A 72,089-nucleotide genomic window follows, 5' to 3' on the forward strand; every position below is an offset into this window, starting at 1 on the left:
CAGAGGTTTGAATAGTCTCATTCTGTTCCCACAAACTAATTGCATTACAACTCCCTGTGTATATGCAAATACCGATGTTAGTGCCTGCTGAGATCAGCGTGATTCTCACAACAGCGGTAGCTATCTAATAGACTTCCGTGCAAAACTTAAGGACGAGGCAGATAATGTAACAACATATTAGCTATTAGGTGGGAATGAATTAAAGTGCGGGATCATTTTTCAGAGGATTCCCAGTCATGGACGCCACATAGCATGAGGTCAGTGTAACTTTTGCGCCAAATGGGGCTGCACGGCAGTACCAGGTGTAAAAAGAACGGGAAGAGACAGTGTGTGTACATCTAGATGGATAGTCTGCAAATCCCATTTAGGCGTCTAGCGGAGGGTTCATCGAACCGCCTTTACAGTTCTCTATTAATCCAACCTCGGACAGCGCGCGGAAAGAGCGAACACCTATTTATTTCCGTACGAGCTCTGTTTTCCCTTACTTTATCATGGTGATAGTTTCTCCCTGTGTATGTGGACGTCAACAAAATATTTTTGCACTCGGAGAAGAAAGCTGTTGATTGGAATTTCATGAGAAGATTGCGTTGCAACGAAAAACGCCATTCTTTTAATGATGTCCAGCCCAAATCCTGTATCATTTCAGTGACTCTCTCTCCCCTATTTCGCGATATACAAAATGTGCTGCCCTTCTTTGAGATTTCTCGATGTGCTCCGTCAATCCTATCTGGTAAAGATCCCACACCGCGCAGGCAGCAGTATTCCAAAAGAGGACGGACAAGTGTAGTGTAGGCAGTCTCATTAGTAGATCTGTTACATTTCCTAAGTGTCCTGCCAATAAAACACAGTCCTTGGTTAGCCTTTCCCACAAAGTTTTCTATATGTTCCTTCCAATTTAAGTTGTTCGCGATTGTAATTCCTAGATATTTAGTTGAATTTACGGCTTTTAGATTTGACTGATATATCTTGTAACCAAAGTTTAATGGGTTCTTTCAGCATTCATGTGGATGACCTCACACGTTTCGTTAATTAGGGTCAATTGCCAATTTTCCCACTATACACATATCTTTTCTAAGTAGTTTTGCAATTTGTTTTGATCTTCTGATGACTTTATTCGTCGATAAAAGACAGCGTCATCTGCAAACAACCTAAGACGGCTGTTCAAATGGTCTCCTAAACCGTTTATATAGATAAGAAACAGTAAAGGGCCTCTAACACTACCTTGGGGAACACCAGAAATCACATCTGTCTTATTCGAAGACTTTCTATCAATTGCTACGAACTTTGACCTCCATGAGAGGAAATCACGATTCCAGTCACATAAATGAGATGATATTCCACAAGCATGCAGTTTCACTAAAAGCCGCTTGTAAGGTACAGTGTCAAAAGTCTTCCGGAAATCCAGATGTACGGAATTAGTTTGAAACCCCTTGTCAATATCTCTCAGCACTTCATGCGAATAAAGAGCTTGTTGTGTTACACAAGAACGATGTTTTCTAAATCCATGTTCACTGTGCGCCTATTGCCCGTTTTCTTCGAGGTAGTTCATAATATTCGAAGAGAATATATGTTCCAAAATATGTAAATCAGAGAACAGTTACGGTGAACTGTTGTGCTGTTCCCCATTAGAAAATAGTCCGAAGACTACATTTGAATCAGTTCACATACGGAAAATCACAAAAAACTGGAAAAAAGACTAAGCGTGACGAGTGTATCCCAGCAGTTTGGTATTCCTTACATAATTGTTTGACGTGCATGGGAGAGCGTTCCGAACCACAGGCAGTGCTTACCCGAGGAAGTGGAGGTGGTCGACTTCGTTTAATTACAGTAACAGCTGACCGCTAAACTGTGCAGCCGGTAAGAATGGGTTCCGGTCAAATAGCTGGTGCACTTACAATCAAATTCAACAGGACTGCGAGGCACACTATCCTTCGCTCCACAGTGGCACGGCGACTGCTTCGCGATGTTCTGTTTGCCCGACAACAGTAAGTGTTATTCTGTTGACACCCGCACGTAAGCAGCACCGTTTGCAAAGGCGCCGAAACCAAAAGGACTCGACCAACAGGGTATAACCTTGCGCACTCTTCTCGGATATGAGCAGATTCGGTCTAAGTAGTAACTCTGGATGTACCCTGATATGTACAACACCACGCCTGTGTTGTTTAGAAGTAAGATGCAAGTTCCTTCGAACATCTACATCTACTTTTATACTCCGCAAGCCACCCAACGGTGTGTGGCGGAGGGCACTTTACGTGCCACTGTCATTACCTCCCTTTCCTGTTCCAGTCGCGTGTGGTTCGCGGGAAGAACGACTGTCTGAAAGCCTCTGTGCGCGCTCTAATCTCTCTAATTTTACATTCGTGATCTCCTCGGGAGGTATAAGTAGGGGGAAGCAATATATTCGATACCTCATCCAGAAACGCACCCTCTCGAAACCTGGCGAGCAAGCTACACTGCGATGCAGAGCGCCTCTCTTGCAGAGTCTGCCACTTGAGTTTGTTAAACATCTCCGGAACGCTATCACGGTTACCAAATAACCCTGTGACGAAACGCGCCGCTCTTCTTTGGATCTTCTCTATCTCCTCCGTCAACCCGATCTGGTGCGGATCCCACAGTGATGAGCAATACTCAAGTATAGGTCGAACGAGTGTTTTGTAAGCCACCTCCTTTGTTGATGGACTACATTTTCTAAGGACTCTCCCAATGAATCTCAACCTGGTACCCGCCTTACCAACAATTATAGTTAATAGGAATATAAAAAAAGGGAGGAAGGTTTATCTGTTTAGCAAGAGTAATAGAAGGCAGATTTCAGACTACCTAACAGATCAAAACGAAAATTTCTGTTCCGACACTGACAATGTTGAGTGTTTATGGAAAAAGTTCAAGGCAATCGTAAAATGCGTTTTAGACAGGTACGTGCCGAGCAAAACTGTGAGGGACGGGAAAAACCCACCGTGGTACAACAACAAAGTTAGGAAACTACTGCGAAAGCAAAGAGAGCTTCACTCCAAGTTTAAACGCAGCCAAAACCTCTCAGACAAACAGAAGCTAAACGATGTCAAAGTTAGCGTAAGGAGGGCTATGCGTGAAGCGTTCAGTGAATTCGAAAGTAAAATACTAGGTACCGACTTGACAGAAAATCCTAGGAAGTTCTGGTCTTACGTTAAATCAGTAAGTGGCTCGAAACATCATGTCCAGACACTCCGGGATGATGATGGCATTGAAACAGAGGATGACAAGCGTAAAACTGAAATACTAAACACCTTTCTCCAAAGCTGTTTCACAGAGGAAGACCGCACTGCAGTTCCTTCTCTAAATCCTCGCACCAACGAAAAAATGGCTGACATTGAAATAAGTGTCCAAGGAATAGAAAAGCAACTGGAATCACTCAACAGAGGAAAGTCCACTGGACCTGACGGGATACCAATTCGATTCTACACAGAGTACGCGAAAGAACTTGCCCCCCTTCTAACAGCCGTGTACCGCAAGTCTCTAGAGGAACAGAAGGTTCCAAATGATTGGAAAAGAGCACAGGTAGTCCCAGTCTTCAAGAGGGGTCGTCGAGCAGATGCGCAAAACTATAGACCTATCTCTCTGACGTCGATCTGTTGTAGAATTTTAGAACATGTCTTTTGCTCGAGTATCATGTCGTTTTTGGAAACTCAGAATCTACTATGTAGGAATCAACATGGATTCCGGAAACAGTGATCGTGTGAAACCCAACTCGCTTTATTTGTTCATGAGACCCAGAAAATATTAGATACAGGCTCCCAGGTAGATGCCATTTTCCTTGACTTCCGGAAGGCGTTCGATACAGTTCCGCACTGTCGCCTGATAAACAAAGTAAGAGCCTACGGAATATCAGACCAGCTGTGTGGCTGGATTGAAGAGTTTTTAGCAAACAGAACACAGCATGTTGTTCTCAATGGAGAGACATCTACAGACGTTAAAGTAACCTCTGGCGTGCCACAGGGGAGTGTTATGGGACCATTACTTTTCACAATATATATAAATGACCTAGTAGATAGTGTCGGAAGTTCCATGCGGCTTTTCGCGGATGATGCTGTAGTATACAGAGAAGTTGCAGCATTAGAAAATTGTAGCGAAATGCAGGAAGATCTGCAGCGGATAGGCACTTGGTGCAGGGAGTGGCAACTGACCCTTAACATAGACAAATGTAATGTATTGCGAATACATAGAAAGAAGGATCCTTTATTGTATGATTATATGATAGCGGAACAAACACTGGTAGCAGTTACTTCTGTAAAATATCTGGGAGTATGCGTGCGGAACGATTTGAAGTGGAATGATCATATAAAATTAATTGTTGGTAAGGCGGGTACCAGGTTGAGATTCATTGGGAGAGTCCTTAGAAAATGTAGTCCATCAACAAAGGAGGTGGCTTACAAAACACTCGTTCGACCTATACTTGAGTATTGCTCATCAGTGTGGGATCCGTACCAGATCGGGTTGACGGAGGAGATAGAGAAGATCCAAAGAAGAGCGGCGCGTTTCGTCACAGGGTTATTTGGTAACCGTGATAGCGTTTTGGAGATGTTTAACAAACTCAAGTGGCAGACCCTGCAAGAGAGGCGCTCTGCATCGCGGTGTAGCTTGCTCGCCAGGTTTCGAGAGGGTGCGTTTCTGGATGAGGTATCGAATATATTGCTTCCCCCTACTTATACCTCCCGAGGAGATCACGAATGTAAAATTAGAGAGATTAGAGCGCGCACAGAGGCTTTCAGACAGTCGTTCTTCCCGCGAACCATACGCGACTGGAACAGGAAAGGGAGATAATGACAGTGGCACGTAAAGTGCCCTCCGCCACACACCGTTGGGTGGCTTGCGGAGTATAAATGTAGATGTAGATGAATTAATTCGGACATCAGCGCATGTCCGAAGGAACAGACACTGCGGACACGAAGAAGTAGTTGTATGACATAAGAGTCGCATAAGGATGGCGCTAGTGGCGTAAGAGTGGCGCTAGTAGCGCCGCTATGAGGATGCAAATCGGGTTTACTTTAAATAACGTGAACGTCAGTCACCTTTAAGATTGGACGTGGTAACTTGGTATTAGACAATAATGCCTTTAGGGCGACATAGATGGCCTTAACAACAACTCATTGAGTTTGTACGAAGTTGTGTAATAGGGCTACGACAGGCTGGATGTTCCTTCTGCGATACCGCAGAAAATGTAGGCAGGAATGTAGCCACTGTATATGAATGCTGGCAGCGGCCGTCACGAGAATGTACGGTGGCAGGAAGACCGGGCTCGGGACAGCTATGTGCTGTTACCGAGAGGGAAGAACATCATGTTCGGTGAATGGCTCTGCTGTACCGTACTACATCTGCACCAGCATTTCGAGCACAGTTGGCACCACAGTGACACAACAAACATACACATCGGTTACTTCAAGGATAGCTCCGAGGCAGATGACCTGTAGAGCGCATTCCACTGACCCAGACCACCGCCACTTGCTACTTCAGTGGTTTCAATGGAGACCTCATTTGCCAGCAGGGTGAAGTTCCGCTGCGTTTTCTGATGAAAGCTGGTTGTGCTCTGTGCCGGAGATGGTTAGAAGGAGGCCACGTCAGGTCCTGCAAGCAACCTGTCTGCGTGCTGGACACACTGGACCTACACCTCGACTGACAGTCTCCGGTGCGATTTCGTACGTATGTCAATCTGGTAATTGGACCGGTTGTGCTGACATTCACGAAGAGCATTCCAAGAGGTGTTCTCCTGTAGGGTAAGACTGTCCCACATACCGATTTTGTAAACCAACCTCCTCTGCAGAGTGTCAACATACTGCCTTGGCCTGCTCGATCACTAGATCTGTCTCCAATCGAGCCATATGGGACATCATCAGAAGACAGCTCCAGCGTCATCCACAGACAGCATTAATCGTCTCTTTCTTGACCAATCAAGTACAACAGGCATCGAACTCGGTTCGACGAACTGACATCCAGCGCCTCTAAGACACAATTCGTGCATGTTTGCGTACTTGTATTCAATATTCTGGCGCTTAAACCGGTTGTTAATGTGCCAGCATTTCGCATTTGCAATGGGTTATCTCTAAATGAATAATTTTTTGTGTTGCATTTGTTTTCCATCCATGTATATATTCGTTGGTAGACGTGTCAGTCAACATACCTGCAATTTTGGAACTACGCGATCCAAGCATCAATGAGTGACTTCAGCTGTATATATGTATATATCATACGTAAAGAGACTTTTGGCTCTCTTCCATGCCGAATTGAGGCCATTATCAATTGTTATGTGGCATTAGCGTGATGTGTCGTTGATATGAATTTTTTCTCTGTGTTTATAAATGTTTTTCAGTGTAACTATTACGATGGTAACGAATATACACTCCTGGAAATGGAAAAAAGAACACATTGACACCGGTGTGTCAGACCCATCATACTTGCTCCGGACACTGCGAGAGGGCTGTACAAGCAATGATCACACGCACGGCACAGCGGACACACCAGGAACCGCGGTGTTGCCCGTCGAATGGCGCTAGCTGCGCAGCATTTGTGCACCGCCGCCGTCAGTGTCAACCAGTTTGCCGTGGCATACGGAGCTCCATCGCAGTCTTTAACACTGGTAGCATGCCGCGACAGCGTGGACGTGAACCGTATGTGCAGTTGACGGACTTTGAGCGAGGGCGTATAGTGGGCATGCAGGTGGCCGGGTGGACGTACCGCCGAATTGCTCAACACGTGGGGCGTGAGGTCTCCACAGTACATCGATGTTGTCGCCAGTGGTCGGCGGAAGGTGCACGTGCCCGTCGACCTGGGACCGGACCGCAGCGACGCACGGATGCACGCCAAGACTGTAGGATCCTACGCAGTGCCGTAGGGGACCGCACCGCCACTTCCCAGCAAATTAGGAACACTGTTGCTCCTGGGGTATCGGCGAGGACCATTCGCAACCGTCTCCATGAAGCTGGGCTACGGTCCCGCACACCGTTAGGCCGTCTTCCGCTCACGCCCCAACATCGTGCAGCCCGCCTCCAGTGGTGTCGCGATAGGCGTGAATGGAGGGACGAATAGAGACGTGTCGTCTTCAGCGATGAGAGTCGCTTCTGCCTTGGTGGCAATGATGGTCGTATGCGTGTTTGGCGCCGTGCAGGTGAGCGCCACAATCAGGACTGCATACGACCGAGGCACACAGGGCCAATACCCGGCATCATGGTGTGGGGAGCGATCTCCTACACTGGCCGTACACCACTGGTGATCGTCGAGGGGACACTGAATAGTGCTCGGTACTTCCAAACCGTCATCGAACCCATCGTTCTACCATTCCCAGACCGGCAAGGGAACTTGCTGTTCCAACAGGACAATGCACGTCCGCATGTATCCCGTGCCACCCAACGTGCTCTAGAAGGTGTAAGTCAACTACCCTGGCCAGCAAGATCTCCGGATCTGTCCCCCATTGAGCATGTTTGGGACTGGATGAAGCGTCGTCTCACGCGGTCTGCACGTCCAGCACGAACGCTGGTCCAACAGAGGCGCCAGGTGGAAATAGCATGGCAAGCCGTTCCACAGGACTACATCCAGCATCTCTACGATCGTCTCCATGGGAGAATAGCAGCCTGCATTGCTGCGAAAGGTGGATATACACTGTACTAGTGCCGACATTGTGCATGCTCTGTTGCCTGTGTCTATGTGCCTGTGGTTCTGTCAGTGTGATCATGTGATGTATCTAACCCCAGGAATGTGTCAATAAAGTTTCCCCTTCCTGGGACAATGAATTCACGGTGTTCTTATTTCAATTTCCAGGAGTGTATATACACTGGTGTTTGTAAAATGTGAAAATCTCAGAACAAATGGTCTACAATGCGCCACGATAAGAGGGTGTGTGGAACAGTGGACTCGTAGTAAGTGATTTAAATGGTCGATAGGTGACCGGCACGTAGACCCAACTATGTTCTCTTTTGTGTGACCGGACAGGACGGTGTTAAGCAACGCTCAGTCGGTCCGGACCCGCCATACAAAGTGGAAACGTCTAGGCAAGTGCCACGATGACTCGCCGATATCACAGGGTGGAATATCGGCATATTGGTGCGTTGAAACGCGGCAGAGAGGTCGGTCTCCGGGAGGCGGGTTTTTCGTCCCGTGACATTGCGACTCGTACACGGCAAGCTGCTGCAACAGTGAGGCATCTGTGGAAACGGTGGAGAGAGGAGGGCCGTAATGAGCGACGACAGGGTACTGGACTACACAAAAATGATTCAAATGGCTCTAAGCACTACGGGACTTAACATCTGAGGTCATCAGTCCCCTAGACCTAACTAACCTAAGGACATCACACACATCTATGCCCGAGGCAGGATTCGAATCTGACACCGTAGCAGTAGCGCGGTTCCGGACTGAAACGCCTAGAATCGCTCGGCCACAGCGGGCGGCACTGGACAACACAATGTGATTGATCACAGTGCGAGATGATCACTATCTCCTCCCCTTGGCCGTAACGGACAGAACAAATTATTCCATAGTATTCGCGACGTTGGAGCTTTGTAACGGATGTAGATATGTCTATGTTAACAGTTCGATGTCATCTTATGCGGACTGGACTTGTCACTACATGCCCTTGAATGGGCTCCCATTGACGAGAACCGATGCCAGAAACTGCGTTGGTACGTAAACGCCGATACTGTCTTGCTGAGTAAAAATGATTTTCGGTCTAGTCCATTTCCAGTTTGTCCTATAGTGATGGCGTCATACGTGTTCGACGCTGTCGTGACGAATGCAGTCAGGCAGACCGTATCGTTGAGCGGCATAGCGGAAACCTCTAACACGCTCTCTCTTCTCCTACTTCTAGAGGGCAGTCTGAAGAGCTCTAACTACGTCAGGGACTTTTACAACCCGAAGCACTACCCCTCCTGCAGGCCGTTCCACACTCCGTTTTATAACACGATAATGCAGGGCCACATGTGGCGAGGAACGTGCAAGCATGCCTGTTGGACTGACATGTCGCCCACCGAACATGTCTGGGATATGGTCGGTCGGCAGTTTATTCGTTCAAATCCTCCTGCAACCACAGTTGATACATTGTGGACGCGCCTACAAACCACGTGGCAGGGTTATCCCCTGCAGCATCTTTGATTCCATGTCACGACGTCTACTTTCTGTCCCTAACTGGTGGAGTAAATTTCATTGTGATCACATCTCTATGTCTTAGTGTTCCACTGTTTCCAAACAGTTGTGTATAATACAGAATTTTCCGTACCATTAATGACAGGGTGAGAAGGAAAAACGTGAATGTTCTGGAGGACTGCCTTCACATAAATAGCAGCAAAGCGCTAAACTGCTTACTTTTCTCAAGCTTAACGGCGGGATGTCTCTAACTCAATGCATGAGACAGACACTTCTGACAGTGAATTAGGTCATCCTCTGGCTGTCACGTAGTTTAAAGCAACAAAAACTGCAATGACAGAAATATTTTTTCACCTTTAGGATTCTAGCTGAATACCTACTGTTATGGCTACTGCACGGTATCATTTGGTGTCTGAATTTGCTTTAGAGATGTTCTTATACTAGTATTTCAAATGGAAAATCGCACAATATCAGAAAGAAATAACAGAAGTCATGGAAAGATGAACAAAAATAACTTTGAAACCACTCACTCAGCTTCGACAAAAAAATTTCAGTAAAATTTTATATGAAGTCATGATACAAGTTTATATTGCGTACCATGACATAAATTAGACACGGACTAAAGTGTTATTAGTACGCCAGTAGAGTTAGCGGAAGGGGTCAGAAATGAAGACCTCGATCTGATGGTTATCGTTTAGTTATGGAAGCACGTAGCGGATGAGGTAAAAAGTCTGTGACGGAAGCAAAAAGAATTTCATTTTCATCAACAGTCCATTATTGATGAAACTGTCAGTTATGTGCTATCAAAAGGTGTTATACCCCACAACCAAAATGATTCTGAATCTCGTGTCCACAGATGAAAACGTTAATACTTTATAGAACACTTCTACTGAATTAGCCTCTGGGCTGTGTCACTTCTTTTTGTTAGTACTACTTCTAGAAGTTATTTTTTTCAGATATAATGAAACTACGTGTGTGCCGAAAGTTGTTTTACGGTGTGCTCCAGCTAAGAACAACATCACACAGCCACGTAAAATAGGCACTAGGTATTTCGCATGTCTTCTGAAATCGTCACGTGACAGTGCCACTTACGTGCTTGCTCTTTTACTAGACACAGCTGCTGGGTTTCCGCGACATGCAAACCTCTCGTTACCACCTACATCCTTGCTTGCTGACTGCAAGGCCTACCGTGCTCCTGTTATATAGACGAACACGCGAAGAGTTGAAGCTACCAAGCAGAACGATGTATTGATGTTAGCGATATCGGCCCCTGTTTAAAAATGCGAACATTTCTTCTGTTCTTAGGAATATTACCAACTTATTTTCTTCCAAATATTACCGACTCAAAGGTTTTCTGAAATAACTTATGATTTCGGAACTTAAGACAGAATTCTTAATTATTTCTTAAAAGCTATCAGTTAGTTGACAAACCTGCAGAAGTATTTCTTATACTATGTTCGTTATCGGATGCGGAATAGTATAACACGAGCATTCGCGGGACACACGAAAATACTGACCTATTGTTTATGTACCTGTTTCACGTGAATAATTGTTCCCTGGCCTTGTATAGTGTTGTGTTTTTGTGTGGTATAAATTATTATGGAAAGAAAATGACAACAGGTGGTCGACGCCGGTGCCGGCACGGCAAATAACCCATTAGAATAGCTCTGACAGCATAGAGGAATCCACTGTCACTATTGGATATGTGCACGGCCAAGCGGAATGGTAGGTCCAAGCGCAAGGTTTTGATTCGCTTTTGTATTCGCGGAAATTAAAACATTGTGGAACACTACACTCTGTACAGTAGAACAGTACTGTACTTGAAGGCTATCCAACGTCTACCCTGACTTAGTTCTGTCATGAAGTCCATACATTCGGCTTTGAAGATTTTCTATGCGTTAATGATTGCACATATGTGATGGGATCGCATCAGATTTAGATTTATTTACTCCTGAATCGATCGCAGTGACGTAAAATTTTCGTAGTTCGTCGTGTTTGATACGTTTTAGTGAAGGTAGAGGACTGACATTCCGTACAAGAAGAATGAACAGATCCGATCTTTTTCAAATACTATAACTTTATGTATACTTGAAACTTTTCTCAAGATTTGAGATCCTGTGATACACTGGTGCGCAGATCTTAAGGACGAAAGCAACTTTCGCGAGATGTGTCACTGCCAACTAACAGCTCGCAATGCAATTGGGACCATGTGTAAAAAAAACTGCTGCAGCATAGTATAGAAGTAACTAAAATAAATATGCGATGAGACTAGCAGAACTGACACTTTTATTCAAAGAAGACAGTAATTACACTGACGTCACTGCTATTCATGATGATCTCCTGGACATTACAAAAGGTGGGCCGTGGTACGTAACAGGCTGTGTGGCCACCAGGGACGGCATTGGTTGCTCTGCAGCGTGCTCTCACCCTCGCCGGAATGTTGGTAAGGGGTTCCTCTTCGTAGGGCTTTTCATTCATTCACCAACTCGGTTGACAAATGCTGTATGATCGTTGGTGAATGTGGACATGCTGCGAAACGTCTCCCCAGCGCATCCCAAGGGTGCTCGATGGGATTTACGTCGGGGGAACGGGCAGGCCAGTCCATTCGCCGCATATCCTCTTGTTCCAAGAACTAATCTACTTTCCCTGTTCGACATGGTCTCGTATTGTAATCCGTAAAATTGAAGTCAGAGCCGAATGCATCCTCGGAAGACGCAAATGGGGAAGGAGTACAGCGTCGCAATAACATTGACTGGTGTGTCTCCCGTGTTCAAAGATTCGTTGGTGAGTACGCCCATGCAACATTATGCCTCCGCACACCATGACAGTTGAACCACCAAAACGACCGTGTTCGGTAGTGTTGCGAGAAGCAATGCGTGTTCCGAACTTATTCCGTATGATGCTACGTCCGGCATCGTCGAACATCATCTTTTAGATGGTCCAGGAATAGAACTCCTTACCAAGCCAGGATGGGAGCATATTGCAGAACATGCATGCCGCCCATAGTGATCTATTAAGAACTATGCCCTGCTTTTTGTACTGTCCAGGGCACCATCATTAATCGTGATGATTCCAGTCGTCTTAGAACGAAAGTTTCATTTTTGATCATCTTATTGTGTATGTCTTTCAATTACCTTCTGGACTATACTGCCGGAGTACTTCCTGTGTATCATCCAAGTTTCATGGAGGTATGTTACTTGGCCGACACACTCACACTGCGGGAGCTACTTAAGGTTACTTTCGTCCGTGAATTTTGCACACCTGTATAGTTACTTAACTGTGATTTTACGAAATTGTCTCCCTGACATTTACATAATCCCAGATTCAAAAGAACTCGTACTGGAAATTGTCCTTATACGCTGCAAGTTATTAAGTTTCAGTCATACGATTAGTTTATCTAGGCCTACAGCAGTCTCATTAATGGTAAATGCTGTCCACATACCACACTTAGCAATTTAATAAGCACTGTGTTGGTATATTAGTAAAATACGATTAAGAGTGATATACATGGTGGACTTGATTTTGTGACAGTCATTACATTTGATATATCTATTCCACATACAGGAATAAGACCACGCCTCATGAGTTCTAATGGGCGGAGCCTACTAGAACTGCCTCTGTGGCAACTTCCTGCTGCGCAGTTTCAGTTTCGTTTTTACAGGCGGAACAAGATTAACCAAAACGTAAGATGTTTGATAAGCTGATGCAAACAGCATGCACATTTACATGTGTAGAAAGACGGAGAAAGGGCCATGCAGCAGCCTCAAGCCTCTGCAGATGGAAAACAATGCATATTCAGCCCGTCTCCCGCCAATGACCAACCGTCACGTAACAATAGTTCACTTATTCAGTGAATTTTGGCAGTTCTTATGGCCTAAGGAGGATGTATTTGGTAGTGATTTACCCTTTCTTACGGATACTGCTCCATATATGAAGAAGGCAGCCGAAGGCCCTTCAGTAAGTTTTCCACAGGTGATATACGTAGCCTGTACAGTACACGGTTTACTAAGAGGATGTGAGCAGATATGTACATTGTATCCTGAGGTGGACAACCTGGTCTCAAAAGGCACAAAGTTGTTTGTGAAAGCACAAACAAGAATTGTTTCGTTCACAGTCGAAAATCCTGATTTTGCACGTCCAACTAGACCCACAGGCACTCTGAGGACATAGTTGGAAGCAACAGTGTATTATGTAAACAGCTCTGAAAATTTTAAATCGGTGACTGAATAAGGATGATGCTTCTTCAACTGAAATTCTTTAGAATGTATCCAACGACAGTACACTAAAGAGTCAATTGCCTTACAACTCTGCAAATTTGAGTATTTTGTTTCATTCTATCTAAAAATGGAAAAATCAGACACGTTGTTAAACTGAGACAGTTAACGAAGTGCATGACATTGTGAAAAAATTAATTCACTCAAAGGCCCAAAAGTGGAAGCTGTTAAAAAGAAATTGAAAAGCATATTAGAAAAAAAGGTGCATTTCGTACTACACGAAAAATTGCCAAGGTTTTGGAACCGTAGGACGCTGGTGAAATTGAAAATGTGTGAGACATTGAAGTTCCTTTGGTGAAATACGCAATACTGTCATCATATGAGGTTGAAAAGTCCTCCTCCCAGTACTTTGTTTCGAGACAACCAAAATTGGTTTGTGATGGAAAACTTGGAGAAGGTTTCTGTGGTTAACTGCAGCAGTGAGATATTTCAGTTCACCATTGCGTCAGCATAACTGATAAGTGATTTCTTAACGTAACTATTTACAATTTTGTAATATTGAAACAATATTTTTCATTTTATGCATACTTTTTATATTTTTCCTAGATAAGAATAAAATACTTTAAAGCCTTTTAGCACATGACAATCGGTTCCTTAGGATTCACCAGCATAATGCTCTCCTTTCTCTTTTAGAATCCTGGACGAAGACAAAATTTTGGCTCCTAAAAGCATATCAGTACTATTTCCGTTTCCTTGAAGGCTATTCATACGAAACGACGCTGGTATGCGAAGGATTAAAATTGTGTTTTCTCTCAATTGTTCGTATGCGTAATCTGCCGAAAAAGAGGCAAGGCATACGCCCACTGTATTTCGATGTTTCATTGTCCAATCTGTAGTATTGATCCAGAGGGAGCGATACTCTGTTTGCGAGAGAAATTGGAAAGGATATCAATTCCAGCTGTATAAAATTGGATCGCATGGGTGAAGCAATGCGTATGGAAAACCGCCCCAACGAACAAGCTGTGAAATATTTTCAAAAGTCTTCCACATCGTACTACTAGAAAATTAATTTTAAAGGTTTGCAGTGCAATGATACTGAATGCCGTAAATCGCTGTAATTTTTCTGGAAAGAAAGGCCAACGTGTTTCCAAAATACTGTTCATCGATAATCCTGAGGTTCACGGCTATCTTATTCTGTGACTGTGATGAATAAATAGGAACAATGTAAATGGATGAAAGGAAATCATAGTAACGGTTTGTTGCTTTCGTTATTATTTTAAATTCCGGTACAACATTTCACAATTACAGTAACTGCTTTTAATGATGTTAAAATATGTCACACATTTCTATGTGATATGATTCTTCATTCGAAATGGGTTTTTTAATGTTACAAAAACATTACTGTGGTAATGTCAGTCGATACAGAAAATAATGACACAGAGGCTCATACCTGGATATGGCTTTCACTTCAATACACCAAATAAAAATTTCTAACGTCGTACTCTGCATCAAATTTCCATTATCTTAATGCTTTGGAGGAGAGATAGTCGTTAACAGGTAATCAATCAAAACAGTATTACCGGCTGCGTTTAAAATATTATAAAATGTATTCTAGGGCCTTTTGGAGGTCAAGAGGGTAAAGCGATACAGTATTACAATATACTTGCCCGGTACAAACTTTTCCTTACAAAGTGGAAATTTCAGTAGACTATATTTATTCCGTGAACCCTCATTGGGGGATATCACATTATAAACATTCTGTAAGTCTGTCACAATTGTGTAAATCAGTGGTTCCCAACCCCCCCCTCCCCCCCCCCCCCCCGAGAGCAATTACATTTTCTACTACCCGTATCCCCGTCGCTTGCCGTCTTTTGCGCTCCCCCTCACCCACATTATCACCAAATTTAGTCCCTAATTTAACTGCAGAATGAAAGACTTTTCTAGGAACACTTACTTTTTTAAAAAAGATGCAATATGAAAGATAGTTTATGTGTGTGTGTGTGTGTGTGTGTGTGTGTGTGTGTGTGTGTGTTAGAATGACTCGCCTCCCATGCAAGCCGGCCCGGGTTCGCTTCCCGGCCGGGTTGGAGATTTTCTACGCTCAGGGACTGGATGTTGTGTTGTCCTCACCATCATTTCATCCCCGTCCCGGTGCCCAAGTCACCCAATGTGGCGTCGAATGAAATAAGACTTGGACTTAGCGGCCAAATAGTGGCCTCACGGACGACGATGCCACACGCTCATTCCCATTTTTTGCGGTAGAATGAACGACAAATGAGTTCGTGGTGCGTCGCAAGTGCCGCCCACAACTCCTTCTCAGATAGGAAAGCCAACAATTCACAGAAGACACTTGTCACAAGACAAATTTCTCCTGTACTGCTACTCTCCATTGCGGCACGTGTGATCTCCACACTGGAACCCTATTTAAAATCAACCTAGTTAAAATGAGTGCACTATACTTAAGGTTCATAAATCACTTCATTGCTGCACTCCTTACTTCTGAACTGGCAGAAATTGGAATGCTTCAGGCTGTTAATATTTTGTGCCTGACTACAGCCACTAGTAATAGTAGTAGTAATAGTAGTAATAACAGTATGTAACCTCCCCCTCACTTATCGACATTAATGACAGTGAAAAATTAAACCGCATGCAGCTAATGGAAATTTGGGAAAAGCAATCGACACCGAAGTTAATTTGTCGATAAAGAGGGAGGAGAGGGTTACATCTATTGAAAGGAAAAATGCAAATGAAATTGGTGGAAATTAATTTTGAGAAAAGGGTAAAATTAATAAAGAAAGTAAATGTGTGGTCGTTACATTAACAATTAATTGGCGTTAATTAGATATTTGAGATTTGGGGAAAAATACAGTCGGCAGTCCTATGGAAAACTACTATAATAACTTAAAATGAAAGATCAATGTACATACAATTAGCACTAAAAGCGTGGCAACTGAAGGTTGACACGTGCTGTGTGAAAACTGAATGTTTGTCAGAAGTAATAAATTTCGCTACACTCTGACTTAATTTAGCAAAAGAATTAATCAAACCGGAAAATTGAAAGTTAATTTAGTGACTGAAATTAATAGTGAACTTTGTTTCTGAAGCACTACGAAATTCAATAAAATAAGGTTAGTCTTGGGCTACCTCAACAATCATTTCGAAAGCTACTTGAATCTACGCAATTTAGAAATAAGAGATTTAACTTTGAACTTGAATTGAATGATTCTGAACAATTAACAATAGTAAAATTTAGTACATACCAAGCTGAGCTACAGTCATAGGCAAGCTAAAATATGGTAACAAAACTCGCACTCTTAATTTCTGCTTGTGTAATCCAAATACTGTAGCCAGCTATGATTACTTTAACAGAACTTTGAAATTAAAGCAGTGAAATGGAATGATATTACTTTAATGCAGGCGTATGAATTTCAATGACACTCGGGTTCATTCCAGAAAAGGAAGGGACCCTGCTTGGTAATGCAATTGGGACAATGAGCAACAAAGGTTCATGCTAAGTTGCTGTATTTTTGTGATGCAACAGTTCGAAAAGCTGAGATTTGCCATACAGTTCTAAAACTTTACGTGCTTTTAATCTTCCTTGTTGGTTGATTGAAGGTTTGCAGTCGTCGATCGAGGAGGTGGCGACAGTCACTCATTGTCAGCCGTCGCTGTTGCAGAAGCTGGATGCTGGCGCGCCTTCTTCTCGTCACGGTCACCAGGCGAAACGGGCTCTTTATGTGCGCCAACTAATGCTTCCCGTTCGCGACACCGTGTCAGAAACTATCATAGCAAGTCGAGCGCAATTAAATGGAGCCAAACCCCGAAAGCGCAGCAACTCGCGGGAGCGTCACGCAACACACCTGCTCCACCGCCCTACTCTAGCCAGACCCCCTCTGCCCGCGCTCCATGCGGCAGAGTTAACACAACCAAAGATCCTAAACAGTTTGGTTCTCCACACGACCTATCGATGTAATAGACAGAAATGTCATATCTTCAGGTAACTAAATAAGGAAAAAAATTATAGTACAATAGATGGAAATATGTGGATATGCATTTCCGGCGTTACAAGTACTGTGTAAAGCACTATAGTAGTCTTTATATAGTCATTGCTGTGTCGTACTGTCAGTTAATTAAATTATCTATTTCGAAGCGAGTAATGAAGAATTCTCTGGGCTACAGCAGGGGCTATCTACAATTTCGAAAAGACATTTTCTTGAGATATTTCCTTAGCATTTGTTACATATATGCCTCACTTTTATCATCAGCAGTGTGTAGGACGAAGCATAACATACGTGTGTGGACTATGTGAGGACCCTGTAATCTCCACTACATTAATGCTACTAACTGAGAAATGTTATTATTGTTAATTTATATAATCAATACTAGAGTCTTACAAAATTGTGATAACAGTAATGATGTTTTGGAAATAACTTAGTTTCGTGACAGTAACGGAATTGAATCATTTGATTTTTAGCCCTCAGATAATTTCATCTTAACTGTCAGGGGATAATTACCCCAGGTTGAGAACCACTGATGTAAATGAACTAATAGACGTAATTTGCGTCACAGGCTGGATCTTGATTTAGGGAATGTACACACAAGGGTCACAGTTAGTTTTTCTGCTGCTGATGAAGTGGCTAAACAAGACAGAGTGGAGAAGTGGGGAATAGAACACAGGACCGTGCTTTACCACAGAGGCGTCTGCAAGCGGTGTTAAAGAGGCACTTGGCAACTTCTTCCTGACAACCATCAAATTTCAGGGATACAATAAGTTTTTTGTGGAATCTATAAAATTTAGTTATTGTGTTACGATATGTCTCGAAAATGCCAGACTTATTTATACAAAATATTAAATCTTAGATTCTGGTCAGTCCCTCTCCACCCGCCCCCTCCCCCACCCCACCCTCTCTCTTTTCTGCACAATTTCTGCGGACACCTATGCATCAGTAGCCATTGGAATTTACCAGTAGTCAACGGATGAAGCAATCGTGCAGTTATACGTAATTTAATACAAATGCTTTCTCATTGTATGTGCTTAACGAAATCTAGAAACTTATCTGATAATACGTGCAGACAACTCAATAACAGAGGCAAGTAATTTGTGGACATAGTGCATGTATGCGGAGTAATATAACCGATCTTCTTCCATAACAAGAAAATGGTGGTGTAAATTGGTTCATAGAGGTTTTAGAAACGTTCGAATTACATAAAACTACTACTTGAAGGGTAAAAACTCCATTTGCCTCGTGGAGCCACTTCATCAGCAGCGGCGAGCGAGCTTGGGGGGGGGGGGGGGGCAGGAGTTGGAATGCTTCTGTTGATATGGCAAATGAAACGGTAAGACGTGTTGCGTAACTGACGCCATCGGAATGTCTGCTGGTCGTTAGCGTGATATTATAGGATGCGCGACCAGGTTGTTGTTGCTACATTAATCGGACATTAAGTTTCAAACCCGGGCAGGATCTGGGTTCCTTGCCTACTGTTTATATTTATTATGTATGGAGAGTGTAGGAAGAATGCAGTTCGTTCCTGTAGGTTTGTGACAAGAGATCTCAATAGACGTTAACTATCTCGGTAGTTATCTATCAGCTTTTTCAGCCAGTTACGTGAAGGTCGTAGTGTAATACACAGACAATGTAACGAAAGGAAACAGGGGGAAACTGATGTTCTTATTGCTGTTGCCGTTGATCCAGCCGTTAGCTCTAGTGCAATCGCACCAGGAAGTGGCACGAGTCACGCAAATGTCATACGCATTGTCCATCGACATAGGATTCATCCCTATCATCTCTCTCTCCATCAAGAGCTGCATGGAAACGATTATGAGTATCGTATTACTCCTATACAGGGTGTTACAAAAATGTACGGCCAAAATTTCAGAAAACATTCCTCACACACAAAGAAAGAAAATATGTTATGTGGACATGTGTCCGGAAACGCTTACTTCCCATGTTAGAGCTCATTTTATTACTTCTCTTCAAATCACATTAATCATGGTATGGAAACACACAGCAACAGAACGTACCAGCGTGACTTCAAACACTTTGTTACAGGAAGTGTTCAAAATGTCCTCCGTTAGCTAGGATACATGCATCCACCCTCCGTCGCATGGAATCCCAGATGCGCTGATGCAGCCCTGGAGAATGGCGTATTGTATCACAGCCGTCCACAATACGAGCACGAGGAGTCTATACATTTGGTACCGGGGTTGCGTAGACAAGAGCTTTGAAATGCCCCCATAAATGAAAGTGAAGAGGGTTGAGGTCAGGAGAGCGTGGATACCATGGAATTGGTCCGCCTCTACCAATCCACCGGCGGAGGAGGAGGAGATTTAGTGTTTAACGTCCCGTCGACAACGAGGTCATTAGAGACGGAGCGCAAGCTCGGGTTAGGGAAGGATGGGGAAGGAAATCGGCCGTGCCCTTTTAAAGGATCCATCCCGGAATTTGCCTGAAGCGATTTAGGGAAATCACGGAAAACCTAAATCAGGATGGCCGGAGACGGGATTGAACCGTCGTCCTCCCGAATGCGAGTCCAGTGTGCTAACCACTGCGCCACCTCGCTCGGTCTAATCCACCGGTCACCGAATCTGTTGTTGAGAAGCGTACGAACACTTCGACTGAAATTTGCGCGAGCTCCATCGTGCATGAACCACATGTTGTGTCGTACTTGTAAAGGTACATGTTCTAGCAGCACAGGTAGAGTATCCCGTATGAAATCATGATAACGTGCTCCATTGAGCTTAGGTGGAAGAAACTAAAATGAGCTCTAACATGGAAATTAAGCGTTTCCGGACAAATGTCCAGATAGCATCTTTTCTTTATTTGTTTGTGAGGAATGTTTCCTGAAAGTTTGGCCGTTCCTTTTTGTAACACCCTGTATATGAGCATTAAGAGAGGGTACTCCAGATGTATCATGTATCTTGTTTATTGATCCAGGCACATTTACCAATAATGGACGGGTAAACCGACGAAACATGCATTACTGGTCTGTTGAGAATCCCCATTGGCTTCATCAGGTGGAAGGTCAGCGTCACACGTGTGGTGTGGGATAGTGAACAATCATCTCATGGACGGAACACTGAACGAGCACAAGTATCGCAGCGTCCTCTGAGACCATCTTCCACAGATGCTAGAAGACGTCGCTCAGCCGACTAGCAGGAATCTGTGGCACCAACATGAAGGTTGTCCACCCCATGCACGATGTACTACAGCAAGTCTCCACGAATTGCTTCCAAGTCGTTGGATTAGACGCAGAGGACCTGTACGTTGACCGGCCCGTTCCTCGAATCTGACTCCAGTAAACTTTTTTCATTGGGGAAACGTGAAGACCATGTCTTCAAGGACACACCAACTACATCCTTGATATACAACGACGTATTACCGCAGCCTTCTCTGATTTCTAGGCTGAAGCGCTAGCACCTGTGCAGCAGTCGTCCTGTACCAGACGGAAAGCGTGTACAGCCGCTGCCGGTGGTGATTTTGAACACAACTTCTGATAGTCAGTTGTCTCGTTACATAAGAATCCACATAACTAGCCTATGGACTTTTGTTGTCCTTTAATGTTTACTAACACAGGCATTGTACATCTGTTGATGTGGGAACTTCTCAAAATACGACATCTTGTAACCGACTCGCACTAGAATCCTGCAACAAACACCACTGACATACTAATCTACTCTCCTTTTAGTCTGTTAATGTCAATAGGCATTGTTCCATTTAAAAAGTGTGCGTATGTGCAAAACATACACTTTATAAGTATTATAGCAATCTGTTGATTTGCTAACAATACGAAGAACTGACTACCGATACATTCTGTGAAAACCGTACATCGATAGCACTTTTCATTTCTGAAATATTTGCGGTTCAAGTTTTAGGTGATTCACACTGCAGTCGACAACATGTTGATGAAAGGACTGCTGTCTAATATTGAGCACCACAACAACACATATATGAATTTGTGTGCAGTATATCTTTCATCGATTCACAGCCGTCCCTAAACTGTACCTCTGTCCTCGCGCAGTTTTTAGGAAAAATGTACAAATTTGAGAGACGGGATGGTTGCAGTTAATGTTACAAGCTAGGGAAAAGCTGACCTAGCCTGAAAATTCATGGCACACGTTCCAACACACAGAGAATAGGGTACGAGCGCGTCGCAAAACACATGAGCTAATGCAGTCCACCTCTCACTGGCCCTTCTGGGTGGTGTTACGGGTATTCTTGTGTGGGGGATGTTTCCATTGGATGGAATGGAACGACATTGACATCCATTTCCTGAAAGCGTGCATCCGTTTCTCTGCCTGATGCTATGCAACATTTCCAGCCTTCAAAAACATGCAACACGCCATCGTGCTGGAACTGTCACACCCAGTGCTCCAGCTGTGTAAAAATGGTTTCAGGAATACTACATTGTGCCTACTACCACCTAACGTCAATACTATTGAGCACATCTGGGACAACATCAAGCGAGATGTGTCCACGTGTTACCCGGTTCCATCCAACACCTGTGACCTGTGGGAGGCAGTGTGTGGATATCCATCAAACTAGATCACCACTTCCCTCCCCTGACCTCCCCAATCCTGATCACAACCACCATTTTCCTGTATCAGGCGGAGTATGTGCAACAAAACATGGGTTCATGCTAATTAAGAACTCTTAAACTAAATACTTGTTTATAATACAATTGTTCCAGAATTAATCAAACGAAATGAACTCTAATATGTGTATTTCTCCATCATTTGCGTTTTATACTGTAATACCATTGCAATACACTCACACTACAATTTAAAACATTTGCACATAGCGTAAATATTAATTAAAATGCTCAATTAAAATTAGGTATTGTAATGATAATCATAATAACAACTATGGAACTATAAAACGTCATTTTACACCTTTGGTGTACATATCTACTGCAGTGGACAGCTGTTAATATGCGTTTCTTTGGCGTTTTCTGTCAGTCCTGAGGCTGCAAATGCACGCAGGTCACTGCACCATTAAGGAGTACCCAGTGCAGTGGTCTGCATGCATTTGCAGCCTCAGGCCTAACGCCAAGGAAGCCAAGGAAGTGACCATTAACAGTTGTGCTCTATATTGGACCTGTGCACCACAGGTTGAATGTAATAATAATGGCTTGTTGGGAACTATCCCGGTATTCAGCTGGAATGATACAACAATGAACTATGTATTGATACCGAGTCATCAGCGGAAGAATACTATTTTTACTGTTTTCAAGACTGCATTTAATTTAGAAAGTTAGCCGGCCGAAGTGGCCGTGCGGTTAAAGGCGCTGCAGTCTGGAACCGCAAGACCGCTACGGTCGCAGGTTCGAATCCTGCCGCGGGCATGGATGTTTGTGATGTCCTTAGGTTAGTTAGGTTTAACTAGTTCTAAGTTCTAGGGGACTGATGACCTCAGAAGTTGAGTCCCATAGTGCTCAGAGCCATTTGAACCAATTTAGAAAGTTAAAACGATGGAAACATCAGTTAAATGGGTCCTACTTCTTTTCTGAAAAGAACTTTGTTTTAAAAAGAGTCCCAATAACATGTCTTTTTCCGGGAGCCTAGCTACATACAGCAGATAAACGCGCACTCACCTGAATGGAAAGCCACACAGATCGTTTCTCATTCTTGCGCCCAGCTTTTCCTTCCCAATTCCTGGGATAGTCATAAAGTTCTAACTATAATCCCGAAAAAGGGGTTTTTGTTGTTCGCAGATGCACTTTGAAATCTCCATGTCACGGTACAGCAATAAGTCGCTGGAGAATTCAAAACTAAAACATACAGCCCACTGAATAAAGGGGCTATCGCACGGTAACTATTTCCCTGTACATGAAGGAGAAAAACTCTGCAACAGGGCATGCCGAACTGGTGGAAGTGTTCGATTAGTCTGTCATCTCATACCACATACAAAACCGGTAATGCTCTTGTCCTTGTGGTACCTTTTGCACTTGGATTTCTGAAGATGCAAATAATACCGAAACGCTTGCATACCTTGTTCAATACAGCCATTTTTCACCCGCAGTATGACTTTATGCGACCTAGCCAGTATGTCCACTCATATTTACTAGAATCATCGCTAGCCTCCTGCGTGACTTTGTCACATCATTATTATTTATTATACTGTTTCATTTTGGCTCCTCTGTTAGAGAACTACGATACCTTCACGCGGAAGTACAATTAGTACTAGAACTAAAGATGTGTACAGGAAAACTAACAAAAAATTATGTATACTTCCAAGCTGATAATTAAGATTTTATAATTACTCTTCGTTGTACATATTGCCAAACTCACATCTCTCAAGAGAACGTGGGTTCTGCGTTACCATAGTAAGAAACACCTTTAAAAAATTTCGTCTTAACATCGTTAATCACAATCAAAAGGTGCCAAAAGGCGCCTTTGGACTGAAAGTATCCTTTATCGCTTAGATATGTGGCACCAAAATGAATTAAGAGACGAGCATCTGCAAAGTAACATTATTACAGGATTACAGGAAATATGTTCGTTTTACACGTCGATAATAAGCTAAAGAGGTAAGATTAGATTAGATTAGATTAGATTAGATTAGATTAATACTAGTTCCATGGATCATGAATACGATATTTCGTAATGATGTGGAACGAGTCAAATTATCCAATACAAGGCATAATTAAGTTAATTTAACAACATACTTAAGTTAATAACAACTTTTTCATTTTTTGTTTTTTATTTTTTTTGTTTTTTATTTTTTATTAATAATTTTGTTTTTTTTTTGTTTTTAATTTATATCTAAAAATTCCTCTATGGAGTAGAAGGAGTTGTCATTCAGAAATTCTTTTAATTTCTTCTTAAATACTTGTTGGTTATCTGTCAGACTTTTGATACTATTTGGTAAGTGACCAAAGACTTTTGTGCCAGTATAATTCACCCCTTTCTGTGCCAAAGTTAGATTTAATCTTGAATAGTGAAGATCATCCTTTCTCCTAGTATTGTAGTTATGCACACTGCTATTACTTTTGAATTGTGTTTGGTTGTTAATAACAAATTTCATAAGAGAGTATATATACTGAGAAGCTACTGTGAATATCCCTAGATCCTTAAATAAATGTCTGCAGGATGATCTTGGGTGGACTCCAGCTATTATTCTGATTACACGCTTTTGTGCAATAAATACTTTATTCCTCAGTGATGAATTACCCCAAAATACACTCCTGGAAATTGAAATAAGAACACCGTGAATTCATTGTCCCAGGAAGGGGAAACTTTATTGACACATTCCTGGCGTCAGATACATCACATGATCACACTGACAGAACCACAGGCACATAGACACAGGCAACAGAGCATGCACAATGTCGGCACTAGTACAGTGTATATCCACCTTTCGCAGCAATGCAGGCTGCTATTCTCCCATGGAGACGATCGTAGAGATGCTGGATGTAGTCCTGTGGAACGGCTTGCCATGCCATTTCCACCTGGCACCTCAGTTGGACCAGCGTTCGTGCTGGACGTGCAGACCGCGTGAGACGACGCTTCATCCAGTCCCAAATATGCTCAATGGGGGACAGATCCGGAGATCTTGCTGGCCAGGGTAGTTGACTTACACCTTCTAGAGCACGATGGGTGGCACGGGATACATGCGGACGTGCATTGTCCTGTTGGAACAGCAAGTTCCCTTGCCGGTCTAGTAATGGTAGAACGATGGGTTCGATGACGGTTTGGATGTACCGTGCACTATTCAGTGTCCCCTCGACGATCACCAGTGGTGTACGGCCAGTGTAGGAGATCGCTCCCCACACCATGATGCCAGGTGTTGGCCCTGTGTGCCTCGGTCGTATGCAGTCCTGATTGTGGCGCTCACCTGCACGGCGCCAAACACGCATACGACCATCATTGGCACCAAGGCAGAAGCGACTCTCATCGCTGAAGACGACACGTCTCCATTCGTCCCTCCATTCACGCCTGTCGCGACACCACTGGAGGCGGGCTGCACGATGTTGGGGCGTGAGCGGAAGACGGCCTAACGGTGTGCGGGACCGTAGCCCAGCTTCATGGAGACGGTTGCGAATGGTCCTCGCCGATACCCCAGGAGCAACAGTGTCCCTAATTTGCTGGGAAGTGGCGACGCGGTCCCCTACGGCACTGCGTAGGATCCTACGGTCTTGGCGTGCATCCGTGCGTCGCTGCCGTTCGGTCCCAGGTCGACGGGCAAGTGCACCTTCCGCCGACCACTGGCGACAACATCGATGTACTGTGGAGACCTCACGCCCCACGTGTTGAGCAATTCGGCGGTACGTCCACCCGGCCTCCCGCATGCCCACTATATGCCCTCGCTCAAAGTCCGTCAACTGCACATACGGTTCACGTCCACGCTGTCGCGGCATGCTACCAGTGTTAAAGACTGCGATGGAGCTCCGTATGCCAGGGCAAACTGGCTGACACTGACGGCGGCGGTGCACAAATGCTGCGCAGCTAGCGCCATTCGACAGCCAACACCGCGGTTCCTGGTGTGTCCGCTGTGCCGTGCGTGTGATCATTGCTTGTACAGCCCTCTCGCAGTGTCCGGAGCAAGTATGGTGGGTCTGACACACCGGTGTCAATGTGTTCTTTTTTCCATTTCCAGAAGTGTATGATGCCATATGAAATCAACGAGTGAAAATAGGCGTAGTAAGCTAATTTACTAAGATGTTTATCACCAAAATTTGCAATGATCCTTATTGCATAAGTAGCTGAACTCAAATGTTTCAGCAGATCATCAATGTGTTTCTTCCAATTTAATCTCTCATCAATGGACACACCCAAAAATTTGGAATATTCTACCTTAGCTATATGCTTCTGATTAAGGTCTATATTTATTAATGGTGTCATACCATTCACTGTACGGAACTGTATGTACTGTGTCTTATCAAAATTCAGTGAGAGTCCGGTTACAAGGAACCACTTAGTAATTTTCTGAAAGACAGTATTGACAATTTCATCAGTTAAGTCTTGTTTGTCAGGTGTGATTACTATACTTGTATCATCAGCAAAGAGAACTAACTTTGCCTCTTCATGAATATAGAATGGCAAGTCATTAATATATATTAAGAACAGCAAAGGACCCAAGACTGACCCTTGTGGAACCCCATTCTTGATAGTTCCCCAGTTTGAGGAATGTGCTGATCTTTGCATATTATGAGAACTACTTATTTCAACTTTCTGCACTCTTCCAGTTAGGTACGAATTAAACCATTTGTGCACTGTCCCACTCATGCCACAGTACTTGAGCTTGTCTAGCAGAATTTCATGATTTACACAATCAAAAGCCTTTGAGAGATCACAAAAAATCCCAATGGGTGGTGTTCGGTTATTCAGATCATTCAAAATTTGATTGGTGAAAGCATATATGGCATTTTCTGTTGAAAAACCTGTCTGGAAACCAAATTGACATTTTGTTAGTATTTGTTTGTTACAGATATGTGAAGCTACTCTTGAATACATTATTTTCTCAAAAATTTTGGATAAAGCTGTTAGAAGGGAGATTGGACGGTAATTGTTGACATCAGATCTATCCCCCTTTTTATGCAAAGGTATAACAATAGCATATTTCAGTCTATCAGGGAAAATGCCCTGTTCCAGAGAGCTATTACACAGGTGGCTGAGAATCTTACTTATCTGTTGAGAACAAGCTTTTAGTATTTTGCTGGAAATGCCGTCAGTTCCATGTGAGTTTTTGCTTTTAAGCAAGTTTATTATTTTCCTAATTTCAGAGGGAGAAGTGGGTGAGATTTCAATTGTATCAAATTGCATAGGTATGGCCTCTTCCATTAACAGCCTAGCATCTTCTAATGAACACCTGGATCCTACTATATCCACGACATTTAGAAAATGATTATTAAAAATATTTTCAACTTCTGACTTTTTGTTCGTAAAGTTTTCATTCAATTTGATGGTAATACTGTCTTCCTGTGCTCTTGGTTGACCTGTTTCTCTTTTAATAATATCCCAAATTGTTTTAATTTTATTATCAGAGTTGCTGATTTCAGACATGATACACATAATTCTGGATTTTTTAATAACTTTTCTTAATATAACACAGTAGTTTTTATAATGTTTGATAGTTTCTGGGTCACTACTCTTTCTTGCTGTCAGATACATTTCCCTTTTCCGGTTACAAGATATTTTTATACCCTTAGTAAGCCATGGTTTGTTACAAGGTTTCTTACGAGTATATTTAACTATTTTCTTGGGGAAGCAGTGTTCAAATGCATTTACAAAAATGTCATGAAATAAATTATATTTTAAATTGGCATCAGGTTCACGGTACACCTAATCCCAGTCTAACTGCTGTAGGCTTTCCCTGAAATTTGTAATTGTTAAATTGTTGACTGAACGTACTACTTTGGAGGACTGTTTAGTATTGCTGAATGGAGCTATGTCATATATTGTAACTAGCTGTGCACCATGATCAGAAAGACCATTCTCAACAGGCTGAGCATTTATCTGGTTAAACTTATCTTGGTCTATAAAGAAGTTATCTATCAGTGAGCTGCTATCCTTTACCACCCGAGTAGGAAAATCAATAATGGGTGTCAAATTGAAAGAACCGAGTAATACTTCAAGGTCATTTTTTCTATTACCCTCTTTCAGAGAATCTACATTGAAGTCCCCACAAATAATAATTTGCTTCCCCCTGTCTGACAGATAGCACAACAAGGAGTCCAAATTTTTCAGAAATAGATGAAAATTTCCTGATGGGGACCTATATACAGTTACAATTATAAATGTGCCTTTATTTAATTTAAGCTCACAGGCACATGCTTCTATATGTTTCTCTACACAAAACTTTTTTGTTTTTATACTTTTTGCACAATGATGACTTTTGACATATATGGCAACTCCTCCTTTCTCCATATTTTCTCTCATTACATGTGCAGAGAGCTTATATCCACTTACATTTACCTTATCCATATCAGTAACAATGTGATGCTCAGACAGGCATAGTATATCTATTTCATCCTCACCTTCTAAATCTTCTAAGCAAACCAGAAGCTCATCTATTTTATTCTTTAAACTCCCAATATTTTGATAAAATATACTTACATTATTTTTAACATTTGCAGTACTCTCCTGTCTGAGTTTCTCATTGTGCTTAGGCCTAGTTGCTATACCAGTGGTCACATGGTGTTCAGAGAGGCAGATTATGTCAACTGGGTTGGGTGACTTTAATTCATCAATGCAATTACCTAGGACTGAGATACAACTTGGTGGAGATAAAATTTCTGGTGATTGGTGAAAATTTATAATTGACAGCTGTGATTGGTGATCCAATGTGCTAGAATTATGCTGTTTAATTTCTTTCCTAAACTGAAGATTTGTTTCAATCCTGACCTCTCGTAGAACTTGACATCTTTCTGTCTTACCTATCCTAAAAAAGGTGCTGCTCCAACACCTGTAACCACTGGTATTTTACCATTCATGGCAGTGCCTCCCCCCCTTAAATTTCCTGCTATTACCCCAGCCAGTTTCCCCTTCCCTTTCCTGTTGAGATGTAGGCCGTGCCTGGTATAGTCCCACCTACTGAGAGAATCAACAGGAACCACACCAATATCAGCCCCCGCACGATACGTTGTAGGAAAGTGGAAAGTTGTCGCAGATTGGTGTCCCCATTGTACGAGGATAAGTCAATAAATAAGTTACAAACGCCAGGATACCTCATAGAGTTTTAAATTTCTCGCCTATGCGTGTTTAGAAGGTTGTAATTGTAGCATAAAGTCACGCAAGAAGAATACGACCATATTTCAAATCAACAGCAGTACTGCACAATTGCTGTATTGGTCACCAAATAAAAAGCCAGAAGCTGAAAAATTAAAGACTTTGAGACCTTTGGGGTAGAGCCCTTTATCAGATTGTCTGAAAACCAGAAATACGTACCAAATAACAGAAAACGTAACCATGCATAGAATACATGAAAAAGTATGAAACTACAGTACCGTCAAAATTAAACATGTGAAATATACTCCACGAAAATCTTCCTGATCATATATATAAATACAGTGGCGAGCTAAGGTTCCTTGACGCGGATGTACAGTGCGTACCGGAACAGCAGATGTGTACCATAACGACAGTATGTAGTAAACACACCTGTATCGAAGATTAAATGAATAGGTACAACGCATTAACCAGGACGACAATTTAGGCCACCAGACGGCGGTGTTGAATAAAAAAAAGTAGCGCCCGTAGCGACAAAAGAAATTTTTTTTCATGAGAAATGCAGTATACAAAATAAAACATTTATAATAATTTACAAAGCGTGAATAATAAAATGAACAAAGAAGAGAAAGAAGACAAAAAAAGACATACGTGTACACTGGAAAGTCAATAGAATAAAAATTCGAGAACAGTTGGATAACATCAAACCTTTGTGCAAAATCACATAAATAAAACAAGTGAAGGAGAGCAATTTAGAAAGGTACAATTAAACAGAAATAATAAAACAATTATAAGATAGGGCAAGGACTCAATCCCTTAGGAGATTAGGTGAGGGCAGCACACGTAGTGTGAAAGGTAGATACTACTTATTCCGCTGCTAATGGTTATGATCTACAGTCAGACCAAGATGGTGGTGTGCCATGAGTGTACCCGAATAGAACGACGAGCTTCTTGGGAGTCGACGGATTGTCCGCAGATCACGTCCATCCCGACGTTTGTCCCCCCAAATGTTTACAACTGTATTTCATGAAAATTAGTCTTCAGTGGGATACATGAATTCAGCAAGGAACAGAAAAGATGACAAACACATCCTGCCCGCGCTGGTTACATGGTGATGGATATCGTTTCCAAGCCTAGGCGTATTTCTCGACCCTTCTGACAAAATGGTCTTGTGGGCTACAGCAATTTAAGGAACCAAAAACTTGTTACATCCTGAGAGGGCACTGGTTAGATGCGAACGCTGCCACAATAATTCTGTCCTGCAGTCTTTTAACCTCTCGTCGAACGGTGGGATGAATGTTTCTGTTTACAGGGGGAGTATGTTGAAAAGCATAATAAATTTCAGGTTGGTACAGGCAGCTGTTATGTCTCTATTCCAAACTGCGTGCCTATTTATTGCCACGCTCTCGTATATGATAATACGTGACGCCCTTATTTATTGACACAGCCTCATATATGATAATACGTCACATTTTAGTAGTCTCGCCGATCGATTATGGTCTGTTTGTTTTTCGTGCAGCAGTGGATAAGAAGCCTTCCACTTGGTTAGAACTTCAGGACTGAGAGCTGCGAATGAAGTTTGTAGGATTTGGCTCACACGAAAGGCACGGCACGCGTTCAACCAATCTCACGCGAAGTGTGGCAGCAGAAACCGTTCACAGTTACCACTCTTCCACTCCCATCACTAGCTTTATGCTTCTGGTTCAGGCAGCCTGATGTCCTGTGAGACCGTTTATTACATGCTGTGATTTTGTACTTTTCATTTTATGTGGTTACGTGAGTTAATATTTCAGTTGTTGTAATTATAGTCTAACAATATCGTAAGTAAGATAACGTTTCTATTCCGACAATGTAAAAAGTAATGACGACTTGCTTCTGTCAGTTGAGATGGTGATACATGATATTGCTGCAACTTTGAATAAAAGCAAAACGGTGTTGCGAGACCTAGCAAAGAAATGTCAGAGCAAGAACAGAGAGCATTAAAATCATCGAAGCTGGAAATTCCAGAGAAAAATTTTGTGACGTTAGGGCTGATAGCTAGATTTAATTGCTGAAGATCTACTCGTAGTGATCATAATTATTGTCATAGAAGCAACATCCGACACTCAGCGAATTACACAGAAGCGTCCAGGAAACTGGTATAGGCATGCGTATATAAATTCAGAGACATGTAAACAGCTACAATACGGTGCTACGGAAGCAACATCTATATAAGACAATAAGCGTCTGGCACAGTTGTCGGATCGGTTACTGCTGTTACAATGGCAAGTTAACAAGATTTAGCCGGCCGCAGTGGCCGTGCGGTTAAAGGCGCTGCAGTCTGGAACCGCAAGACCGCTACGGTCGCAGGTTCGAATCCTGCCTCGGGCATGGATGTTTGTGATGTCCTTAGGTTAGTTAGGTTTAACTAGTTCTAAGTTCTAGGGGACTAATGGCCTCAGCAGTTGAGTCCCATAGTGCTCAGAGCCATTTGAACCATTTGAACAAGATTTAAGCGAGTTTGAACGTGGTATTACAGTCGGCGCACCAGCGATGGGGTACAGCATCTCCGAGGTAGCGAGGAAGTGGGGATTTTCCCGTACGACTATTTCACGAGTGTACCGTGAATGTCAGGAATCCGGTAAAACATCAAATCACCGCCAGACACTGGTGGAGCCTGGTATGGCGCTAAAAGCATGAGGGATTTTTATGACTCTTAGCTCTCAGAAATGACATGTTGGGAGTTGAAAGAAACTGTCGGTGAGCCCATCCCTTAGTAAATCTTGCTGGACAGGTCCACAGCCATACAGGGCACACAATACATCCCGTTGTCGAGACAGGTTCAGCAGAACAATGCCGCAATACCTGCTGTGGCACCCGCAAAGGCCTGAGCTGTGGTGATGGTCTGAAGGAATGCGTCTGCACAGTGGAGTCATAAACTGAGCATTGTGTGCAGAGCCACGTCTAAGAAAAATTCATAGGTTTTTCGTGTTCGCTGATAGCGCAAATAAGACAGTGAACCACTTACCCTGGATGCCTCGGCTATATAAGAAAAATCCGGCGTCTGCATCTGAGAAGCGTTTGGAGATAGAATCTTTGTAACACCTCATAGCTAAGACTAACGAGCTCCAAAGCACAGGCGATTTAGATAAACATCTTTGAGATTGTATCTGTTCGCTTGTTGCCATGGGAAGAGACACGACTTCAGAAATAATCATCTTTCCCCTCTGCGAAAAGTTAAAAATAGTAATTGGCGGTTTCTTTTTTTTTTCAGAGACCCTGGTTTCTTAAATCTTGCCCTGGTTCGACATGAGTTTGTGCTCTTGTGGAAGGGGAGACTTAGCGCCTCTAGAGCCTGTGATTGGCTGAAGACAGGGTGAAGGCAGTGTCGCTCGTACACTTTGTGGGGATATTTTTTTGTTGTGGATTGGCAAGACAGCCAACTCACTAGGACAGGAAGCCGAAAGGCACGCGTTTAAGCTCACGCAGGCTGGCGTGAGGTCTGGAACAGGACAAGGTAATGAGACTAGCAAAAATAGTACGTAGCTGCTGGAATACTTAACTTTAATCCATAATTGGTGAACATCGCTCTTGACGGTACATGTTTTACAGCATCAATAGTAACTGGTAATGGCGCCTTGCTAGGTCGTAGCAAATGACGTAGCTGAAGGCTATGCTAACTATCGTCTCGGCAAATGAGAGCGTAATTTGTCAGTGAACCATCGCTAGCAAAGTCGGCTGTACAACTGGGGCGAGTGCTAGGAAGTCTCTTTAGACCTGCCGTGTGGCGGCGCTCGGTCTGCAATCACTGATAGTGGCGACACGCGGGTCCGACGTATACTAACGGGCCGCGGCCGATTTAAAGGCTACCGCCTAGCAAGTGTGGTGACTGGCGGTGACACCACTTTTTTTTTTTTACTTGAGAGGTGCGAAGCACTCAGGTGCGGGATTTTGATCTGCAAGCACTTCTGGTCGAAGCTCGGGCATGAGTGGTTGGTACTTGGAGCTTGTCCTAAGACTGACTTCTCTTGCAAGTAGTTTAGACTGGGGAGCCTGTGGTGAAGTTCTTACTCTATCGACGTGTGACTTCCAACATCTCTGACGACTCGTTTACCGAGGGAACATTTATTCGTTTTTGGTTTACCAGGCTTGACGTTTGGTATCCTTGTGCACTCTGTCGTATACGTGAGCCAAATAGGTCCTTGATATGACCAGCAAGTGAGTATGTCACACACTGAAATCTACTGTGATTTCAGTGCTCTGGTAGATAGTAAATTGCGATACGTCTGTCTGATCACCAGACCATGAGATTTTTGCATTTCTTTCCTGGCCACGATCGATTCATAGGTGCCACCTCCATGTCTCACCTCCGCCGCACACACCTCGCGAGATGCAAGTTACATTGCCGCATGAAGTAAACAGGGTAACGCACTGCCACTCCGGCACTGTCAGGGCGTGCAGATCTCAATCGCCACTTGCTCTCAGCTGCACATATTTAGAGTAATTTCAGTAGATTTGATAAATCACAATCTGCTCAGCGTCAGATCAGTTCAGTTTGCGTTATCCACATTTTTAGGGTCAGAGTACTTGACACAATCTACTAGTTAAACTCTCTCTTCCACACAGGATCCTTGTCCAGTGTAGTCTTAATTCACCTGTTAGTTGTTTACAGTATTCAATAAATAATTTGTTTAGGATAATTTATGTCTGTTTTGGGAAAATAAATGTTGTTAGTACATTAAATTTTGCCCACACTCTCAATCGTTAAACAGTCCCACCAGGGTTACCTTTCGTAGTGCGATCTTTGTGTATTGAAGACTTAGTGAATTTTAGCGACTTGAACGAAATGTAATATTATGGTCGAAGTTTGGCTCCACGCCACCGCGCACTCCTGCTGATGTGTCGATTTGTAATACGTCCGATCTAGGTAATATGTTTTTCGATATGGCATGGGTGTGTGTGATGTCCTTAGGTTAGTTAGGTTTAAGTGGTTCTGAGTTCTAGGGGATTTATGACCTAAGATGTTGAGTCCCATAGTGCTCGGAGCCATTTTTTTGTTTTTCGATATTAGCAATTTCTGATCCTGATCACATTAAAATCCAGAGGCGCTATCCTCACCCAGTTTTAAAAAAAAACTTTGTCGTTCCGCCTCTCTCACTGCATTACGAGAATGATTTACGATATCATGCACGGCGATTTTAGATTCCCTAGCCTGCTGCTGATCATTGGGTAGATAACTTTTTGAACATATGTATCTCCTTAAATAAAATATATTTGCTACAATTTACGTCAGAAATATTTTGTGGTCATTTAGAACAGTACCTAAATCATTAACTACAATGTCATTTGAATGAATATTTTTTCTGATGCTCATGAGTGTTGAAACTTTCCTTCGTGTATAAAGTATGATGTATATGTATGCCTATGTGACGCGACAATCAACTAAGCGGTGTAAAATTCATTTACTTTTGACACATTTTTGGACCTACAACTTCCTGATTTGTTGTAAACACTATATCCTTTTGTTGCTTGCATCTAAAGTGATATGCCTCATTGCCATTAAGTCTACAGATTGAAAAATCTGGTATTAAATAATTTATTCCGCTTTTGAATACATTTCCCTACGACAAGATCAGTTTTATTAATTCGCACATTGCAGATCCTACAGTAATCTGGAACGGAGTAAAAATTATTTGCCTTCAGAGAATCCTTTGAATCAGAACTGTAGCTTTACAATGGAAGTATCTCGGCTCGAACAGGAATTTGATGTTCCAATTGTATTTAGAAGCTTTACGTAACACTGTGAGGATGGTGCAAGCATCCGATTGTGTTAATCTTAGTTTTCCTACAGTCGGATTTTAAAAATGTAGATGAGATTCCTCAATAAAATGCCGGCAACAATAGGCAGAATCACAATAGGAACATTTGGCGAAAGCAATATCTGGATTACCCTTAGAACCATAGCCATGAGTTGCAAAATTAAATGCCACTTAACTGAATTCAGCAAAATATGCGGCAGCATTGTACCCAACCAATTGCGAGAAACATTGAAGCATTGGCTGATACACTGGAGCACAGCAGGTTATTAATAATGGACTACATCTTCAATATGAAAATTCTGTTTCTTAATTTAGTGTCGAGGTCACTGCTAAAAGTCCTTATGGAGTCTATTATCCTTTTTGCTCATATTTTATTTTCCTGGAAGAAGTATACATTCAAATGGCTTTACATAATTGGTTGCCTTGGTGGAATGGTCATGCATTCATTATCTTTATCCGTAAATCAGCCATTTACTATTGCTTTGTCCTTGTAAGCACTCAAAGAATAAGAAAGTAGGGTATACTTTTGGTTATTTGCAAAACTGTCCTTAACGACATTTTAAGTGGCCTTCAAATGTATGTCTCGTGGAAGACTTCTTCAGTAGCCTTTTAAATTTCCGAGCCGAAAGTTTTTTCTGAAAACAAATATAGAGTTGATCTGTTAAGTGTCGGCTAAATAAAAGTTTAACAGTTGTTGTGTAACTATGAGTTGTATTGTGTGCAGACTGGACCAAGGAAACTCTTGCTTTTCTCCCCTTCTTAGATAATGTCGGACCAGAAGTTAGTTCATAAGTAAATACCTTTTGATCAGTGTTCCAAATGCAGTATCCTTGTACCTGGAAACTTGCAGTTTTCTGGTATACTTCATCGGCAAAAAGGGCTCTAGACTGGCGAATATCTTGGTCTTTCTGTACATCTCTGGCTGATATGAAAGCAGTGATGTGTCTAAGGCACATTCTGAATTCTTTCTTGACACGTGCTATGAAATCTGCAGAACGTTTAAACTTTGTGAGCCTAGTTCCTCTTTCCGTTTGCATTGCCCAAAATTTCAGATGCCAGTAATGGCACATATTCTCTTCGTTCCTTGCTGTCACCAGCGGCGATAGAATGTGTTACTTTATCTCCTGTTCTTTGATTACCTTTTTTTTCTCCACATAATCAAATATTACTTTGATGTTTGATGTGTTTCTTATCGATGGATGTCTCTTCAATAACGATCTGTATGTCACAGCTTTACGTGCAGCTGTATGATAATCATCATAAACACGTTCAATAAATTTTTCTGAAAATTTCGTTCCAATAGTAACAGTACTGGATTTATTTTCTGGTAAGGGATCATAGTCAAAGAACTGTTAGCTTCTCTTTGAGGAGTACTACTCCCACCAGTGTCACTAGAACTTCAGTCTTGAACTAGTAATCGTGTTATCGCCTATAAAGTCGTTGTCTTCATTAACTATCCTGTCCACTGTAACTTCAGTTGAGCAATCAAACGAATATTCAATACGTTTGAATAATCAAAGCGACCAAAAACATTGCGTAAATGTCATTACCCTATCGTAAACTGTCTTCCGTTGGATAACACCTTCTTAACTTGCCTTTCACAATGTTTAAAACATTATAAACATTAATGGTTTCAGTCATTTTTGCTCTACACTTATGGTAATACTGACACGCGTAAACTGAACACGGCAGAAACTTTCAGAGGTAACCGACTACCTGGCGTGTTAACTCTCCCTATCCCAACACTGAAAGAACTGTTGTGTACAAACCAAGAGCAAAACAATCACAGTCCGTCGCAGGCATTTCTAGAAAAGTGAGATGAGTCCGTGTACAAATTTTAAACACAGATTTCTGTGCGAGGTGAGAGACGTCACTTGTTAGTGCAATTTGGCCACTGCAGTGCCTCACTTCCGGACACAACCCTAAAGTCGAACAGCAGGTCCCGACGGGAGTTGCCGCAAGCTCCTTGACTTGTACTGAGTGAAGAGAATGTGCCGCCGGGAGGCCTCTATTAATCAGAGCGCGAGCAAGACCTTACAGGAAGAGCAGCGAGACGCCGTTGTTCTAAAACTTGAAACAACACCTCGTTTACTTCCTCCATTGCTAAGGAAAATTTGTACTGAAGCAGGTACGTGACAAATGTTTCCTCTTCAATCTTTGATTATGGAAGTAGTTATTATGTGGTATACACATGGCGCATTTGTTGTCGAATTTATCTGTCCCGGGAATCTAAAACAAAGATGGTGAGCAGAAAGTACAACAGTCAAAACCACAGAAATTAATGATGCCCAGTGTTTTTCTGAACAGCCTTACCATTTGCATAAAGAAATCTTAAACTCATACAATTTCTTTTAGTTGCAGTTTGCTGCAGCCAAAAATGTATTTTGTACTCCCCGGTAACACACTAATTGTTATAGCTAGTGTCGCCCTCTGCTATGTAACATTAGTGACTTCTTCTACCACACTTTGGAACTGCTTAAGAAGTCCAGGAAGGGCAGAAATAAACGAAATTTCACGTTGGGCGTATACAGTATAATAGGGCCAACACGTGACGTGCAGGCCATTAGGGGGTATAAAAAGCAAGAAATTTAGTATAAAGAGCTGTCATCTATGACAGCAACAACGGCTCTAACTAAGCTCCAATTGATTCGAGGTGAGTTCGGATGAGAGATTTGGGTACGCCAATTTATCCTTCTTTACACCAGCATTCATCATTCACAGCGGCTAGTAGTTAGTGATTTGCAAAACTCCTTGACACCGAGTTGCTAGATGTTTTCAGTGATCTAGCTAAAGCTTTTGATTGTGTTAACCATGATATCCTTATACAAAAGTTAAAATATTATGGGATAACAGGAGTAGCAGGCTCATTGTTCTGATTCAATCTTTTTAATTGAAAACAGTGTGTGTCTATATCAGGCTTACCACATAACAATAGTCATTCAAAATATGAAACCATCAAACAAGAGGTGCCCCAGAGCTCTATTTTAGGTCCCTTGTTGTTCCTATTATATATTAATGACCTTCCAGAGTGTCACAAAATGCAAATTTTGTCTTATTTGCAGATGATACAAGTATTGGTATAAAAAACAGTACCCGTGATCTTACTGAGCAATCAGCTAGCGAAATGTTTGTAAGTATCAATGTTTGGTTCACAGCAAATGGATTGTCACTGAATTTTGACAAGATCCGGTACATACAGTTTAGTACCTCACAAAGAATACCTGGCCCTATAACTATAATGTATTCAAGCAATGAAATTAAAGCTGTAGACAGTGTCAAATTTTAGGGCTACAAATTGACCACAACCTAAATTAGAAAACAGTCTCTAGACTTAATGAAACGCCTTGGTTCAGCTACATTTGCAGTACGCATGGTAGCAGAAATAGGTGATTTAAAAATGAAGGAGTTAGTTTATTCGGCCTACTTCCATTCACTAATGAGTTATGGAATCATCTTTTGGGGAAACTCCTCTCACAAAGACAACATTTTCAAAATTCAGAAACGAGTCATGAGAATTATATCTGAAGTCAGTCCTAGAACATCATGCAGAGACCTCTTTAAGAAACTTGGTACTCTAACTACTACTTCTCAGTACATATACTCAATGATGTCCTTTGTCAGTTCCCACATGTCTCTTTTTACACAAAATAGTGCAAAACATGATAATACCAGAGCCAAAATCAATCTGTATAAGGACTACAAAAGCTTAACATTAGTACAAAAAGGAGTCAAATACTTGGGTACTCATGTATTCAATAACTTACCAGAGCATATCGGAGGTCTTTTAAGCGATAAAGATCGATTTCAGAGTGAATTAAAGAACTTCCTGTTGGCCAACTCCTACTACATCGATGAATATGTTCACAAGGATTATAGCTCACAACTCTGTCCGCATTAGAATTGTACAATATACATGTATCTGAGTAAAAAAAAAAGACAACCATTGAATCCTTCCGCAACCCAGAGACTCCTCTCCATGGAAAACAATAAATGTGATGTAATGTAAAAGTTATGTGGGTGGGAGATATGACACCGTGACGCCGAGGGCAACTCTCTGTGTCGAGGTAGAAATTAAGGGCAACGTGCGCTCTTCCGATATCTTGTTGGAAGATGGGAGACAAATATCGGCCTGAACACGTCATAACCGAAGTATTGCCTGCTATTCAAATTACAGGCTATCCGAACAAGGGATGATAATGTTTTGGCAATGCGTATCACCACCCAGATGCTGGGCCTAATGGTGAGAAGTTCGTACTTCTCTGAGCCTCCACACACAAATAGTCCATGGTGATGCTGTATGCAGCACGTGGACTGGGAAAACTATATGGTGACACATCTGTGTCCAGTGTGGTCGTTAAACGCAACACCGACGGCGCGCCTGTCTCCGCAGCTGCGTCAAGGTTAAGTCACACGTGACTTCGCCGTGCTCTAGAGTCCATGGTGCTCCATACGGAGAAAAACACTGTCAGTGTGGGTACTTGCTTTACTACAAACAAGCCCATTTCCTGACTCGATGTCTCTGGTGGCTGTACGATCCAACATGGTGAGCTCTTAGTCACGCGAGGCAGCTACGGTCTTGCGTAACCTTCAGCATGGCCATCTCGAAACCATCGATTCCATCTTCTTATGACAGTTGTGGCAGCCTGACCGACATGAATAGCAACATCGAGCAACGACAAACGCAGCCTCGGTAAGCCACGATCTTATCCATGTCACCCTACGTGACCTAGTAGACATTATCTCCTCCCAAATAAACATCATTCAGATGCAGTGTATGAATATGATTTGACTATATGATTCTGCACAGCCGAGTGAAAGATTCCTGCTTCCTGGAGCGCTGGTCATGTGAGGCTGCTGAGATCCTGCGTATCGTTAAATATAACCATCCTGAACCCATTGACTTAATTTCTGCATGACGGTTGTAGGATCCAGGCCAACGCTAGTAGCAGTTTCAATATTCTACTTCAGTATTCTGCTTCAGCTTTCTTACATACAGAATGTAAAGACGTTACCCTTATCCAATTTGTGTGGTAATGCTAAAACAATTGTGCATATCCACGCCAGCAGTACACTACACGCGAGTCAGATTTTTGTTGCAAAGTCCCCAAATTGGAATTCTAATAGCAGCACTGAATCTGGGGCTCTCGACTGCCTATTATTGGGACGCGCGTCATAGGTGGCACAATGTTCATCTAGGATTACGTCACGTTTTCTCCCAACGGCACGACAATTTACTGGAGGGCAATTGTCTTTATCACAAGACTAGTGTGTTGTTGAAATGGCGTGACTAGTACCGTGATGAATTACAACTGTATCGAGTCGTACATTCACTCAATGGTAGCTATTCCAAGTATGTCTCTTGTATCAACTAACAAAAGACCATAGCACGCGTACCACCCACCTCCCGAGCTCTGTGAAACAGTGGCGTCTTTCCTCTGGAAAGATTTGAGGTGACAGGTACATCTAACATAATTACGCAGATTCGCACTCCAAATTATGCTACGGTGCTGCTACATAAGATAGGTGAGGGATTTGAAATATAACCCAGGACTCAGGTCATTGTGGTTCAAATGGATCTGAGCACGATGGAACTTAATTGGTGAGGTCATTAGTCCCCTAGAATTTAGAACTACTTAAACCTAACTAACCTAAGGACATCACACACATCCATACCCGAGGCAGGATTCGAACCTGCGACCGTAGCGGTCGCGCGGTTCCAAACTGTAGCGATTAGAACCGCTCGGCCACTCTGGGGGGGCTCAGGTCATTATCTGTTGGTCGGTAACACAATCCCGTAGCTCCTTGTCTCGTAACACAACTAGGGGAAGGAAAGTTTTTTTTAATAGGCCGATTTGTGGCCGAAGTACACTCACTTAACAGTAACCAGTAACTCTTTCTACATTTGCCGTACGGTGTCATTGAAAAAAAATTCTGTCAAAGCGTGATTGAATAATAATAATAGCATGTAACTTTAGCATATTACTGTAAGAGATCTGAATGCACAGAGAACAACATAATTTGTAGCAATACCTTTAACGTTAATTTTCATGGCCACGCCTTCGAATTAAGGAAGTCTATCGTCTTATGCCATAAAATCACATGTATGAACACTGTCCCAATGCAGTTCTTTTTAATAGTGGAAATCTGAAGCGTGAACAGATAGAAACGCGGCTGGTTATTTTGGATGTACAACATTTTATTCACTACAAGAGAAAATTTTCTGGAGGTGACTGAGCAGTGTTTTTGAAACCCTGTATCAACAAGCTTGATATAAGTAAAAATGCGCTATGTCTGACTTACTCAGAGTCATCCCGGAGTCTCAATATTCTGAGCACAAAGTATGAACGTTGCTTCTACTGAATAGTCTGCATGCAAATGCTTCGAATTAACAGCTAATTGCCCTGCCCAAGCAAAATTATTCTGTGTGAGACGTCATTATGGAAACGAATAAGCATGTAGTGGTTGCAGTGCTCAAATTTGCAATGTGTAACTGTTTTGGCAGCAAAAAGAATATAATTTTCTCTAGTCTGCTAAATCTAATTTAGGAGCTTTTTAGACAGTTCAGTTGCATTTTCCCCCAATGTAACAGATACGCCTTAATGACTGAGGAGGTTATAATGAAGTTAACTGAATGAAAGTGAGATTGTCTTCTGGGACATTAGAGGTATACTCCCATTGCCAGTTGCATCTGGATACGACGTTACGGTTGTAGCTTCGTAAATCACGGTCATCGTGGTGAACCCACGATGACGGTGATTTACGAAGCAAATTTGAACAATGGCTCTAAGCACTATGGGACTTAACATCTGAGGTCATCAGTTCCCTAGACGTAGAACTACTTAAACCTAACTAACCTAAGGACATCACACACATCCATGCCCGAGGCAGGATTCGAACCTGCGACTGCAGCAGCAGCGCGGTTCCGGACAGAAGCGCCTAGAACCGCTCGGCCACAGCATCATCGTGGGGATAGGCTGTTTTCTTGTATTGAAAATGAAAACTAACATCATCGGAGTAAGCGTCCATTATGCTGCAACTGCATAAAGTCAATAAAAGCACAAGTAAATTCCCATTGTGTAATTAAACTACCTGCATCACGGTCTTGGGAGTAGAATCGTATTGTAATTTTGCGGGTTTTCTGATAACCTGTTGACTGGCCCTGTAATCTGACGTGAATTAATTAGACAGCCGCGCGGGATTAGCCGAGCGGTCTGAGGCGCTGCAGTCATGGACTGTGCGTCTGGTCCGGGCGGAGGTTCGAGTCCTCCATCGCGCATGGGTGTGTGTGTTTGTCCTTAGGATAATGTAGTTTAAGTGGTGTGTAAGATTAAGGACTGATGACCTAAGCAGTTAAGTCCCATAAGATTTCACACACATTTGAACATTTTTGTATTAGACACTTCCCAAAACAATGAATTAGGAATTCAGTAACTTCTAATTGCGAAAGAGCCACAATTAATTTTGTTTATTAGGATAGTGACCCATAAATCATATGACAAGCAAAATAGTGCGTAAGTGCAACCTTGGCACATCTGATATATGGGTCTAGGGTCAAATTTTAGTAATCGCGTATTAAATGAAACAAGTGCCGAAGCGAAGTTGTACTGTGGCTTTGTGATGTTAGTATAACAGACAGAACTAAAGAAGGGAATGCATTGCATCTGCGGCTGGAGTTGGAAGCAAATCTGGATTTGAAAACTGAACTTCAGAGTGAAGATTGAGGTTTCCGGAATTCTACAAAAATGACTTCGTTGTCGCTCTGAATCATCTCATGGTCATGGCTCGATTTCGCCATATCACACCGTAGGGGCAGAATGGATTCGCTGCATATTCACTCACTGGTGGTAGATCAACGACCCTCGCCCATCGCTAAGTTTAACGGAGCCCAAAATGTTTCAGAGTCCCGCAGCTCATCTGCTCTGATGGCGTCACAAACTAGTATAGCAGAGGTCTAACGGCGGAGGCTTCCTGAGGTCAAAAGATGAAGTGATGAAGAGGTGAAAACGTCTACTGCAGTAGCAGTTTTGTACCGAGTGCTTATTAGTAGGGGAATTTATTTTCTGTGTTTTGTGTTCTTTTCTCTGTTCAGATTATTTCTTAAAAGACCCTGGTCCCTTTCCCTGAGTTTTTCTTCAGGCACTTAACCAGTAACACGTGTCCTACGATTTCGTGTTGAAAATAGGCATCAGATCTTTCTCTCCCTGTGGCCAATGAAGTGGGTCCTCAACAGCACAGTCGAGTTTCTCTCTCTAACTTCCCGATTATTTACATTAGCCAATCCTGGCAGTCCTTATATTATTTAAACATTTCTTTTCTGTGAAGTCAACGTTCGATGGCGTCCCAAACTGCAGGGTCCCAATCCATTTCCTAGATACTATCTACAGGATCTAGTGTGTTCCTAAGAACACAGCTTTCTACGTTTTCTGCATACTAGTTCCTTTCTGAAACTTTCTTCTCTTTCCACTTTGTAGCTGTAGAACGTTCACTGCTGGAGGCCTCAGAGAGCAGAAGACTGTACCTGTGTGGCCTGTGGTGTGTCCAGGAAGGAAAGTTCAGTGGACTGCAAGGCACTGACCTGCGCTCCTCCAGCAACATCCTTCTGAGAAATATCTAGAGGGTGGTTCCTATGTCCACCTATGGGCCAGAGGGTGGTTCCTATGTCCACCTATGGGCCAGAGGGTGGTTCCTATGTCCACCTATGGGCCAGAGGGTGGTTCCTATGTCCACCTATGGGCCAGAGGGTGGTTCCTATGTCCACCTATGGGCCAGAGGGTGGTTCCTATGTCCACCTATGGGCCAGAGGGTGGTTCCTATGTCCACCTATGGGCCTCGGTTACTCACCTGAGCACTGTTACCTCATAGCGATGTGCTTGCAAAGGTCTCTTACTTATATAAAGCACGCTGTTTCGAATAAAAACATAAATTATGTTAATTAACTACTGATAATCACTGGTTATGATATGCATTACATTTCTCAGTGTCGATTAATTACTCCTATGTAACGACTTTTTCTGTTCTGATTTTATAATGGCTAGTGAGCAGTTTTGAAGAAAACAGTTGCGTAACGGTAAGTAAAACTAATCTGAATCCCTTCATGTCACTGTTTTTTTCTGGTGACGCGAGTTGTTTTAATCATATTCAGATCGCAATGTGATGAGCTAGCAGCATTGAAAGGAAAGAAAGGAAGATAAGGGTTTAATGTCTGGTTGACATAGAGGTCATGAGAGTCGGAGTACAAGGTCGGATTATTTCTAGGATGGGGAAAGACACCGGCTGTACGCTTTCAAAGGAAGCAGTTCCCTGGAGTGATTTAGGGAAGTCACAGTAAACCTAAATCTGGACGCCCAGGTGTGGATTTGAACGGCCTTACACCCAATGTGAGTCCATTGTGCTGAGCAGTGCACCAGCTTGCTGGGTGGCAGCATTGACATGTTGTTTATTTTACACATATTACTCGTTCCTAGTACAACGTACTATTTAATCAATGCTAAGGGCTTTGTTCTGAAGATGGTTTAAGAGAATTCGATCCCCCAAAAGAAAAATGCAGCAGGGGCAGCTTGGAGTTTTTCACTATCAAGCGCTGCAGTCCCATAGACACTTTGCCTAAAGTAATTAACGTCGTACATCAGCCATAGTTAACGTACCTTAAATTCAGATTTGTTCAGTTTGAAGTTCAGTATCTATATATTTTTTTAATGTATTACGCAGTCAGACCACCTGTTATATGCTGAATAATAATTTACCTCATTCCACAAATTTATACTCTGAGATGATGTATGCGTGGATTTAAAACCACAGTCCGCAAACTAATATAAACTGTTGTCCAATACCAGCGATCAGAAGTGATTAGGACGTATATTAACACACACATTAACTGAACTGCCTCATTAAGAGAATTACGTAATATCGATTGCCGGAGGATAGAGGAAATTATTTAGTGGACTTTGCCACATCACGGAAACCAGTTAATGTAGCGAGTGGCGAGGGAGTTAGCAGACAATTTTCAACAAAAATGCTATTAAGAGCTTAGTGCAGGAGCGAAAGTAACAGCGCCAATTCAATTACGTAATCCTGGAAGCCGCCCTGTGCTGTTCTCTTAATCCACCTGCCGTATTATACTGAGAAAGTGGGCGTAATCAGCTCTGCCACTGAGCTGAGCAGACAGGTGTGTAACACGTTACTGTACACGTTACTAAATTGTTCTCTGTGTGTATAAAAATAGCGTTAACGACAGCTGTTCTTCCGAACACGCCTATTCGTGGAAAAACTGTGGTTACACCTATTCGTGGAAAAACTGTGGTTATACTCTAAGCTGGGATAAACTACGACCGGTACTAGGTACTATTGCATGGAGTATCAGATTTCCTTGACTTTTCTTAACTTGTTTATGAGAAATCCAGAAAAAAGATTGTAGTATTGGAAGTAACGGGAAATCAATTTGACATCCAAAAAGTGGAAGCAGTGCATCAGGTACTCATAAAGATATCAAAAATAGTACAGTGAAGTTTCGTTGTAGGTTTTTTTCTTTCTTCACTCAGTGAGGCTGTACGCTACGTAGCTGCTTAGCTGCTTGGTCAAGGAGTAAATTGTTATACATGGTTCTCAGAATACTAATTAAAACAAAATGCGGGGGACTAAAGATTGCAGACATTGGTAGGCATTCCGAATGGTTAATCTAATGTGAACATCCAGTTATTTCTGGAAAGATTGCAGAAAATGCAATGTGATTTTCGTAAAGTATTAGTGTGTAATGCAGCGAGTAGGGTATACTAGGGTATGCCTGGCATATAGTGCAACTATTTTATCACGAAATGCCTACAATACGTATTTACAACTTCTTGAATGGATAAAACACCTATTATTCTTATTAGGAACAAAGTTTTGTTGAATTGTTATTGGAAAGTACGTGTGACAAGGAATAAAATTAAATGTAAAATACAAACATTGCGGAACAGTTCACTTGCAGATACTATTAATATTTGTAGGCTCGCAGTTGTAGGCTTCAAATGGCTCTGAACACTGTGAAACTCCAACCTCTGAGGTTATAAGTCCCCTAGAACTTAGAACTACTTAAACCTAACTAACCTAAGGACATCACACACATCCATGCCCGAGGCAGAATTCGAACCTGCGACCGTAGCGGTCGCGCGGTTCCAGACTGAATGAGTTGTAGGGGCAGTGGACGTATAGAATATATTTGTAACTGAAATATCATGTTTGATCATACAATGCAGGCATAGCTTTTACTTAAAAATTCCGGGCTGATAGGCCGCGGTCGATGTGTAAAACTCGCCCCTGACGTTTCGTCTCCGACTGCAAGAGACATTCTCCGAGGTAAAGTTGGGATGAGCGAGGAGAACTCGAGGAAGCGCTGATTACACAGGCAGTGCAGAGGGTGCCATTTTCCATCACCAGTAAAATAATCAAGAATTAAATTTCAGCGAGACGAGCGTTAAATCTAAAACCTCGGATTATAATGCGTGCATGTATAGAGAGGCTATCGAGATTGATAAACACGGTAATAATTTTAATAGGAAAGAGGAGGGTGTTAAACTGTATAAAATTTTAAAACTGTGTGCCCGACCGAGACTCGAACTCGGGAACTTTGCCTTTCGCGGGCAAGTGCTCTACCAACTGAGCTACCGAAGCACGACTCACGGCCGGTACTCACAGCCTTACTTCTGCCAGTACCTCGTCTCCTACCTTCCAAACTTTACAGAAGCTCTCCTGCGAACCTTGCAGAACTAACACTCCTGAAAGAAAGGATATTGCGGAAACATGGCTTAGCCACAGCCTGGGGGATGTTTCCAGAATGAGATTTTCACTCTGCAGCGGAGTGTGCGCTGATATGAAACTTCCTGGCAGATTAAAACTGTGTGCCCGACCGACACTCGAACTCGGGACCTTTGCCTTTCGCGGGTAAGTGCTCTACCAACTGAGCTACCGAAGCACGACTTACGGCCGGTACTCACAACCTTGCTTCTGCCAGTACCTCGTGTCCTACCTTCCAAACTTTACAGAAGCTCTCCTGCGAACCTTGGAAGGTAGGAGACGAGGTACTGGCAGAAGTAAGGCTGTGAGTACCGGCCGTGAGTCGTGCTTCGGTAGCTCAGTTGGTAGAGCACTTGCCCGCGAAAGGCAAAGGTCCCGAGTTCGAGTCTCGGTCGGGCACACAGTTTTAATCTGCCAGGAAGTTTCATATCAGCGCACACTCCGCTGCAGAGTGAAAATCTCATTCTGTATAAAATTTGGATGTCAGCGTTGCATCAGAAGCGTGACGATCGATTACATTCAATCGAGAATGTTGGCATTATCAGAGACAGTCTCACAGCCTAGGCCACGTGATCGACCGTGGCGCCCTCAGCACTGCCTATCAAATCAGCGCTTCCTAGAGTTCTCCTCGCTCTTCGCCACTTTACCTCGAGGATGTCTCACGCAGTCGGAGACGAAACGTCAGGGAAGGGTTTTACACATCGACCACGGCCTATCAGCCCGAAAGTTTTAAGTGAAAAATATCACGTTCCGTTAGACGTTTTCCTAAACACAATCATTAAGCATGAACATTACAGGCAGGTCATTTAACGAAACCCACACGTTGATCTTGTCACTTCCATGGTGCTGGAAATTGACTATGTCAGCTGCTGAGTATTCTGTTATTAGGAATAAAGTATTTTCTCATACTATTCAGTATCGAGTCAGTTTCCTTATATGTTTATTTTCTATGACATTCGAAGCCATTGCGGCTTCCTCTCGAAGCACTGTATTCCTGTACGCACAAGGACACATTAGCTCAAGGTGTAGCTGTAATTACTTCGAAACCTATCACAAATAAGCAAAATAAAAAAAGTGGAGACTAAATAATGAGAGTGGTCTTCTACAGTAAAACACATTTCGGTTTGACAGCTTAGTAAATGCTTTCTATGCACACAACCTTTTTGAGAAGACAATGTTGTTAAACGGATCATGGCCTGCCAGTGTGGACGAGCGGTTCTAGGCGCTTCAGTCTGGAACCGCGCAACCGCTACGGTCGCAGGTTTGAATCCTGCCTCGGACAGGGATGTGTGTGGTGTCCTTAGGTTGGTTACGTTTAAGTAGTTCTAAGTTCTAGGGGACTGATGACTTCAGATGTTAAGGCCCATAGTTCTCAGAGCCATTTGAACCATTTTTGAACATACCATGATAGCATAACAGCTGAGACCCACTTGTACTTGGCAACACCTTTCGGCCATCAAACCTTAGGTTTTCTGTAGTTATCCTTAAAAGACTTCACGTTGATACCAGGGTCGTTTCGTTCCCGTTCCTTTTCTTCAGTTTAGGCCAACTGAACTAGAGAACAGTGCTGAACGATTTATGCAGGGTGTTTTAAAATTCATGTTACACTCTTCTAGAGGTGTCAGAGGGGGTTTAATAGATACGTTTTACATAGGAACCAATGTCCGCAAACTTTCTCTAGCCGGCCGCGGTGGTCTAGCGGTTCTGGCGCTGCAGTCCGAAACCGCGGGACTGCTACGGTCGCAGGTTCGAATCCTGCCTCGGGCATGGGTGTGTGTGATGTCCTTAGGTTAGTTAGGTTTAAGCAGTTCTAAGTTCTAGGGGACTTATGACCTAAGATGTTGAGTCCCATAGTGCTCAGAGCCATTTGAACCATTTGAAACTTTCTGTAACAACTCTACAGAGCGTCAAAGTTATAGGCGCCAGCGTCCGCGCCGGTGCCTGCAGATGTAGGTCTACACAGGCTGATTCCGTGATGATGTTACTAACTTTCTCTGATGATAGACTTTTAGAGGATCGGGCTAACTACTGCACAATCCGTTTCTTGATATATCTTACAACTTGTTAATACAGGAGTTGTACAAAAATATGGATACACTGCTAGAAATGCATGCTTGAAGATACGTGCAGATGAGAGGCACGTACGGCACTAGTGCAAAGTCCTTAATACGTTGCAAGTGTCAGCGTGGTAAGAACAGTGTCCTGTCTAGTTGTGAGTGCATTATACCGGAGCTACGCGACTTCGAACCTGGTCGAATTTTGGTCCTCTTATGGCGAGTGCTTCCGTAACCAAGGTAACCGCTGTGTTTGTTGCTTCAAGAGGCACCGTACTGAAGATCTATACCGCGTACAGAGAAAGCGGAAGAAGTCACAACCGGACGAAGGTGTGTTGAGTCATCGCGACAGAAGAGAATTGACGATTCTAAAGAAAACCAAGAAGATTATAGCGCATAAGTCATCCCAGAACGGAATGACACACGCGTGAACCCCATCAGCGCCAGAACAATACGATAGCAGCTCCATAAGCAGGGAATGGATGGGCGAGCTGGAATTCCGAAACTATTCATCAGTGCTCCAAATGCCCTGATATACAAACGTGCTGCCGAAGCCATAAAATCTGTACTGTGGAGCACTGGAAAAAAATCGTTTGATGGCGGAGGTTAGGTGATGGTTTTGACAGCCATATCGTGGTATTTCATGAGCTCCGTCATTACTCCGCAAGGACGCATTACTGCCACAGATTATTTGACCAGTTTGGCTTATCGAGACAACCCCCGTGGTACAATAATTGTTCCCCAATGGTGGCATTGTGCTCCAAGGCGACAGTGCTCCTGTTCAAATTGCTCATGTAGTTCAGTACTGGTTTTGTGAGCACGTAGATGAATTGTCACACCTTCCATTGCCGACGCAGTTACGTGATCTCAGTATTATTGAACGTTTGTGGTGTACTTTGGAGAGAACGGTGCGGGTTCGCTATCTTCCTCCACCTGAACTTGCCGCTATTTGGGAGACAGAACTGTACATGCTTACATTTCGAGACGACTAGAAGCTCTTTTGAACGCCACAGGTTTTCCAACACCGTATTGAACACCGTGGTACGTTTTGTATTTAACGCTTCCATGTTTATGTCCATGCAAGGAGTTTTAAGAGGTATTTTGAAGGTAATCATTTGAATACGAAACAAATTCCAACCTAGTTGAATAACTACGTAAAGCTGTAAGTTATATTCTCTCTCGTGTACTAGGTGAAAGAGGCTATGATTAGGTGTGGCCGATATTTATTGTTTTTGTAATTAATTAACTTAGTACCAGTGTACAGAGCTGAGGTGCAGATGAGGGGTAAAATATTCACTACTAATATCACACGTTCACTTTCTTTCCCATCACTCTCTGCTTCAAAATGATAACTGCATTAAAAATTTGTTTACAAAGTTCCAGCACATTCAGAAGTGTATACCCCATTTGTTTTCGGTTTTGTCATTGAAGGACAGAAATGATAAGTCTTCGGACATGGATTCCTATTCCAGCAATATATATGGCCAGCTGCCGAGAGGGGGTTTGCAGTAAACTATTTGCGATTGGGAAGTTCTTGGTTCAAGTCGCCTAAGACTTAGATCTGTAGAGGAAATTTAGAAATTTGGTTAGATAGTTACTAATTCTTATGATTGAGTTTCGATTCCGAATCGGACCTGCTACTTTCTCTGTCTACTATCTCTCCCGTCAATTCAAGAAATTATATGTTATAGTGGAAATGCCCAAGTTATCCTGTGGGTCGGTATCCTTGCTGTGCTTGAGGATCGAAGACTAGAGTGTACGTCCCGCTGCCGTCGATGTCATTAGAGATGAAGCTGTAACGACATGGGCCTTTGAGGAGCCTTGTGCTGTATGCAGGACGTGGGGTGCACCCAACTGACTCAGCGTCCTCAGCAGTGACCCATTTTTCTGGGCACTGATCAGCTTTCAGGAAATCTCAACGGCTCTAGAGCATGCGGCAGTATTTGTTTTTCACATTAACGGCCCCCCTTTGGCTGTGTACTGGGAGGTACCCAAAATAAACCTAACTAATTTCTGGTGGGCAGAGCTTTTGTGCTACTGTAAGACCGCAATGATCCGGTATTCAATAATCCTGGAACGTCGATAGTAGGGCGCACGTAGGAAATTTTCCCGTATTTTTAACTCGGAGCTGTTGGCAATACAGTCGGACGCCTTCAACAAACACCGGAAGCGTTCGGCGCGACGGCTGGTCAGTAACAATTGCCTGCCTCACTAAGCAACTATTCTCGCCAAGAGGAGGCAGTTGCTTTGCTAGCTTTGTGCTAGTATCAACGATTCCTCATGCACAGGGCCAGAAAGTATATCACTTACATTTGCAACAGTCCTGTGCAATTTTGCTTAGTATTTGTTTAACATAGTCACGGTGGAAACAGTTCGTACACACAGTAAATGTGTTGTCCAAGGAGACTAAAAGCGTGTCCAAAACAGAATAACGTAAACATGTGACAATGAGAATAATCATTGAGAATCGAAACAATATTATGAATGGATTTATTATCGCATCTTCAACCATACACGATATTAAATAACAAAAACAACAGTTTCATAAATTTGTGTCACAATCTCCTTCAGTCAAGAGTCCAGAAGTTAGGCAGACTCTAAAATAACCTAAGTTAGAATCTCTAGATGAAGAGGGAAAGTCAGTAACGGGGCCACTATTAACTGAAAAGACCAATTTTTTTCGCAAGGAATTAGATGTCCACAAAGATGTTTCATTCTCGAAAAAGTGACTACATAATTTCAGAATTCGCCATGGCATCCGTAAACTTGACGTTTGTAGTGAAACGAATTCCGCTGATGAGGCTGCTGCTAATGACTACAAAACGACGTTTCTGAATCTTGTTGATGAGCGTACGTTGACCCCACACCAAATTTACAACGTGATACGGCGGTGTTTGCCAAATCAAACCTGGCAGCACCTGAGGAGTCCAGCGCAAAGGTTTTTAAAATAAATAACGACAGAATTTCTGTCTTAGTGTGTGGAAATGCTTCAGGTGGCCCATAAACAGCCTTTAAATGAATGCGCTATTGCAAATAAGGACTACCATCAGCTGTAGAATGGAATGACCACAACGAAAATTTGTGGCATACCGGGACTTGAACCCAGATTTCATGTTTATCGCGAGTGGTGATTTACAATTTGGCTACCCCTGTACGACTAAGGCAAGACGCCATCTTCCATATGTCGTCAACCATGCGTCTACGACCTCTACTCGTATATACATCATGTACAATCCCGTACAAGCGGGAAATCCGGGTGCGAGCCCCGGCCGGCACAAATTATCACTGTCGTCATTCCATTCTACAGTCGATGGTAGTCCTTATTCGCAACTGCAAATTCATTTGATGTGTTTCGTAATGACTGTGGTCGCCGCAGTGCCAAAAGGAACTTTGATGAAAGTAATGAAAATAACACAGGCACTGCAATATCGTATTTATCGTATCGTAAAAACGGCTTGGGAAATATCAGAAGCCAAGACCTCTAAAAGTGTGACACATATGTCGGTTATTTACGGTGTCACACTTTCGTTCCAGCTGTGGAAAAAAAAATTCTGGAAATAGGACTACCAGCAAATTCTAAGGCGGTAATTATTCTTGACAGCTGTCGAGCTCACCCTCCAATATCGTAGTTTGTGTCAGGTAAAATTTTTTTCGCATTTCTTCCTGTCAGTGTTAGGTCACTAATCTAACCCATGCGCCAAGGGGTCATAAAATTTCAGGTGGTGGTATAGAGGAATGTTTGTGCAAAATGCTAAGCTCATGTTGCAGCCTCAAAGAATTCCAACGGAGTTTTAACATTACAAACGCTATCTTCATTGCTTCAGTTGCTTGGACCTCTGTGAATAATACAACATTGCACAGGGCCTGGAGACAACTATGGCCTAAACTGGTAGAAGAAGCCTAGACGGAAAGCTATGTGAATGATGATGATTCGCCAGCTGATCACTCTGAAATAAATTCTGCTTTCGCCAGTGAACTGAGTGCGTTATCAGCTGAAAAAGTTGAGGAATGTATCAGCATTGACATAAATATCGTTATCGAAAAGGAAGTGACTGACGATGTGATACTAAAAAGCGCTCTCAACCCACAGGAGGCACCAGAAATGAGAGTGACGAAGAAGAATGAACGCCTACAACTCGCATCTCTAGGGCTGAGGCTTCAGAAGCCTTAAACACCTACGTGAAATTAGCTGAGAGCAGCAAACAGTACAACGTTTTTGAAATTCTGAATATGCGTATCATACAAAATAATTTTTGTCAGAAAAGAGATCAATCCAAGAACAGGTTAGCATTTTTGCAGTGTTCCAGATGACTCGGAAGAAAGTTTTGGATAAACAATTAGTGGTAGTTACCAGTCCGACATATTCTACACCATCGATATCTATGCTATTTCTACAGCCAATGAAACTGCACCGATATCTTGGCATCAATTTTTATTAATTACCCTGCACCTGATCTTTTCGAATTAGTTGTGATTACTTTATTTCGTAACTGGCACACAAATATTATATATGTCTATTGAACATTTCTAAAACTAGGAGACTTAAACTGGTATAATTGAGAAATGAAGTATTCCGACTGTAATTGAATTTTGTTTCTACAGAGAAGTAATGCATACTTTTTTTTGCACTGTAATGTGTCTTGTTGCTTTTCATAAATTGCAGTTTCTTCTATTTGTTCTTTAGAAATGTAGGTTTTTGGTTACATCCCTTTTTAAATCAGTTTTTTAAACATGATATTTGGTAATCGGGCATTCATAGATCCCCGAGCATCTGGTTTATCAAGATCCTACGCTACCGTGTTTTGCCATTAGGAGTGCAAAGACTGAACATTCCAGACTCAGCAGAATGCTGTCACTGTAGAAGGTCAGAACTAGTTTTGGCAGAGTTTGTAGTGGCAATTGTTTTATGTTACGGTAATTACAATGGCTGATTTTCGTGAACTGCGTGCAGAGATGAAATTCTGCTTTTTGCTCGGGCAAACAGGAACAGACGTTCTTGAAATGTTATAACCAGCACACAAGGACGACGCTATGGAGAAAACTCAAGTGTCTGTTTGGTTTTCCCGTCTCAAAAACGGTGAAATGTCATGCCAGTGACTGTTCTAAGTTTTTATTACACTATTGCAATTTCAGCCTTATGCCATTATCAATTGGCTGTGGTCTAATGCATGTGTGACTAGTGATGTGTTAATGAACTTGTGCATTTACGGATTATGTTATTTTACGATGTTTGTTTACGTGTGCTCGCACTGTGTAACAACGACACGAATGTATTTAACAGGACTGACAACTACATATAAATGGATCAGCTTACATTACGTTGACATGGATTAAAGCTATAATATCAGCACTTGATAATGGTCTACAGCCGAACTTGCAATAGTATAATAAAAAAGTATAACAGTCACTGGCGTAAAGATGATGTCCTTCAAAAAAAATTTTTTAATGACAGTGAATCCCAGCTACAACAAGTGTTTTCGGCGAAATGACAGTTTAGGACAAACTTCGTCCTGGTCATTTTCCACGACCAGAACACATGAAAAATGGTTCAAAAGGCTCGAAGCACTATGGGACTTAACATCTGAGGTCCTCAGTCCCCTAGGCTTTGAAATACCTAAACCTAACTAACTTAAGGACATCACACACAACCAAGCCCGAGGCAGGATTCGAATCTGCGACCGTAGCAGCCACGTGGTTCCGGACTGAAGCGCCTAGAACCGCTCGGCCATCACGGCCGGCCAGAACACATGAAAATGTTGAAAACATTCATGAAATCATCAACGAAGATCGACGACGGACCATTAATGAAATTACAAGAGATATCGTCAATGACATGGAGTTTAGTGGAGCGAATTGTGGCAGAAGATTCGGAAATGAAAAGGGTGGCTGCCTAATCGAGCCACAACTGCTGGCTGGCGAACAAAACCAAGATATGCGGAAGCATGCTTTGCTTTGAAAGAATAGTCCCCAAATGATCCAAACTGTTCTTCAAAAATATCACAGGTGTGCGAAAAACTGTGCTATGCTTACGCTCCTGAGTCAAAGCAACAAACGGGTGGTAGACCTCAAGTTTGCCTTGCCCCAAGAAAGCTCGTGAGGTGAAATTAAACATTAAAACAATGCTGATTTGTTTTCCCATTGTGAGAGGAGTCGTCCATTCAGAGAGTTTGTCCGACACGTTCAGAGAGATAACCAGGCTCTCCACTTGCAAGTTTTGAAAAGATGGCGCAACAGTGTGCGGCTGAAGCAGCCCGATTTGCGGCAGTCGGGCGACTGGTTTTCTCGCCATGAAAATGCCACTGACCTCACAGCCCTATCTGTACGACAGTTCTTCACCAACAGTGGTATGACCCTATCAGGAAACCCCAAACTCACCCAAACTTGTCCCGTGCGCCTTTCTTTTTGTTTCTTCGAATGAGGAATAAAATAAACAAATAAAACAATAAGTGACGGAGGCGCTTTCAGGCACCACAAAATATGAATTTAAACAATGTTTTCAGAAACAGAATAAAAGATTAGATAAGTGCAAGGGGAGAGTACTTTTAAGGGAACTGAAGGTTCCTGCTTAAAATGTGAATAAATAGGTTAAAAATCGTTTTCTTTTTGGTGGCCCTCGTTAATAATATACCCAGGCTAGCCGAGCATCTATCGGTAGACTAGGGCTGTACAGTGACGCAGGCCGCGTGACAGTCACTGCTGTGGGGTCGCCGACGCACTTCTGGCGCAGCAGTCATCGTCGGAATCAAGTTGCCAACCAACGATCTTTACAGGGCCGCCGCGATTGATCCTACTGCCGACTCATAGTTTGAGGTACAAACGTAAGTCCTACCAGCTCCGAGCCGTTAGGGTCCGCCGACGTCAGGCGACTCACTCCAGCGATCGGTCCAGGGTTCGTCACTCTGGGCAACTCCGCCGTCTCCGGCGTCACGCCAGGAGCTTTCGCCTGGCCAGTCGCCAACCGAGCCGCGGGGCTATGACCGGCACCGCCGTCTCAACACCTGGTGCGTCAGCATCGGCTGTGCGTAAGCTCCAGGGGTCGTCACCCGCGCGTACTGTACCGACGATGGCACATTACATCTCCACGGAGGGTGTGCCCAGGAAGAGGTTGCGCAGCTGTACTTGTTCACGCTTGTTCGAACAATAGAATTTTTTTGTGCACAGGCTGTCTTGCTGCAGCCACCCACAAGATTCTCTAATATCTCCCGCCAGCCAAACAAACATGGAACACCTAGATGGGGAAACAGAGTGCCTCCCAACCAACCTGAAGAACGGTTCCCACCCTTCGTAGACTTCATAGCACATCAGGCCGCTCCAAACGCATACCAGGATTTTGGAATCAGAGAAAAAGGAGTCGGCCGTGCTTAGTTGAGTCAGAAATGGAAAGGAAATCAGTTAGGAACCGTTCTGGCATTTGCTTTGTGTTTCTTAGTGGAACCAGTGGGTGGCGGGGGGGGGGGGGGGGGACCTAAATTAGTGTACCTTGAAAGGAATTTGAGCTAAAGTCCTTCAAAATTTCGAGTCCCGAAACCTGTTCACTGTGTCACTCAGTTTGGTAGGAAGCTGCGAATGCGCAAGACACTATTGTCTAGGTAATTTAGTAACAATTGATATCCCACTTCGTCTTTACCAGCGTACATTAGCGAAAATAGATGGCTATATTTTATCATCTCCGTTGAGAACTGTTTCTCTGCCAAATAACACTTGTCGTGCCTTTTGTATCTTGGTTTACCACCAACAGATACAAAGGGTGTTCGAACGCTAATCATGTTTATTTTGAAAACATTAATTTGTTTTCTTTCTTCTTAAGATATACCGTTTGCAGACTGATAATGGTATCCAGTAAGCGCTTGTGTGTGTGTGTGTGTGTGTGTGTGTGTGTGTGTGTGTGTGTGTGTGTGTGCGCACGCGCGCGCACGTGTGTGTGTATGTATGTGTGTAGACCAGTTTATTAATTTGTAGAGTTATTTTGATTTTATTCGACTATCTGTAGGCGTCGCACTGGCACTGTGCATGAAGAAGCGTCATAAAAGTTTGCCCAAGAACGGCAAGCTATTAGCCAGAGACAAGCATACAATGCTGTGCGTAATGATCGTTGTGTCGAATAGACATTAATCTCTTCCATCCTTCCAATTATATTTTTGTACGAAGGAGACTGAAGAGACGGACTACGTTCACAATGTCTTTTCATCCGCGAGGGAGGGATACATTACAAAGTCCTTTCTTAAAGACCATCTCTTGACGTTCTCTTGAGATTCGTTGCACCAAGATTTCAACCAGCCAAATATTTAAGTATCATACCACGGTCAATGCTACCACTATACTTCTATGTACTGAAAAGCTCTCAGATCTCCAGATGGGAAGCAGTTTTGTTACACCACGACTTAGCGACGTGTTGTAGGGAAGCAGCCTACTCACGCTGTAGTAAATTCACATCAGTTTCCATTGTGTGCCAGCCAATCTGCTGTAACTAGCTCTGACGTCATAAATGTTGCACAATACCTTAAAATTCAAGCAAATGATCTGAAACTTTTCCAGCATGTAAGGAATAATACTAAATTAATGTGTATTAAATATCAGTGCGATAACTTCAGCCATTTTTGTAATTTGGACGTTTTTCTAAAAAAATAATTGGCGCAACAGAAAGGAGCTAGAGACTTCAAAATTTATATTTAGACTCATCTTTCATAATGATTTAATAAAAACAGTACTTTGGATTTCACAGGTTAAGACTTTAGTGGAAATTCATGATTTTCTGGTTTTCATCTCAAAACTGAAGGAAGCAAGATAGATTAAGTAGGCTAATGAATAAGACTAGGATGTTTAGATTTAAATAGGTTGGAGGTCCGCTATGACTATGAAGATGTGAAAAGTTTCTTTGGAATACCTATAAAATTATAGCGATAGCGGATCTCAAAAGGACCAGTTCAGAGCTAATCTGCTGCGTGCAGCGTAACTTAATTATTTCTCTCGCCCAAGATATTTAACTTAGCCACGTCATAATTTTATTATAAATACTTACCTGCGTGCTAAATGCACGATTAAATTAACAGCTTCATAAGCCATCAGCAAAAGAAGCTATAAATTATTATGTAACTTGAAGTGGTGCGTTACTAGCCCAGCGGCCAGTCGTGAGAGCCAAGTTAGAGCCGGCGTTCTCTTAGCCGTCCGCACCGAGGCTATATATATAAGAGCACTGCGCGAGTAAGGAAGGCCCCAGTTCTCTCCAGACGCTGAATAGCACGTCAGCTGTGTCGGGAGTCGCTTCGCTACGGTAGCGCTGCTACAAACTGCCTCGGGTGCCGTATTGAGTTACGATGTATACGCGTAACTGTGAAAACATTTCAAATGAAGGATTATTTTGGAATGATTTTCATTATCTAGCTTCAGTTTGCGTGTTGTTGTATTTTCACGTGCCGTCGCGGGACAGACATTCTACCAATCATTTTAGCGTGGCGTTTGATGAGATTTTCTCATCAAATTTTGGCGAGCATTCTTTTGACATTCAATTCGGACATTTATAGTTGCATCAGCGAATTAGACTCTGAACTGCTCTGTTTGTTAGGCTGTTGGGATAATTGTGATGTTATCAGTGAATTTCAGAATATACTCAACTATTTTGGAAAATTGTTTTTGATTAGAAATCCCGAACAATCTCCTACGTCTTCAGAGCTATAAGCTGCAGCTATAATAATATTCTCAGGTTAAGTGGGCACTAGGAACTCTCATTACAGGCTCCACGTTTCGTTAAATCACTTTCTGGGTGCCAAAATGCAAAGAGAGAGCCAGTGTTGAGAACGGCGAAAGACAGCATTATACAACATTCCAAAAGCCGGGAAGTGCAGTGTTTTTCCCACGTTTAAATAACAAACTTTATTTCACAAGCAATTTGCAATACTCACTCGCCGCCCCACATATGGTGCATCGGCCGGGAAATCAACTAAGTGAAAGTGATTTTTAACTATTCGGATTCGCGAGTGAAATGCGACACGCAACTGAGTATAGAACAGTGAATGTGTTACGAGTGCATGTGGGCGACGCAATTGGATTAACAACGCATCTAGATTGACGGAGCTGGCACTGAGTCTAGCGGTGCTGCCGGCATCGCGAGAAGCCAGTTTCGCCGTACCGCAGTCGTCCGCCGTAGCAGCCGTAGCCGCGCCTGCAATTGCGGGCCACGCAATTGCACCACAGCCGTCGGAGTGCCGTCTGCAGTTCAACGTGCCACGTCGCATCAGGAATCCTGGTACGCCGCGCCGGCAACAACAACGTCGTGCAGAAGGAACTAAGTTAAGTGAAAAACTGTTTAAAATTTTACTAACCTGCACTAAAAGACTGTCGGCGATGGAACCGCCAAAAGAAACTGGGGTTAAACTTAAATCAGAACCTATGTCTGTTGAGCAAACTGTAAATCCAGACAACGTTTCAAATGTAAATATGCATGAAAGTAGTAATGTTAAAGTGAAATATGAAGTATTGTCTCCTGACAGTAGTGTGGGAAGGGAGAATGATTCAATAATAGAGACCCTTGGAGTAAAACAGATAGTAGAAAATGTGAATTTATTGGATGATTGTTTCTCTGATGAATTAAAAATGAAACAGTCATCAGAGATGGTAGAGTTTAAGAAGGAGAAGTTAGATAGGACTAATCAATCAGAAGTTTCATTTAATTTTGATGATTCTGGTGTTGGAGCTAGTTTTTCGTCACCTGAGTGTGATAAAAAGCCAGCTAGTGAGCAACCCAAAAATGCTGGGGCTGTTGATCTAAATGTTATATTACAAGCAATCGCTGCCAGTAATGCACAAATGACAGCTGAATTAAAGTCTGAAATTGTGGCCAGCCAAACAAATTTTAATAAAAGATTGGAGGTAATGGACGATACCTTCAAGGCTGGTTGCAATAAGTTGAAAGAGGATCTAGACAGTTTGAATTATAAAATTGATTACAACCATGAGGATATTAAGAAAAAGGTTGCTCAACAATTTTCTGAAATGTATAAAACAGTTAAATCTGAAGTTGCTGAGGTTCGCAAAGACTTCCAAATGGAAGATGCGAAGCTGGAGCACAAATTAACAGAAAAGATCGAGTCGGAATCTGAACTGTGCTCAGATAGATTTAAAGATGTTAATATTAAAGTAAACATATGTCAAGCAGACGTAGATGCAATCAAAAGTGATACTACTCATATTGTACAAAGAGTAGATAATGTTGAATTGAGAGTAGAAAATATCAGTACTAACATTGCTAACATTGAGAGTAAAGTAGCTTCAGTAACTTCTGGTAATGGTAGTGTACAACAAGTTGTAGCTGCAAACGCCGCATTTATCGGGTGTCGGCAGTTCTTGCGGTTTGATCCAGATAAAAATATCCACCCGCTAGATTTCTGGAACGATTTTGAAGATGTAATTCCACCGAATTGGTCTGAACGAGAGAAAATCTCATTTATTAAAAGCCATTTAGCAGGTGACGCCTTGCGTTGGTCCGCTGATGTTATGTTGAAGTGTAAAACATTAGCGGAGTTTAAAACAGCTTTCATTAATGAATATTGGTCTAGTAATAAGCAAAATGAAGTGTTAAGAGAATTTTGGAGTGGAAAACGCTTCAGTGCAGGCAAGGAATCAATTAAAGAATTTGCTAGGTCATGGATTTCACGTTTGTCACATTTGGCGGAAAAGCTAAAGCCAGAAATGATTATATTAGGTCTTGAAGCCAAACTGCCATGGTATTGGCAAACCAGAATTATATCGGCCCCTAGAGACAATCTTGATCGTTTCATTGAATATTTGGAACGTGTAGAACGTGTTGCTGCCAATGAGGAGCAGGCACGTAATAACAGAAATGCCACTAACAATAATAGTAATTTTAGGAATGAGCAAAATGGTAATGTAAACATCAGAACAGTAGGTATTCGCCATCCTAAGAGAGGTAGGAATTGGGGAAATAATTATCAGAACCAACAATGGCGTCCAAGAGATAATAATTTTGTTCCGAACAGAAATATGCATGTAAACAACAGTACGGAAAGCAATGCTGTGCCAGTCAATTATAATGAAACTAAAGAAAACAGCAATAGGCCGAGGCAGGAAAACTAGTTCCCGTCTATGAGGACACTGGCGCTCACCAGGCGGTTACTTTTCCTAAGCCAGTAGTTAAGGGAATTGGTAAGACAGATCAGAATACTCAAACTGAACATGTGGATGAAGTGTCGGTAGCATCTAAGGATACAACAGAAATATTAGATCACTCACAGTATTTAATAGATACCGTGTTAGAGACGCTTTCTAAGTGGGAAGAGAAAGAGAAGGCGCAGCAGTGTAACAATAGGGAAGAGCTACAAAATATTGAATTGACAGGTGAAGAAGCAGAAGAAATTCATGCTTATATTTACGATGAGGATGATGTGCTCTTATCTAAAGTGCCTGTGCAGGATGTTGATAATGTACTAATAGACTTAGGACAGGAGATAAGTGAGAATGTAGAGGGTAGGCTGTTGAGGGTCGATGAACCCAGTAGCTGTGACCAGTTGTCACTTGAGAAGGAAACCGACGATAATGGTGAAAGTGGTTTAGCTGTAACTAGTGCTATGCCCGGTCTGGAGACGCAGAATCGCTCAGACTACAGTAATTTGGGTTATGTTCAGCAAACTAAATGTAATGAAGTCGTGCGGTGTTTCGATTTGAAGTTAATAGACCGACTGGAAAAGGCAGCTGAAAATGTAATTCAGGAAACCCCTACACACTGTGACCTAAATGTAATGAAGACAGATGTCAATCACTTTAGTTGGAGACAAATCCAAAGGGAACTACTAGATGAATTTGAGGAACCACCTGTACAACCTAGAATAAGCCACCCTATAATAATAGTGAATATGTTGGGTATCAATGTGCGTTGTCTCTTAGACAGTGGAAGTGAGGTGAGTGCAATATCTCAGTCCTTCTTTGATGCATTACCTGGTAAAGACAAGCTTACAGTAATGAGGGTATCAGGACTAAGAATAATTGGTGCTACTGGCAAGGTATCAAAAACGGTAAAGCAAGAAGCTTTACTACCCTTTAACATTAATGGTAATTTAATTGATCATCCATGTTTAATTGTAAACAATCTCAGTATTGAGGTTTTAATTGGCATAGATTTCTTGTCAAAATATCAGAGTGTTGTGGACTTTGAAAACAGCCAATTAAAAATGGTCTTACCAATAACTGGAGTAATTATAGTACCTTTTTGTGATAAACATGTAGTAACTGATCATGAAACTTGGGAGTTGCCTATAAGAATTTTGAAAAATAGGAGATATTGGGACGAAGGTGTTAATCTTAGTAACAATAAGCTGAACACAGAAGAAGAAGAAGCAATTATTTTGGACAAAATAGAAGCTAAATTGCAGGAAATAGATAAGATTTCAGACAATCAGAAGGAAGAACTGAGACAGGTTCTAAAAAGGCATCATAAGGTATTTTCAGATCGACCTGGCATAGTCAAAGGTTATGAGTGTCAATTAAAGGTGAAACCCGGCCAAGTGTTTTTCAGGAAGCCATACCAAATACATGTAGCTAGGAAGGAGGCGGTTCGAAAGGAAATACAGAGAATGCTGGAGTGGGGTGTGATTGAGAAAGCGGTCAGTGAGTACAATAATCCTCTTGTTGTTGTACCAAAAAGAGACGGGAGTGTCAGATTGGTCTTGGACGCTCGTTGGTTAAATGAAATAGTGGTTAGGGAAAGTGATAGACCGCAGAATATGGACGAATTATTGCAAAAATTCCGGGGAGTAAAATTCTTAACTTCTATGGACATCACGTGTGGATATTGGAATTTGCCACTGGCGGAAAGTTCAAGGAAGTACACAGCTTTCTTGTACGAAGGAGTTTGTTACCAATACCGTGTGGTACCTTTCGGACTTAATATCTCTGTTTGTGCTTTCGTACGTGTGATGTGCCATGTTTTAGGACCAGCTTTAAGTAATAAAATAACAGTCTACGTAGATGATCTGTTAATAGCAACTCCTACCTGGGGAGAACACATAGCTTTATTAGAGGAAGTGTTAGAGGCTATTGAGAGAGGTGGCATGAAACTAAAGATTGAAAAGACAGAGTGCGTTAAAGAGGAAATAGGTTTCTTGGGATATAGGATAAGTGGAAAAGGTATTCTGCCTGACCCAGGCAAGCTAGCAGTCATTGAAAAATTTGAGGCTCCCAGAAACAAGAAGCAGTTGAGATCAATGTTCGGTCTTTTCGGCTTCTATAGGCGTTTTGTTAGTGACCAGGCTTTTAATGCTCCCTGTCTTCACCTCCTGCTGAAAAAGAATACCCCTTGGGTTTGGACAGCAGAATGTCAACAGGCGTTTGAGGTGCTTAAACAATCTTTAATTAATAGTCCAATTTTACATCATCCTGATTTTGAAAAGCCATTCTGTATGTCTGTTGATGCTAGTGGCTATGGTATAGCTGTGGAAATATTCCAGGTAGAAATAGAGAACGAGCAAGAGGTGCACAAGACTATAGCTTTCGCAAGTCGATCTTTACAGGCAGCAGAGAGAAATTATGGCATCTCCGAACTGGAAGCATTAGCCATTGTATTTGGAGTACAAAAGTTTGAGCAGTATTTATTAGGTCACAAGATAATTGTTTACAGTGACCATAAGGCGTTGACCTTTTTAAAAACCTGTAAGTTGAGGAATTCTCGGTTGGTAAGATGGTCATTGTATCTTCAGCAGTTTGACCTTGAGGTTAGATATATTCAAGGGAAAGACAATCTGGTAGCTGATGGGTTATCTAGAAGTGCGGAGCTCTGTGATGACGCGGGGATTACAGCAACAGACCTAAATGAAGTCCGAATGTTTGCATTGCACGAAGTAAAGGAAGAAGGTGCATTAAAGAGAGTGATTAAGAACTTGAGACGTGAGCAGAATGCAGATGACCAACTGAAATTAGTGAAGAGCTATTTAGGAAATGCGAACTATCCTAAGGTTTCACAATACTATTGTTTGCATAAAGGTATTCTGTTTAGGAGGAAAAAGATAGGTGTTTCTGAGTGGAAGCTGTGCTTTCCCTCACAACATGTAGACTTGCTAATCGACTATGTACACCTGAGGTATGGGCACTACGGTGCAAAGAAGTGCATTGCAAAATTAAAGGAAAAGGTTGTGTTTGACAACATGTACCGCCGTGTGGCCAAGCGTCTAGCATCTTGCGTAGTGTGCCAGAAGGTCCGTGCTGCTAACAGCAGAATACAAGGGGATATGCATTCAGTAGAGCCCACTGAAACCCTAGAATTACTGGCTTGTGATTTGTTTGGCCCTCTTCCTGTTTCGAGAGGTGGTTGTACCCATGTTTTTGTTGTTGTGGATGGATTCAGTAAATATGTTAAGCTATACCCAATTAAAAGAGCGAATGCAAAAACATTGGTTGAAAAGTTGGAAAAAGACTTCTTCGTGAACGTTGGCGTTCCAAAGAATTTGCTGTCAGACAATGGGCCTCAATTTACTTCTGATAGATTTAAGGAATGTCTAGATAAGGCCGGCGTGAAACATCTGAAAATATCTGCGTATTTCCCCCAAGGAAATATGAGTGAACGTATTATGAGGGAATTGAATAGGCTTTGTAGAACTTATTGTGCTCGAAAACACTCAAGTTGGGCAGAGCACATTAAGTATTTTGAGAATGTAATTAACAACTTAAGACATGATGCAACTGGTTTTGCACCTTGCGAATTGATGTTTGGCCAAGAACCTCACAATGTGATAGCAGATATGGTAGAATTCCCTATTCTAACGCAAATATCCACAGACGAAAAGAAACTAAAGGCTAGGGCTAATATGAGAAAAAGAGCGTTGGAAAGGAAGAAGCGGCATGACGCAAAAGCTGTACCTACTAGCTTTGAAATAGGTCAATTAGTCCTTGTTAAAACCAAAGAAAAATCCAAGAAGGTAAATGCAGAAACAAAGAAATTCATGTTCGTATACCAAGGACCTTTCAGGATCATAGGAAAACCACATGCCAATGCATATAGGCTAGAATACCCTAAAAGTAAGAAGCTATTAGGTCTAAGGAACGTGATTGACCTAAAGAGATTCATAGGCAGCCAATGAATGCTGTAGGGAGGAGGTTGTTCTGTAACCTCTACACAGTGTGGCAGCTGTGCAGTCCCAGCTGTGTGAGATCTTCTTTCCCTTTCAGGTCTCACTCATTCTTCCTCTTTCCTGTCCTCAAAAGTTTCGACTCCTTCTTTCCAAATACAAAATTTTCCGTCATGACTATCAATCCAGCATTCAGCTAATGAAGGCTGTAGGGAGGAGGTTGTTCTGTAACCTCTACACAGTGTGGCAGCTGTGCAGTCCCAGCTGTGTGAGATCTTCTTTCCCTTTCAGGTCTCACTCATTCTTCCTCTTTCCTATCCACAAAAATTTTCGGCTTTTACTCTCAAATACTAAAATCTTCCGGTATGGTTATCAATACAGCATTAAACTAATGAATGCTGTAGCGAGGAGGTTGTTCTGTAACCTCTACACAGTGTGGCAGCTGTGCAGTCCCAGCTGTGTGAGATCTTCTTTCCCTTTCAGGTCTCACTCATTCTTCATCTTTCCTATCCACCAAAATTTAGATCTCTTCTTTCAGACATGAAATTTTTCTGTCATGACTATCAGGCCAGGAGTTATGTTACCATTCTATCTACCGATCAGTGAAGAAAGATACCTAATGTGATAAACTGAATAGTGACAAACAATAGAGAAGTATGACGTAATTAAGATACAAATGTATTTGAGTAACAATTATGTGTAGTACCCTGGTAATATAGTAAGTACAAAGTGTTGTTTGGTTGGAAATGGTCCATCAACAGTAATTTAAAAAGATGTATGAATTCGTGTACAAGCAGAATCTGAAGTGGTAATGAAACCTAGTGGATACATTAGAGCTAACTAATAAATAATAAGAAAGAGATTGCTAAGTGTTATGGAAAATATGCAGATAAGTTGTAAGTTTAAACTCACCTGATGTAGCAAGGAAAGGCAGTGTAATAGAAGTGAGAAGTGTTTGTGGTTGAGTCGTGAAGGACACGTCCCTGAAGTATTTATAAGGTTGGAGCTGGCCATTATTTTAGTGTAGTGTGTGACAGGATACACCTACGCGTATTGAGGTTATGAGTTGGAAGCGTGAATGCGACCATAGGTACCCTTATGTTAGATGAGACAGAGCAGCTCATGGTGTCCTATAGGTTTAAGGAATTTAGCATTACGCTCGTCCATAATTATTTGATGCACTTTAGTGGTAGGTCCGAGAGAGACTACCTGAGGTTTCAGCATCCGATCGAGTGGAAATGGATTGCCACGTGAGCAAACTAATCAGCCGCAATACACTATGAATATGAAATAAATGTGCTATCCTATGCTTTAAATATTAATAGAGTGTGTGGTAAATAAGTACATACACTAGCAATATAAATAAGAAACATAATAGCAGACGTGAAACAGTAATTTTAGCTCAGCATAAATACACTTCAAAGTAAGTAAGACCCTAATTGCAGATGTGGAACTGACAACAGCAGAGGACCAATAAGTGGATTTTGTAGGCAACTAAACGTAGTGTGTTTTGAACACTCAGGACTGTACTATTACCAAAAGTTACTCACATATACAAAGAAGCTGAGAAAACAACCACTAATCATACTCATACTATCTCTAAGAATAAGATAATCAAAGATGATTCAGTTAAGTGCTTAATATACAAATGTCAGGAATGTACCGAGCATTGGTTCAGTGTTCCGGTCCAGAAATAATAAATTGACGTTAAATAGGATTCATGATTGTATGCCATGAGCATAGATTTTCTCTAGTACGTGACTAACGGCGTTTTGAGCCATTTATTTACCGATTTTATGACATTTAAGTAACCGCAAGAGTAATGTTGAAAAAAAGTTCTGTTAACTTTGTTCCAGTAATATATTGGAAGTTAAAATGTATATATCCCCATTTCATTGTGACCCACCCTTAGATATTAAGTGAACAGAGTCTGAGGCACTCTTTTGTTTGTTCTACAGGACAAACCAGATAATGGCAGCCTGGTAGCTGCGTGAAAGCGTGGAGTGACTTGGACACAACTCACAGTGACCCTCCCCTTTCCCCCATGTAAGTTAGAGAGAATGTGAAGGACGCACACCATAGCAACTTCCCCTCCTCTACCCTTGTGAATGGAAGTGTAGGACGCCAGCCAAAGCGGCTACAACCACGTGTGTAAAAATTATTTGTGAACTTTTCTTTCAGGTTTAGAAAAGACTGCTAAGAGATAATCATCTGTTTATGTATCATGTTATTTTCTTTGAATTTGTGTATGTAAAAGTGTATTTAATGTATTTAATGGGTCTAAGATTTTCATAAATTTTCAATTCGTATGTGTTTGTTTGTCTAAGGCAATATGTATGCCAAAATATTTCATTGACTTTGCTTAAAATTTTGAGTACTGACATTGTTTAAAAGGCAGTGAACATGCCCACAATTTAAATAATTAATGTAGATAATCAGTTTTCTTTAATGTTTCTACATGTTTATATTTCAATTTTGATTTTTATAGGGAGTTAAATTGTACTCTTGCTTCCCTTTTTGTAATTAAATTTTTTTTCTCATTCATTAACATTCATAAACAAAAAATTTAAGTAGAGGGTGATGTAGGGAAGCAGCCTACTCACGCTGTAGTAAATTCACATCAGTTTCCATTGTGTGCCAGCCAATCTGCTGTAACTAGCTCTGACGTCATAAATGTTGCACAATACCTTAAAATTCAAGCAAATGATCTGAAACTTTTCCAGCATGTAAGGAATAATACTAAATTAATGTGTATTAAATATCAGTGCGATAACTTCAGCCATTTTTGTAATTTGGACGTTTTTCTAAAAAAATAATTGGCGCAACAGAAAGGAGCTAGAGACTTCAAAATTTATATTTAGACTCATCTTTCATAATGATTTAATAAAAACAGTACTTTGGATTTCACAGGTTAAGACTTTAGTGGAAATTCATGATTTTCTGGTTTTCATCTCAAAACTGAAGGAAGCAAGATAGATTAAGTAGGCTAATGAATAAGACTAGGATGTTTAGATTTAAATAGGTTGGAGGTCCGCTATGACTATGAAGATGTGAAAAGTTTCTTTGGAATACCTATAAAATTATAGCGATAGCGGATCTCAAAAGGACCAGTTCAGAGCTAATCTGCTGCGTGCAGCGTAACTTAATTATTTCTCTCGCCCAAGATATTTAACTTAGCCACGTCATAATTTTATTATAAATACTTACCTGCGTGCTAAATGCACGATTAAATTAACAGCTTCATAAGCCATCAGCAAAAGAAGCTATAAATTATTATGTAACTTGAAGTGGTGCGTTACTAGCCCAGCGGCCAGTCGTGAGAGCCAAGTTAGAGCCGGCGTTCTCTTAGCCGTCCGCACCGAGGCTATATATATAAGAGCACTGCGCGAGTAAGGAAGGCCCCAGTTCTCTCCAGACGCTGAATAGCACGTCAGCTGTGTCGGGAGTCGCTTCGCTACGGTAGCGCTGCTACAAACTGCCTCGGGTGCCGTATTGAGTTACGATGTATACGCGTAACTGTGAAAACATTTCAAATGAAGGATTATTTTGGAATGATTTTCATTATCTAGCTTCAGTTTGCGTGTTGTTGTATTTTCACGTGCCGTCGCGGGACAGACATTCTACCAATCATTTTAGCGTGGCGTTTGATGAGATTTTCTCATCAAATTTTGGCGAGCATTCTTTTGACATTCAATTCGGACATTTATAGTTGCATCAGCGAATTAGACTCTGAACTGCTCTGTTTGTTAGGCTGTTGGGATAATTGTGATGTTATCAGTGAATTTCAGAATATACTCAACTATTTTGGAAAATTGTTTTTGATTAGAAATCCCGAACAATCTCCTACGTCTTCAGAGCTATAAGCTGCAGCTATAATAATATTCTCAGGTTAAGTGGGCACTAGGAACTCTCATTACAGGCTCCACGTTTCGTTAAATCACTTTCTGGGTGCCAAAATGCAAAGAGAGAGCCAGTGTTGAGAACGGCGAAAGACAGCATTATACAACATTCCAAAAGCCGGGAAGTGCAGTGTTTTTCCCACGTTTAAATAACAAACTTTATTTCACAAGCAATTTGCAATACTCACTCGCCGCCCCACAGTGTTACACCCATCATCTTCTGGTAATCTGCAGAGGTATTGGCAGTATACTGTATCATTAAGTCTGTTGCAAAACAACACAGTTCATTTCGTCTTAACACACCACCAAGCGTTGGCTCACCTACAGAATGTTTTAATTCTTGCTCATCTGTCATAAGTAATTGGTCAGGTTCATAATAAATACCGCAGTTGTAATACTCATATCCCTCCCCTTCTCTGCGAGGGTAACATGTTGTAGTGGAACGGATTAACTAAGAGAAACGTATTTAGGATTGACGGACAGCTAATTCAATGCAAATAGGAAATCCTCTTCTTTTTCTTTTTTTTTTTGTTGTTGTTAAGGGCAATGTTAGCCTGCCATGATAATCCTAGGTGGAAACAGTACGGCACTAACGTAGATAATGACCGTTCCTCCTAAGCTCCCATAATGAACGTGCTTGTTCCGGCAGTTCAAATATTGACAGTACGCTTTGGAAACGGTCCAGGCGTACTCAAATGTTCCTCGGGCTTACGACTTGGGGTTTGCACAAAGTTAGGAAACCGAAGTACATGTTACAGTAAGGGTATATTTGCGTTAACTGAATTACGTAATACTGGCAGACAAAGGTTAACAAAGTGCTGTATCGCCATTAATAAATCTTTGCCTCTAGCTGATTTTCCCTTATGTAGTACTGTATTGAAGCTGAGCGGGTCGCTTCAAAAAATGTCGTACGGCCGGTGGAAAAACGACGTTAGTATTCAGGCAGCTCCCTTCTCACGTTTCGGATTTACCTTCATCATCAGATAGTTAAAAAGTAAGAAGAGAACAAGTTTGTACATCGATTATGAAAAAATATAACAGGTATTAACAAAGTGCAAAATGCAATACATGAAAACCTACACAAATGCATGAGGGTCACAGGATACTAGCGGGAGGCAGAGGAGGAAGGCAGACAAGATTGGCCACAAAAGGGCGGGATTACATGATGGCGGCATGGGCCTTATATCTGACGTTTCGTATACAAAAATGTCGACTATTTTTACAAAGGTTACAGACTACATAGTAACATGAGTAAGAAATTTACAAATATCAGTTGAAAATTTCTTGGTTCCGAAATTCAATTAGACTACCTGAAACAGCGGATGTGATGGATCAGGGCCTGTTCTTAAAGACAAAACAATAAATAACTTGAATTAAATTATAAAAATCTTAATCACTACAGCACATTTGTAAAGAACGCAACGTACGGTTGTCTGTCTTCCCTGCTTTCGAAATTCTACTTTCACACTTTATTCGTTGTTTCTGTTGTTTGTGCTAAGTTTCCCAAAAAAAAAAAAATCTGGATCATCTTCCAAGACTTAAAGCTACCGAGTGGTTGGCCTTGCTGAGCAAATACCAAGAAGATAGTCAACATCTTGTTAATTTCTTCTGACGTTAAAAATTTGTTTCCAGCTTTTCTCTCTAAATAAAAATAATCTGCGTTACAATAGCTCATTGAGAGTGTTTGCTTAATGTGTGTCGTAGTTTCTGGAAAGAAAAATTTGATGTTGATAAAAGAAGAAAACTCTGTTGTATCGATGCATTTACGATCTGACTTACAGTCTGTAATGCACCGTCCTTACGAAAAAGATTTTAATCGTGAAAAACGGTAGTAAAAATAGTGCTGAGTACAAAAGAATCTTTGAATTTACGGACATCAGTACCTGCAGCTCTGTATGGGGTATTATGCCCAACAATTGAAGACTGGTACTTATTGTGAAAGTGTATTTGTTTTGTAAGTAGTTAGTAAAAACAATTAATGTGAAATATATCTGAGAGAGTGTTGGTCACATGGAGAATACATCACTGATTGAAGTTCTGTAATTTAATTTTTGTTTTAGATTTTCGACTAGATGTACATGAGCACCATCGTAAACGACAGATATTGAAAGCAGAGCACCGTCTGCGACTGTGGAGCCACATCGTCGTTTAAATGTCCTCAGTACCAGAAATTTAGTTAGAAACATATTGAAGCACGAAAGTAGTTGTACACTTTGCCGAAGGAACGAAGTATGACAGAATACTGACCTCCTTAAAGCTACAAACGTACATAATATATACTGAAACAGGGGTGACGCAGTGCTCAAGAGGACTTTGTGTATAGTCTGACCATTCTGCACCAAATTAGCACTGAAAACAAAATTTTGACTCCAGTGCCTTCCAAATCTTAGTGTTCAAGGTTTGTGTGTCAAAGTAAGTACTTTACTTTAGGCTGAAATTCTATATTTAGCTTTGTCAGCAAATTTGTAGTAAACTTACAATTTCTTCATCAGCTGCTTTCATCTGCTATACCAGATTACTTAATTAATATAGAATAGTCAAGACATCCACACATCCAACCACTACTTCGTCCTACAAGACAGTAGATAACTTCAGACTACATACGAAATCCCACTCTTAATTTCTATTCTACCAGTATTTTAGGAGACCAAATGTATTATCTGAAAAGCTAACAAATCAAAAAACTTCATGGAATTTATCGGGGGTTCACACTAAGACCAACAAAGCCAAAAGGAGTATAGTCTGTTGCGGAGACCTTACCCTCCGTGGTGTCGGCAAATGGCGTGCGACAGCGTTATGCAGAATTCTTCGACACGCAATGCAGCCGTTCAGCAGAATCTGCAACAAAAGGAAAGCAGAAAGATTAGAATATAGGGCCGCGTCGAGGACGATGTCATTAAGTACGGAGTTTAATTTCAAAATGAATAAGAGTGGAAATGGAATTGTTAGTATCCTTTCAATGAATTGCATCCCGGTATTTGCATTGATCCAAATAAGGAAACAACAGTAAAACCAAATCTCGAAAGCCTGAGGGAGAATTTGCATCCCGAGTTATCCAAATAGGAGAACAGTTTCTTAACCACTGCGCTACAGTGTTCGGTATCGCGAACAAGAAAACATTCAACATGGCTGCCGACGCTACAAGTAACAGAAAAAATTAACTTCTCTTATTGTAGATGGAGGCGTGCGTACTCAGAGAATATATACACACAGAGATAATATCCTAAGGCCACAGGTAGCTAATGTGACTTTTTGGACGAATTATAATGAAAAACACACTACAATATTGTTATTATTTGTAGTTATTCTTTCTCAGTTGCAATGAAAATATGATGAATGAAAAGAAAAAGATGAAAGACGGACAATGTTTCCACTAATAATAATTTCCCACAAAAGAGAAAACTATTAATTTAATAATAAAAATTAGAAAAATATTTAGTTCAGGAAATCAAAAATAAAGTAGTAAGAAATAAATATTAGTTATGATGGGAGCCTTTTCTCACAGTCCATCCGCAC

The sequence above is a fragment of the Schistocerca cancellata genome, chromosome 1, assembly GCF_023864275.1.
Source record: "Schistocerca cancellata isolate TAMUIC-IGC-003103 chromosome 1, iqSchCanc2.1, whole genome shotgun sequence".
In the NCBI taxonomy this organism is placed as follows: Eukaryota; Metazoa; Arthropoda; class Insecta; order Orthoptera; family Acrididae; genus Schistocerca; species Schistocerca cancellata.